At 31.6% G+C, this 62,628-nt stretch overlaps 1 protein-coding gene across 2 annotated transcripts; it reads right to left on the bottom strand.

The window, feature by feature from the left end:
- Positions 1–38,631: 38,631 nt before the first annotated feature.
- Capa (cardio acceleratory peptide capability) lies at positions 38,632–55,580 on the bottom strand. 2 transcript variants are annotated; one of them, XM_088237232.1, is made up of 4 exons: positions 55,377–55,580; positions 43,797–43,913; positions 40,103–40,297; positions 38,632–39,003 (listed from the first exon to the last, which is right to left on the bottom strand). In XM_088237232.1, exons 1-4 carry the CDS (start codon positions 55,441–55,443, stop codon positions 38,885–38,887), a joined length of 498 nt encoding a protein of 165 aa, XP_088093358.1. In that variant the 5' UTR covers positions 55,444–55,580; the 3' UTR covers positions 38,632–38,884. The 2 variants fall into 2 exon arrangements, with proteins under 2 accessions (XP_088093358.1, XP_088093357.1); XM_088237231.1 differs by having other exon boundaries at positions 43,797–43,910; positions 55,377–55,561.
- Positions 55,581–62,628: the final 7,048 nt, after the last annotated feature.

Below are 62,628 nucleotides of genomic sequence, written 5' to 3'. Positions count from 1 at the left end.
AACTACGGCAAATAGCCCCAAATAGCCACCGCGTGACATTCTAAACGTCGAAACAAAACAAATGTAAAATGGCACAAAACACAAATAAACACCGAGTTGCGAGTCATGGACCTCGTTATCCAAATTTATTCTGAAAAATCCGTTTACAGCGGCTAATTTTGATACAGTGATTGTCACAAATAATGTCAAGAAAGTTTTAGTGAATGTATTTTCAGGCTTACCTTGAGTTTTCAGATGGAATTCAAAAACCGTTTCGCTGCCATCACCATGGGGTCCGTTCAACATAAGTACTGTCAATTCTGAATAATTGGGCGCTTTTGTTGCGTCATCCGGAGGAATTTTCGCCCGATTTATGGTAGTGCGGCATATTGTCAAACGCGGCGTATTTAACCAAGTTACTGTATGGAAAATCCACTGAACTTCCTTATTAAAATAATTATTTCATATCGGGAATAACGTTAGAAATATATTTAATATTAAAAGCGGAATTTTACGATTCTAATATAACTATCAATGCATAAAAAAAGTTGTCATTTACAATTTTTGGGTTTAAAAACGAGCACAAATAGCTCGCAGTTGGCGTCACGCAATTTAGATGTCACCCGCCAAGTGCGCTTCTGACCAACTAAAGTTTTTTTTTTTTAAGTCTTTAAATACTGTGGTAAATACATTTTACATTTTCACATTTTTTTTGCACCACAACAGGCCAGGAGGCCTAATTACAGTGGTGAATTACATCACAGAGCACCCCGGCTTGAGAAAAATCACATTTTAATTTTTGTGTTCTCACCGGGAATCGAACCCGGAACCTTCCGTGCGTGAGTCAAGCGTCTTGACTACTACTCCACGGAGGCCGCCAAATAATCCCTTTGCGTGCGGTGATGTAACATCGTATTACCACTTATAAAAGACAGAATATTCTTAAGTTCGAACATTTGAAGAAAAACAAACTTGGAGACATACTGTTTAATAGTTTCACTTCCATAATTTATGCAAATAAACAAAAGTTTATCCCTGTTATAGCAAAATAAATTGAAAACCATAAATACGCCTCTGATATCACGCGCGTGCGTCCCCCATCACTGCCACCAACCGACGAAAGACTGAATCTGTTTTACACAACACCCGCCACAGAGCAGCGTCTCTGTCTTCCTTATAATATATTTTATTTTCGTGCTCTCTCTTATACATAATATGTGTTGCTGAATTAGCGGTAGTTTCATTCATCACGTAGAAAAGATAAATATTTTTTGTTTTAACATCCAGCATAGAAATACACATTTTACTTTCCAACTCCGGTGTGAAAATGTACATTTGAAGATTACAAAAAATACGAGTTCATTTTAAAAAATTAGAGAGATATATCAAGTCTTGTATCCTATGTCGACTAGTGTGACATTACAACCACACAAGAGGTAAAGGAATTATCCGCTTAGCCTCTATTTTAGGGTATATGAAAGGAGGTGGTTCATGGAAATTTTTTTTCTTGTAACTGTCGTGAATCGAACCCGCGACGCCAGTTTCACAGTTGGCCGTCTACCCAACTGCGCCACGGCGCTTGTCAAAACTGTATTTTACTATTGCTTTTTTTGTTATTTTTTGAGTTATTGCAAAACATAACAACACCAATGTCTCGATTGTGTCGTATTGTAAACTCGAGACAAGATCTGAACTTTTTTGGTGTAAGTCTTTATAGTTTTAAAAATTCACTAAGATAGACCAGATCTTGTATTGAGGTAGTAATTTTTTTTTTTGTCCTAGCTTTAATTTAATTTATTTTATTTTATTTTATTAGTGCCTGTATCTATTATAAGAAATTGTATTTACCATCGTTAGAATGGACTGCATAAGTCCGCCAAATAAATAAAAATGGATTTTCTAATAATAACTTTAATCGAGTTTTAATAAAAAAAAACATTTCTAAATTACACTACTTTTTTTAAAATTACGTTATTTTAATTTTCACGTATTTTTAATAATTGTAGAATTTTTTTTATCCAACGCCGCGGATCCATCGTATTTTTTATGATTAAAAAAAATATCCATAAATATGTTGATAAAAAAAATACCTACCTTATTAGTCAACAGCGGCATTACTTTTCGCACGGCTTTTGCAAAATGCTGTACACTTCATAACCAATTATGTTGCAATCACTGTAAAAAAAAATATTTTTCAAAATTACAACAGCTGCATTTTGATATTTTGTTATCTGTCATTTTTGTTCAAACTTGAAACAACTATTATTGCCATTTAAACAATAAAAAAAAAACGTTCACTATTTTCATTTAAACTTTTACAATGTACGAGTAAATAGTACCAAATTTCAACCACAAGACCGTGGAAAAATACTTTAGATCAAGGTAAGTTCTGTCAGACAGTTCTGTAGGTAGTTTTAGTTTTTGACTAAAGCGCAGTTCGTGTGATCGTGTGACAATGCACAACTTAAAAGAAATTTATAAACTCAGTGTTGATGAAATAGGTCAGTGTTGAAATCAATCTCAGTTGCAACAAATTTAGATCTCAATAACTCCCTAGAGAGGAAATCTAGCCTCTCTGCAGACGTTTGGACATATTCAAAACGTTGTTGAAATCAGTTGAGTTTAATTTGAATCGGTACCTACATAGCTTTATAGGCAAAATGTTTTGATTGAAATGATCGAAATACGCTGCATGTGTTTTACTAATTTAGTGACCTATGCACTACTGGGTGTGAAAATGGGAATAATGATGATGGGGATATGAGCATTAAGACCTGACTCGGATTTTTTCACTAAATGGACATGTCAATATTAGTAAGTTATTTATGATATTATTTTTATATAATTTATTGTTTTTTGTAATATTTATATCGTCACCTAACCAGCCTATACTTCATTAGTATTGAGATATGTTATTTCATGCCTTAATTACACAAAAGTATGCTTTCTTTCATAAAACCAAACATACCTGCATGTTTTACATATCAATATTTTTAAAATGCCTTTTCATATTATTATGCAACATGTGCATATTTTATTAACAGAGCAATATAATGCAACACTTTATACAACTTAAAACGCGCGTGTGTGTATTCTAGGTACTGCGTGTGCATTATATATTATGCATTTCATTTTATTATTATTATTTTTTTTCATCTATGTCATTTTTATATGTATTATTTTACCCATACTGCCATCTACCAATAAGGAGAAACTTTATACTTGGTTGATTTCTCTACTAATAATGATAAAGTAGGAATCTTTTTTTTCATGGCCATGCTCCCTTCAAAACTTTTCAGTACCGTTTTCCACCCATAGATGTCAGTATACATTTGAAATTTAGAAGCGCTCTACGTGTTGTGAAGTTTATGTTTGCAATGAGTAAGGACTAAGGACTAATATAAAAAAATTGCAACTGAAAAAATAACATTCTGTTTTCTAGTGGAGAACACGTTTATCGAACAATTATTAGTTGATTGGTTATTCCTATACCTGCATATTAATGTAAAAAAAAAAATATTGGAGATAATTTGTATAACACTAATAATTACTAAATGATTATTGTTTACCTACTCTACATAAATATATTACATACATGGCGCCTGAGCGACAACAATAGCACAAATCTAAAATTAAGTATACCCAAAGAAAAATGTTCCGGAATATAATTTTTAATCCTCACAAATAATGGCTTAAATTAATGTGGTATTTAGCATATTATTACAGTGAATTCAGGGAGCTCGACAGGTTCTTACGAAATTCTTATAAGGCTGCGCTACGAAATTCCTTTACACGCGGTGATGTAACATCCTGTTACGTCAAGCAAAAGACACAATATTCTTAAGTTCAGACATTTGAAAAAAAAACACAGAGAACATACAGTTAAATAATTATTTTTCCATGTTTACATTTATATATACGCCTAGTGGACATTTTTAAGGATATATGTATACATATAAAAATATTATTATTATTATTATTATAAGAAAGTAGAAAGACACAATGGTATATAGTAGACTTGATGGGAGTGGAAGCGGGAGAGAGGTGTTTATAATTGAATTTGATTCAGTGATCGTATGAAAGAAGACAACTTGTTACCAAAAAAATCAAGACTGGTTTGTTCGTTGGCAGAGCATAGGGGAAAGAAAACCATAGTTAGTTCTATGGTTATAGGTATGAAAAAGTAAGTTTTGTCTGAGGTTTCTAATTGGGATATTTAGTTTTATTGAGCTCAGTAGTTCAGGCGCATCAAAGAAAAGTTGAAAATTTCAAATAGGACTAGAAGATCAAATTTATTTCGACGGTCTCAAAGAGAAGATATATTTAAGCTACTTTCTAACTGATTTTGAGTATATTGGTCTCTAGATAAGCCCAACAGTATGAGTTTTATAAAAGTTATAGTATAATTAAGGCATATTGTGGCGAAATAAATTATAAATAATCCGGTCATATAACTAGCGTGTCCTCTCGCCCACTGCCAATAACGAATTTCGTCTTTTGTTTTGTCTCTTTCGTTTCGTAAAAAAATATTTAGCATTTGTTCTGAAAACGATCCTTGTTATATTTTCGGTATTTATACATAAAAGATTTATTATATAACATATTTTAATATATTAAATGAATATATATGTATATAATATGCGTTTAAACATTTATCAATAGCGTATTTCATTTCGGTGTGTAATTCTTTTTTTAAATTACTAATACCGACAGTGGAATCATCTCCCATCCACCATTAAAGATGTTACTACATTATCTCTGTTTAAATCACGTCTGAAGAAACATCTCCTTTCTCTTCCTTAATCTCTCCTCCTTTCCTTTTTCCTCTTTCCTCTTTTTTCCTTTTTCCCATTGAGTATTAGTTTTGATTTAATGTAATTTACAAACAAATACGTTTATTTCTATTTTTATATATTTTTAACTTTTTAATATTTTTTCTATTGAATATGTTCTGTAACTTGAATTATAAAAATAAAACTTTTATTTTATTGGTTGGTTGGAAGAAATTTCCATTTGGCAATAAGCCCGCCAATGTACAAATAACACTATGTACAAAAAGTTAAATAAATAAATAAATGTCCATTTTTGCGTGGTGTAATAATATCTATGTATCGTCTTTCTTGAATTATTTACATTGAATTCTTTTTCGAAGTTCATGACGCATAGAAAATTTATTTTATTTACAGTTTGTTCTTTTAGAAAAAATCCCAATTCTTAAACAGTTTAAACACCACAATAATACAATAAAACATCAATAAATCAATATCATGATTTTGTAAATTACGCTCGACATCATTTGTTTAGTTCTTTTTGTGTTCTTACTAATATTAATACAAATAACTGCACATACACATGCACACGCAGCTTGTTCAAATGTACGCAGAAATGTTGCTGGTCAAAAAATAAACCATGGGAATAATCTCAATATAGTTATACTATATCGTAAATATTTTCATAAGTAACTTTTTTCTTGTACCGGGTATAATCAGTTATTCCTTGGTATAAGGATGTCTTATAAGTATGGCCCAAAACGAATTAATTAGCTTTTAATTGCCATGCTAGCAAAGCCGCGGGTAAAAGCTAGTAATTTCATAAATCCTATTGCTGAAGACACGCTCAATAAGGAATTTCATTCAGATAGGAATGACGTCTTTCGGATGAAGAAAACTTTGAAATGACTAGTTTCATTCATCACATCCTACATATTATGAGCGTACAAGAAAAACTGGCCAGGTCAATTTTTTGAAATTTTGAGATTTTTTTTACTAAATTTTAGTGGTGGATGATACCTTTTACTGAAAAAAATAACTTCGCTTGCCTATTCCTAAATTTGAAAAAAAAATAAGAATTCTGATTGAATATTGATCAAGTTAGTCTATGAACACCTGTTACAGGAAATATTAACAAAATTTTTAAAAAAACATGCTAACACAATGCATTGCTAATGTTTTGTTTGTGTAAATCAAATGAAATTTAAAATCAAAAGTGTACTAAATAGCAAAACTATTAGTTTGTGACTATGTAAAAACTTCAATGTTGATTTGCTTACAAACAAGAATTCTGACTTGAACAGATTTCTTTGTATGCTCACGATATGTAAACTAACGTTTTTAATTGTAGGTATATATTAATATAACTTATGACACCAAAACAATTATAAGCTAAAACAATACTCACTGATAGATTCAAAAACTAATCTTACTCAAATTAAAGACATAACCCCCACAATACATAACATACAAATAATATAATCACAAGATCCTCAACACATAGACAACTTAAACAAATACAAACTAAAACCACTTTCGGACAAAGGGATTTTGAGTATTATTCAATTAAAATCTATAACCTACTTCCATTATCTATTAAAACAATTAGTAACGAGAAAATGTTTTAAAAGGCTATAAAAAAATGGGTAGTGGAGCTAGGTAGAAGTAAAATGGATTGTCTCATTCGCCCATACCAATATTGAATGAACTGCTCCACAAGTGTATAGCTTATGTAAGGTTTTTGTTATTTTCATTGTGTGTTTTGTAATATAAATAATATAGATGTACATAATACCTTTTTTTAAAACTGTCTGAATATTTGTTAATTATCTTCATTTTTTTAAGTTAGTCCTCTTTGTTTATTCTCAAATGTAATTTTAAAAAAGTGTATAGCTAAGTGTTCGCGGCACGGGAAACCCCAGTGAAGTAACATTATTTTTTTCATTAATTATAGTTTGGAAGCAAACAATATGAATAAATAAATAAATACTAAAAAGAGAAATTTAAAATTATTGGATTATTTGCATCGCTAAAATAAAACCACGATTCGAAGATTGGTTAAAAATAAACAGACGAAGCCTCAACTAAAATTATTGTAATTTACAGTAGTTTAGTGCCTAAAGCAGCAAGGCTTTGCGACCTGGGGGTCGTAACCCACTGGTTGAATAACACTTATTTATTCGAAAAAGTAAGGATTATTTTTTAATACTAACTTTATATTTTGTGATGCAACTGCTTCATAATAATATCTACTCAAGATTGAAAATAAAAACAGTGTCACATTTTCATTTATTTTTATTCCAAATATTGTGCAATAAAAGGTTTTTCACTTTCAGTAAACTCACTTAACTCAATCAAATCCAAACATTGTGCAATAGAACTAATATAACCCTGAAGTCGTTAATATTTCCACCACAAATAATGTGCAATAGAAGTCAATTTAACTAGTAAATGAAAAAAATTATTTCCATTAAAAAAAACTATGAAATCGAACTTAATTCAATACTAATAAACTCATTTAACTCTATCCAATCCATATTTAGTGCATTAGTACATACTACTAACTCAACATTGAAATCGATCTCCACTACAAATATTGTGTAATATAACGTTTTTCACTTCCAGTAAACTCATTTAACTCTATCAAATCCAAATATTGTGCACTAGAACTAATATAACTCTTAAATTGTTATTATTTTCTCTAGAAATAATGTGCAATAGAAGTCAATTTAACTTTAAAATGCAAAATATTATTTTCATCTAAAAAACTATGCAATAGAACTTTATTTAATACTAATCAACTTATTTAACTCTATCTAATCCAAATTTAGTGCATTAGTACATACTACTAATTCAACATTGAAATCGATCTCCACTACAAATATTGTGGAATAAAAGGTTTTTCACCTTCAGTAAACTCACTTAACTCAATCAAATCCAAGTATTGTACATTAGAACTAATATAACCCTTAAATCGTTATTATTTTCTTTGAAAAAACATGTTTTTTTTTTCATATTAAATACTGTCCAAAAGCAATTAATAAACTTTTAAAAGAAATATATTATTTTGATTATTTTTACTTCCAACTGCTCCATTAGAGAGATATTTCCATAGGAGCAATTTGGTCGTATTCGAATAGAGAAACATTACGTTTTTTTTCATTTAAAAATTTTTTAAGTAGGTAATAAAGGTCTATAAAATACTGTCCAGTAAACAAAATAATTTTTTGCTATTTATTGGTATCATAAAAGATATTTTTAATTTTGTAATTTTGAATTCCCGCAAAAACTGTCATTCCATTGGCCACACCATTAATACGTCACTATTCTTGTTAATTCGTTCCTGGCCACTGAAATTTCTTTAGAACATTATCACGAATCTTGACGTCACAAAAAAATATTTTATTTGTTAAATTTAAACATGACAACATTTCTCCACAATATCCATATTGATTTTGAAAATTCATTCAGTTTTTCTAAGCCCATTTTATATTTTTTTATCGGTATTTGTGGTATGTGATATTCCCATATTGTTATGATTCCTATTGATATTCTTCATCTTATTCCCAGTAAAATTATTTACTCTAGGTAAAAACATGGTTATTCGGTTAACAAACGAAGAATAAATAAATTAACTATCATGGTTTAGTGAAGGAATTCAATGGCAGGATCTAGTATACGTTGTTCATTTTTAGATCTTCTTTGACTTCTGATTATCGAATTCACCAAACTGGTGGCTGGTTTTAAGAAAATATAGTAAACTATTTCTAAGATACTGATAGTGGAAAATCCTAGGAATAGTCCCAGCACACCGCCGCAGGAAGCTGAAACATACAAATAGAAAGACGTTTCAATAAAGAAGGAAAATATACAGGGTGTTCTTTAAACCCTGTCACATCCGAAACCACGATGATCAGTATGAGCAAGAAGATATATTGCCACATTAAAATACATTTTTAGAACGAATAAAATTTACAAAAATAAAATATAAAAAGAAAAAAAGGTTGCTTACTTCTGCAAGGGAGAAGTGAGGAGAGAGGAGGGGAGAGTCTGATACACCGTCAACCACATGGCCACGTCCCCTCGCTTCTCCCCTGCAGAAATAAGCAACCATTTGTTTTTTTAAATCTTTTATTTTAAAAAAAATTCTGCGTTCTAAATATTTTTTAAAAATATGTTAATATATCTTCTTGCCCATACTGATCATCGTGGTTTTGGATGTGACAGGGTTTAAAGAACACCCTGTAATGAGAATCTTTATTCATAAAATAATGTATGTCTTTGATAGTTCACAAATACTGAAATATGTTTAAACTTAAAAAGAAAAGAATTCTATAAAACAAAGTATTATATTATAAATAATAAATTAAGATGATTTTTTTCAATCATTATTTTTGCTTTTATTTTTTATTGTTTGAATTTTTTAAAATGTCATCAGGTAATTTGAACGTCACGAATAGCATTACATTCGTCAAATTTTCATCAGTCAATTTGTTTCGACATTTGTAACTTACAAAAAATGGTTCGCAGTGATATTTATTTATTTTACAGAAACAAACAGTCGACAATGATATAACAATATAAAAAAGATACGGTTTAAAGACAGACTAGCGAAGTTTCTAAATAAAAAGTAAACATATTAAATTGTGGTATATTATATAGAAGGGTATGTTTATGTGTATTTGTATGTTAGTTAGTGTCGAGGTGTGTTTGTGTGTATTTGTGTGGGATTGTGTATATATGATTGTATAGTGATATTGAGTATATTATTAGGTGTGAAATAATTGTACAAAAAAAGACAAAAGAAATAAGAGTACAGAAAAAGAACTTTGACGTATGGTCACTGCAACATTTTATTAAGGTCCGATTCTGCTTTTATTAGAATAGGTGGGGATGTATTATTTTTTCGTACATAAATACGGCAATATTTTATGCATACGTGTTTATGATTTTTAACTTTAGCAAGTTCCCTTGTTTTTTTGTTGAGATCTTTATTTAGTTTAATTGATATGCAACATATTTATATCAAATAGTTGTACAAATAAAATTTGAACACCTAGTTGTATCTTAAGTAATAAGCTAACGCGGAATATACAGAAAGTAAGAGTACTCAATTTTAGCATTTAAAAAATTAAGTATATATTTTTTTTAAATACAGTACACGCAGTCGTTTTCCCGTTCTATGCAGGTTGTAAGTCGTGGCACGAGCTTTTTGATGACGTCCTCGTAGAACTCTCCCGCCATCTCCTTCGTCCACTTCAAAACCTCTTATTTCACCTCTTTATCAGTTAGAATTTTTTTTTCACCCATGTGAGTCTTCGGGAAGGTGAAAAGATGAAAATCTGAAGGCGCTTAGTCAGGGGAGTATACAGGGAGGTTCAAAATGTCCCAAATCCTCACCTTCCAATTCAAATCGCTCAAGGAACGATTCAATTTGTGCTGCTCTGTCAGTTGTTTTGGGACCCATCTTGAGCACAAGTTTTGATATTCCAGCGTTTCTGTAATTGTTTCGTTTAACACAGATCTGGAAGTTTGTGGAAACAACGCAGACATTTCATCTACTGTCGATCGGCGGTCTTTACAAACAGCTTCGTCAATTTTTTGCACCAACTCATAGGTCATAATTGAAGGTCTTCTACTCCTTTGCTCGTCACTTTCATTAAACCAACGACACTACTAAAATACGTTTGTTCGGTTCATAGGACCCTCGCCATAAACATTTTTGATCCGTGCAAAAATTTCAGACGGAGTTTTTTCTTCCTCGAGAAAGAACCTTATGACAGAGCGCACCTCGCACTTGGCGGGATTTCTTATTAACATCTTTCACAGAAACGAACACTACGAGGCAAGTGTTGGTACTAACGAGGGTCGTCCGAGCTCGTTGTGTTCAGGAGACCCCCTACTACCAATCTGTGTTGCCAAATTTAGAAAAAAAATCACAGCACGAGAGCCAAACAGTACTCTCACTTTCTGGATATGCCTCGTATATACGAAAATAAATTAAAAAACGAAACATTGAAATAAAATCCAGATGCTTTCCGATGACACTCTATCTACCTATACGGATGGATTTTTGTTTTTAACAAAAATCATCGCCATCCCATGAATCGATGCGATAGACCCAGCATCCCTAATCTTTTTTGGAAACTCATTAAACGTCTTTTATGATGCAGATTGTTTTGAGTTGTCTGGATTCTTGTTTTGAGGAGTCTGGGAGAGAGAACCTTGACCTCCTCTCGTAGGATAGCGATGAACTTCGTTATTACGCTAAGCATGTATTCGGGCAATAATTTGTTTTTTATTAAAATATTAACACTTAAGTATTTTAAGTGACTCTTTGCTCTACTGAAAGAATGTTTAGTACCGTCAGCATATGTTAAATTTTTGTATATCTGCCACATCTAAATATATTTTTTTTTTAATTTTATTTTATTAAAATAAACGGCACTTAGTGCCTATTACATATAAGTTGCACATAATAAAATACATACATATAAGTGGAATAGGTAAAATATAGTATTTAAAACAAATTATTACTAAACAGTTATTTACAAATTAAGGAGTCAAAAAAAAAGATACACAGTTCAAAAATTATATTGCTTGTTATAAAAATACTTGAAAAATCAAATATTTTGTCATAGAAATATTTTGAACCTGTAAAAAAAAGAAAAAAAAAGTAAGAAAGCAACACATATTATAGCTTGTCCATCTATCTCGGTAGCGATGTCCCGAGAAGGGTTTTTGTCCTGCAATTGCTGTTTACACGTGGACAATGGTCGAGTATTAGGACAAAACAATATTGTATTGTCCACGTGTAAACAAGGCTTGAATAAAAAAATTAAAACAATTTTGAATAACACTGAACGAAGATTTTTCTTTTTTAAATTACATGTATTATTATCTAAAACTACTACTTAGGTAACATATATAAATATACATATAAATACATAATGATACAAAAATTGTCCTCATTCCCCTATTCTGAGCTTTTTGCATGATATTATATTGATTTTCACTGCTGTGAAAAATAATAAAAACAATAATTGAAATAGGGCAAAACTTAAATAGCTTGTATTTAAACCGACATTTTTTTTCTTCTATTTAAAAATCCTACCTTTTTAGAAATTTTGTTGTTGATATACTCAAAATATGAGATGCCAAATAGAGCTTTATGCACATTATAGCTGCGTTTGCGTAAATTTAAGGATCAAATATAATAATTTGATTAAAAATATATCCTCAAAGAAACATCTCCGAAATTAACGTAAATGCAGCTATAATGTGCATTAAAGGTGCATTTGGCATCATGTCGCTGCAAATATTTTTTCTCGAAGTTACACATGGCGGAACAGATTGTCTGATGAAAAATTATCAAATCTATTGCTATTCGCGACGTTCCAATTACCGGTCTACATAAAAAATAAATCAATAAGAAAAAGAAGCAAAAATAATGAATTACAAATAAACATCTTAATTTATTGTTTATAAAACATTTTGCCCACGGGCCAAGGTTTGACGCTTTCATTTTTTAGAGCGCACAATTTAATGTATTTACGTGATAAACAGGTAATATTAAAAAATAATGGATATAATTGCTCTCGATATTTTGTGGGCAGTAGGGTTGCACGTATTGAGCCGTGTTTGAAATAATTTACGTGATCATAGACGGCACCGCGAGCTTAAAGTTTCGCTGAAACAACCCTAATCAGTAGGATTTACAGTTGGTTTAAGGGTGGATTTTGCAGGTGCTAAGTTCATTATTTGAACAATAACTTACAATCGGAGGTAATAAAAAGCCTCGGTTAGTAATCATACCTACTAATAGAAAAAAAAAAACAAATTAAATAAAATACTTCAAATATAAAAAATAGTGTGATTTGAATCCATGTGTCCTTTATTCTGTGGTCTGGGATACAGGAGAAAAAATAACAACAGTTCATATCACAATATTAAGTAATTATATACAAAAATTTAATAAAAGGTTTGACTACAAACTTAATGCTTTAAATATGAATAATATCTAAATCATATAGCTGTGTTTCAGAATTACATTATTATAAATGTGCTGAGTTTGAAAAAAACTCTTTTGGATTTAAAGGTTGTGTATGTATGTGAAAAAAACCGTTACTTGGGGAAACGTCATATATTTATTTATTTTTGAAGAAGTACATTTTTTACCAAATATTTACAAGTTATATTGGAGAAATATATGTACACACTTAATTATAAACAATAAATCCTATTATTTTTATACTTAAAACAATCTACTATGAAAAAATATAACTTGTGCGCATTGTAATAACATTATTTTTTTTTTTTATTAAAATGTGATGAACACATAATATTTTTTTAGAAATGTACTCGTTTAAAAATAAATTTATAAATTTATGAGACATTCTTAACCCATTGTTTTTTTCATACAAACAAACATTTTATCCAACAGAGATTTTTCTAAAGACAGCACATTTGGTTAAAATTTAATAAAACCTTTTTAAAATCACCATCCTGTAGATTTTAAATGCGTTTGTGTGGGTTTTATGAATGCGCCAGCTCTGTTTAATCGATATATCACTGTGGGAGGGGGGGATTTTCTAAAAGTTGTTAAAGGTGTATTTCTGAACTAAGTAAATGCAAGTATCTGCCTTGGTTAAATTGTCACCCCATCATTCGCAAAAAAACCACAATATTTCACCTAAAACTTTTTATTTACATTTTGTTTGACTGGTTTCCACAATCCGTGGAAATTTCCGCCTGATTCTGTACGCCTCGTATTCGCATTTATTTCGTTTTCTTAATTCTAAGTAAGTGTTTTCAAAGAAGATATTTTAACATGTCAAATTGCATATTTCTTTAATAATTAATACATATATTCATACCTAGAAAATCCATCTCGTTATATCGCATTTGTCTGTGCTGACCAAAAAATAATGGCTCTTTAAAACTTATCAGAAGTTTTGTGACCTCATTCCTAAAAAAATGTGTATTTTAAAACATAAAATAAATTATTTCATCTCTCTTGGAAAATATAATAATGGGTACATATTTTAAAAACTGAGTTTCGTGACCTTTTCCATAGACTGGGTCGCGATTACAATGGAAAGGTGACAGAGTTATCTTCATCTGTCTATAAAATAAAGAATTAATCATGTCTAATCAATTAAATCCCAGTCAGTGAAGAATTCACTTCCCTTTTTTCTCAATCCAATGAAATGTATATTATGTAGTTCTGGATTACCATCTTTCAGCGCAAAGATGCTAAGGCTACCAGATTACAGAGAGCTCATTTGGGCAGCTTTTCTCGTGTATGTGGGCACCGCGAGGGATACTTATGTCCTCAGATGCGGTGTGCGGCATGTGGTGGGCATGTTATTGTCTATAAAATAAATTCGCATTTCCTTTATGAAAAAAATAAATGTTTACGTGTAAACCTTTTTGAAACATATTTAATTACAGATTAACGGCAATGCTTATCCCAATTTTTATAATATTTCACATTTTCACACAAAAAATCCATTTATTTTATAGACAATTGTATTTTACGCTGTTAACCCGCCCGTTTCTTTAATGTAACCGTTGCACGTCGGCGTCGTTGCAAATTGCACTTAATTAATTTAAATCTCGGCAACTACTGTGAAAATGACCACGATTTTCAAGATAATCTTCAAGTAAACCTTAACGCATAAGAAAAAAATATGTAACTTATTTAGGTATATCAGGATCTCCGAAAATTACAAAATATCGTGGGTAGACAAATATATGAAACATTTATTTGAGAGCAAGAGATATAATCTAATTTGTTCACTAAGCAAGACTCACATATAATTGAAATAAGATGAAAAGAGACAGTCATTACCAGGCGATCAGTTTCAAACCTCAGGTTAACCTAAAGTAACTTTTAATTTACCACACAGTGACTCTAGGGAGTTTTTTCACACAGTATGTTAAAGGTTAACTTCCTATTGTAATACGGACCCTGGTGCTCAATACAAACGTTTATCACGTCTATTAAAAGTCCTTAATCCACACTTATTCATAAGAAACTTTTATCGCGTAGGTAGTTACCGACACGTGTGGCAATTGTGATTGAGTTGCTGGTGTAGGACTTCTATGTTGAATTATGTGAAGCTTAAAGGCTGTTTTTACACGTATCATCCAAATCCACACGGCTTGGTAAAATTAGAGTAAATTGACATTAATTATATTCTTTTGCATTAAAAAATAAGTATTCTGTAATTAAAATACAATAAATATCAATCCACCATTTTTATGACGTGTGTATTTTTACAGTTTTGTGAAATGAGTTAACTAAGGGGTTAAATCCTGTGCAAATATTTAAATTTATCAAATACCGCGCCAAATGACTGTAATCAGTGTGTCACTTTTCACTTTTCAGTAGTGACGTCATGAAACGGTTAGCGTTCTTACTTTCACTGACCACGGTAAGTTGTATTTCTCCAGCCAATAACAAAACTGACAAGAATCTATGGAATATTGCTTAAATTACTTCATTTAGTTGATTGTAGTTTGCTCATTTCTATGTTATGGTTGTTTTTACGAACGTTTCGATTTAGAAAAACCTAGAAAGTTGACATAATCTCTGGTTGAAATGTCAAATTAAACAAATTATACTCTTTTTTTCTATGGTCAAAACGTTCCTTACAAGGTGCGGGGCCTTCAAGCGGAAACCGGAAATACTACACGTAGATATAAGGAGTGACGTCATTATTTACGATTTTAAAATGAATACTATTTTTAATATTTTTTATTTATTTTTGCGTGCGTTTTTGAGATATTTATCCTACTCCAAAATTTTTAAATATTCACATGTACACGAAAACATTTTTAAAAAAATATTCCGGGTTGGGCTGGAATTCCTCATTGTTATTATGAAATCTGTCTAAACTGCTTTGGTATACTGATGATTCCTACCTCTTGGTCATTTGTTTAGCCCACACAGGTTTTTTTGTATTATTTGTCCATGCCAGATCCGAATAGAAGACTTCCATTCCATATGTTATGTCGTCACAACTTGGCCAGCAATTGCAACCTTCCTTCAAGATTTTCAATTTATGTTTTGGAACTTTTTGGGAAAATGGGCCATTTTCGCTTTTCCAATCGTAATATTTATAAATATCCTTTAAGATAACGTCGCCTGGTAAAAAAAATAATCTTTTAATGTTACGTAAGTAAAATTAAATTGCTCATAGATAGACCTCTCGTAAACCATTTTCTTGGAAAATGATCAAGTAAATTAATGACGCAACAATAGGAAAATATCACATACTACGAATACCGATAAAAATATATTAAATGGATTAAGAATATTTTTTTTTTTTCAAAATCAATATGGATACTGTGGTGAATTGTTAACATACATAACTTTAAAAAATAACTAATAAAAAATATGTTTTATTTATGTTTTAAGCATTAACTTTGTGGTCAAACATTTAAACTAATTAAACTCTTTTATTTCCATAATTATATAAAATCAGGATTTACAACCCCTGCTGGCACTTGTATATAACATAGAAATTTTTTTTTTTTTCTTTTTAAACTTATTTATAACTATTTATTTAACTAATTTAAACTCTTTTATTTCCATAATTATATAAAATCGTGATTTACAACCCCTGTTTGCATTTGTATATAACACAGAAATTTGCTTAGTCTTCCACCAGTCTGACGATGTCAGTCACGACGAAACCCGGTCACTGGTAAAAATTAATAAATAAAAGTGGAATAAAACTATATACGTGTTTTTATTATTATAATTAACTAATGTTGGAAAATATTAGTATCAAACCACTTACCAACTTTTTTATTCTACCGGTTTCGAGACGTGTCCGTATCTTCATCAGGACACTCACTACACCAATATGCAAATACTAAAATACACCTCCACCTTCACCATCACAGTAGGATATATATAATATTTGCAAAAATACATAAATCACATACATATTTATAGAGATGTGAACTCCACCGCGTCTAAAGATGCACTAGGCTTAATTAAAAAATATTTAATCTTATATTGAAGTATTGGTCGGGAAAAATGATATTCCCTTAAAAAATATTCAAATAAGTTTTCAGTACAGCCCTCTTTTTGAATTAAAAATTGACCCATCGGTTGACCCCACTTCTCCCTCCCCTCCCTCGCAACTCCTTTCCGATTCTTCAATACAAGATGTAATATTTTTTAACTAAGCCTAGTGCATGTTTAGACACGGTGGAGTTCGCATCTTTATAAATCTGCATGTGATTTATGTATTTTTGGAAATACCATATATATACTACGGCAATGGTGAAAGTGGAGGTGTGTTTTAGTATTTGCATGTTGGTGTGGTGAGTGTACTGACGAAAAGGCGAGTACGTCGCGAAACCGGTAGACTGAAAAAGTCGGTAAGTGGTTGCATACTAATATTTACTAACGTTAGTAAAAAAAATATGTCCCTAAAAAAACGCGACATGTTTGGCCTTGATAATTGAGACAAAGTTAATAATTTACATGAATCGTGACGTATTAGACCGTTTTCGCGGGAATTATAAATACCAAATTTAAAAATATTTTTTATAGTAAAAAATATTTTTTTTACTCGACAGTATTTCATAGACCCTTATTATTTTTTTTTTAATGTGATACTTTCCTATTCTCGCAGTAAAAATTTCAATATTTGAATTCTACTACTAACCTCTTATATCATCCATGCATTCGTATTGACGCTTCGTTGTACAAATTGTTACATTAGGCAGCTGAACTAAAAGAAATTACTGATTCTTAGCATAAAAATTATTATAATTATTATGGATAACTTATATAGCGCCATTTTTGGAATATAATACCTCAAAGGCGCTTTACAACGTGATTATATATTTTTTTTAAAATTCAACTTTTTAAATTTGGAACAAAAAAAAACAATGAACTTTGTCATTGTAAAGCTAAGGATTTATTCAAATAATTTAGAGCACAAGTTGGTTTTGAGTTTTTTCCGAAACATCACTTCTCTTTTAGACCATTTTCACATATGCCACGCTAATCCACCCGGCCAAGTAATTTTACTGGGTACGCCCTACAAAAGGTGACACATTTTGTTTGCGTTTGTAGGATGTACCCGGTAAAATTACCGGGCCGGGTGGATTGGCGTGGCATGTGTGAAAAGGCCTTACAGTTTCGCGCCTCTGCTGGGAGAGTTCTCCATGCCGTAGGGCCTGCGGCCGCAAATGCGCGTTCGCCGAATTTGGTGCGCTGTTTGCGTAGATGTGTAATAACTGTTCCTCTCGACGTAGATGCAGCTGATCTAAGCATAAGACCTCTGTCAGCTTGTTCATCGGGAATGCAGAGTTTCCTTAGATATTCTGGAGCAGAGTTGTGCAGTGACTAATACATAAGCCAACAGAGTTGGTATTCCACTCTCTGTGGAAAACATAGCCAGTGTAATTCCCGAAGTAGTGGAGTGATATGACTGAACTTAGAAATTCCAAAAATAAGTCTCGCTGAGGCATTCAATACTGTTAGTGAGTCATTGTCAGTCAGAAATGTCTGCTCAAATGTATAAATTCTGACTCTTGATGAAAGATAGATTGACATTCTAAGGTCTTATTAAAATGAATTACAAACAATTATAATAAAAAAAAACTAACAAACAAATAGTGAAATAGATAACAAAATAACTTATGAACACAACTGAAATATTATCGTATAATATGGTGCTCCACAGGGGTCAATTCTTGACCTTCTCCTTTTTCTCTTCATAATCATTTTAGGAAATCAATTGTTTATACCGATTTCATTTCCATTAAGTATACTTAATTAAATCAAAAGCATACTACCTTTCAAAACGTTAAGATACATATATACATCGCTCATTAAATCCACTATATCTTACGGAGTGCGTGTCTGGGGTCTCATCTTGGTAAAATTTATGATATTCAGATGAGACTGTTGAGGAGGGTTGTACCGGATAGCAAAAACCGTGAAGCGAAACATATGGGCGAAGGTGTATATTTTAAATTCTGTTATGTCCTGCCGGTAAAACAACTGTGTGACTACAAATTGATTGTAGATCACTTTGTTGATCCGGAATATAAAAAAAGAGTTTCCCACACTCACAACACTAGATTAAAAACTAAAGGCTCCCTGTTTGTTCCCCGAATTACAAAATTCTTCGGAGAGCGAACATTAAATTGCGTTGTTCCAAGATTGTTCAATGATCTCCCAGAAACTATCATTAACATGAAAGATCTTCAAATGAAAGAAAAGAACTGAAGAAATATCTTCTATATACTTTAAAGTGCCTGTTTATAAATAAATTTGTAAAATATAAATAAAATAAATGTAATATAAACCTGTCATAAAATATAAAATGTGTCCCACCGAAAAGTTTTTAGACTTTAGTGGGTAACAAAGTCTTATATGTATTTTTTAATTATTAAATAAACGAAACTAAAAATCACTTTTTTGAAAAATCTACAAGTCTAGGTAAAAAGGTAAACAATACTTTTCTATTTAATGAAAAAATTTCATGCTTACGTTTGAAGAAAAATGGAGTGCAACCGCAGTGTTTCATGATATAAACCATCTCACAGTCCAACAAACAATTGTTCATAGTGTAGAAAGGAAAAAATCTTAGTTTGAATTCATCATCAAAGACACATTTCCTCTTACTTGGATTCAATGACCGCATTTCCAAATCTGTTCTAATTTTATTTGGTTTAATAGCAAAACTCGTCTCTCTCTCCATCGGTATTCTGGCAAAAGTGTTTTCAATCACGTTTTCAATGGGAGAGTCTAGAATGATCTAAAATTTCACAACATTTCATACCAATATATGATTTATTTAAATACAATGTAAGAAAACCAATCGAACTAGAATCATTAAAATGTACCCATAAATAAGCCACTGGTGTAATTGAAGAAGAAGAACTAAAACTTAAAAAAATTGTAGTAAACATGATCTGACAAAACTAAACAAAAGACTCCGACAAACTTTTGAAAATTTGTGTAGTAGGCTAATCCTCTTTGACCGAAGGTTGTATTTATTTTTTTGCAGCATTAGGGTGGAGTATTTAGTAACTCTTGTATTTGTAACGGAAGGTAGAGAATAATGTTTACGTGCGTATAGCAGTGACGAGCCGTGATTTCATTTATAGGTAATCAATAAAAAAAAAAACAAATTTGTACCTACATAGCATGTAAGTAATAAACAAATGACTATTTTTTCTGTGGTTCTATGAAAATCAACTCTTAGCTTTATTCTACACTATTTTCATAGAATACTTATACAAAAGTTTATTAACAAATACCACAATGATATTCAGCAGATATTTCCATTATGATCCGTCATTGACAGTACTGTCAAAGTAACAACACTTGAGCACTGGCCGATTTCTTTTGAAATGAATAATACCAAAAACGGCCACTGCGAACGCCACCTGTCCTATGTGATACATAATATGTCAACGGTATCCTGTCAAAGAAAAATAGTCCTTCGGAAATAGTGTTCGAAATACTAGTTTCCAAATAGAGAATCTTCAAATAATATTTGTAATCTGCAAGTTTGTTTTAGTACTAAAAAAGCCGACTTGGGTTAAAGACGAAAAATACAGTGTACTTTTTGTATGGAAGAATAAGATGAGGTAATCGGCTATATTCATCGTTCACTGAGAATGGCCTGGCCACTGGCGCTGGGCGCACTTCATAGATATTTTTTTGTAGGAAGATAAAAACGGTGATTTATAATAAATAACAATTATTTGATTTATTTTCCCATAAACATGGTTACTACAAAAAAAATATCCAAAGTAAAATATAATGGTAAGCTGTTCATAATCGCTTATTTTAACGATTCGCCCCTGGCGTATAGTAATAAGTGCGGCAAGTAAATGATTAATAAACATTTTTAACATTATGGGGAAGAATTATGCATAAAATGATATCAATTTGATGATTAGTAAAAAGATTATTGAAAAAATAAGCTACTGGGGTACTTGGTATTTAATTAATTTAATTAACCCTTCCGATAACATTTCAACAAGACATTAGTAATACAAATATGAAGGGGTCAACACTGTTTTGGCATCAAGACAACACTATTACGTAGGAAAAAAGGTCCATAACCTTTTGCCAGAATCGTGGAAAGACGGGAGTGTTGTCAAGTTGCGGAAGGTGTTGACCTCGCTCTTTCATTACATTGGTCGTAGAGAGACAGAATAGTTGATGCATGCCACGGATTGGAGGTTTTACTGGATGTCGAAAATAAAATATAAAAAATAAGGAATAATTAAAAAAAAATATATTTATAGATGACGACCATGAAGTTTCGCATAAATAAATTGTCTATGTTTTTATGAATGTATGTATGTGTATGCACATGGGTGTATGTACGTGTGTGTTATAAACGGTAAAGTTCAGTGTAGGTTGAAAAAAATATATTTGGTCCCAGGTGGGCTACATTATAGAGATAGATTATCAAAAATCAATAAGCAAATTTTTAAGATTAAAAATAATAATGCAGATAACCAAACAACGTACCTACAAACACTTACCATTTCACCAGTTTCGCTCAATCGGCAAGAACATGAGATTTCTCCAAAAAATAAGATTATGTTGTATCGATTTAACTTTATAAATGAAATCAAAAACGTTATCTATAAAATACCTTACTGTAAAATGGAACAAATATGACTTAAAGATCTGGATTTTATGAAATAAACAACTCGTTAGTGAAATACAAAATTTTAATAAAGGAAGCAATTTTCTACAAATGTACCAAGATTACTTAATATAAAAATTCAGAATTCTGCCTAGCTAATATGAGTAAGTGGTTGACAATAAGTTTATCTAAGAAATAAATATTTAAATAGGTGCGAAGGTTTTCACGGTCATTGTCATCAATATTATGTATCTTTTTTGGGTGATACCGTGTATGTTGGATTTGATCCGACGTTTCGGCTACCATTGCAGGAGCCATCTTCAGGGAAAACAACTTGTTTTCCCTATACATACACGGTATCACCCAAAAAAGATACATAATATTAAATACATATTTGTAACGATAATAATGACAAGTGAAATAGATTCTTGATTGTTTTCTTCTCGAGATGATATGAAATAATGTTGATTTTACAAAATAATATCCACTGATAGGACTCAATTTAAGATGTCTTCGGTTGGTGTATTTTTACTCCGGATTGCCTCAGTGGATGATTTCCCAGAAGATTATTTTTCAACATTTCAATTCAGTAAATGACCGTCTGCTTCCTTGCATTTGTAAATTTGTGTCTCATGATTTTGAAGAAAACTTTAAAATGCTGACATCGACTTTTCTAGATATTTACGAATAAACTTCGTAATAATTAGTTTTCCATTCGAATCATGGAGTAAATATACTACATTGTAAAATCCTTATCATCGGACAAAGTAGATAAAAGATGGAGTAAATAAAATAAAATAAGGTGAAAAAGGTAGAGAATAAAGGTAGGTAAAGAAAAAAGGGAACCTGTATAAAATACAATCTCATTAGAATGTGATATCTCTTTCTACAAGAATTTCGGTAATAAATTTAAAACAAATAGGCTTACGTTACGTTGAACGTTCCCTTTCTTGAAGGACTACATTTTTGAAATGAGCGATCGCCTCTCTTCTAGTCTTTGGGCGGTAAATGGACCGTTCGTCTCGAGTTTTCAAATGGAAAGAAATCTACTTCTAATGCACGGATATTGTATGGATGAGTTACTACCGCGGCCGTCAGATGGCGCTAAATCAGGGAATTTAGAATTATAATCCAGTACTAAAATGCTTTTAAAACGGGGTACGTTGGACTTGTTTTTTACAACGTTACAGTGTGTATGTACATGTGTATATTTATATGTGTGCATATGTGTATGTTTGTATGTATATGTATCAAAATGTGTACACGAATAAATTTATATTTTGTTTGTCTGTGCTCTATATTAATTTGTTTACTATTATAATATATTAAAATGTAATTGCCTATTTTGGAACGGGGTATGTACCCTTGTTAGCTGGGCAAAGTGAACATGGAATTGTATTTTGATAAAGAGTATAAATAAATACATAACTATTTCGTACCTTAAATCCGTATTCTGTTCCATCACACATTTGCTGGGACTCACTTAGATTAAGAAAAAGTTCAACATGTAAACCAAATAATTCTCCATTGCTAAATACCCTTTTTGGGTAAGAATGGATATTTTCGCTCTCCAGAACATTTGTTGGGTAATCAGAGTGAGAATTCCAAGCGATGTTGTGTTCCATAGATATTTCTTTTAGCTTTTTTGGAGGTAGACTTGTTCTTGAAAATACAACATATTTTTCAGACAAGTATTTACATTATTATAACTTTCAGTTTCCGCCAATAAAATTGATTGCTACCGATAGCAGTTTCGAAACTTCGGCCTATCCGAAACCTGCGCGCGGCCGGGATGTGTCGAATTACGATCGGCTGTACTCGGGGCATCTTATTTATTTATGTATTATACGGCGCCTTTTATAATATAAAATATAACAATATTATGAGTTAGTTAGATATAAAAAAAATAAATAAACCATATTGAAACATGGGTATTAAAAGAAAAAGAAAAATAACAAGAAATATATACCTATATATATCGGTAGTCAGATGGCAGAAGGGACCATCTGTATTTTTGTCTATGTTTTAGTTTTAAAAGTTTTATTTAATATTTCAGTTAATACACGCAGCAAAAAAAAAAAAAACCAGCGTCATTTAGAATGGTAATTTATTATTAAAAAACAAAACTTAAATATTTTAGTTTGTGGATTAAAGTCTCGAAATTGAGACGTATTTCAGCTCTCCTGAACATTTTTTAAAATAACATATGATCCCTTCTGCCATCTGACTGTATGTATGTCAGCATACAACAGATATAAAAAATATAAAATGAAAACACCAGATCATTAGCATAAGTAGCTTTTGCAAATAATTCGTTAATCGATACTACTTATGAAACCTCATAAAATATTCATAAAGAGATGATTTGAATTCGCACAGACTCGAGTTAGAAATGTCGATATGAGAGGTACATTCGTTTCTTAGTCTGTGTATACGCGGTACAGGTGAGTGACAGAGATAGTTCGTTTGAGAAGAGTGACTATAATAAAGACTATTTCGCCTAGTTCTACTTGTTGGTATATTAATATTTATTAAATCCAGGAGTTTGCAACAATCGAATTTAGAATGAACGATTTTATATAAAAACTTAGGTCAGTCTTTTGGCTGTAGGTCAGGGATGGGGAATGTTTTTCACAAGTAAGTATTTTTTTTAATCAATGTAACATAGAGTAATTAAACCAATAAAAAGTAAAGGCTTACAAATTTGATTAAAATTTACAAGTAAAATTTCAATGAACTCTTTAAATATATATATATAATAAACAAAACTACAGATTTCCCACTATATTCTTGTTTAATGGGAAATTTGTTGTTTATTTGACGATAATTTTTCTATGCGAGTTTCATTGTCAGGGATGTTTAATCTTACGCATGCAGCAGTCATTTCTTCGATTCGAAGTCGATTTCGTAATCGTGATATAATAAAATTCATTGATGAAAATGACTGCTCGCACGCATATGTTAATCCAAAATAAGGGAAAAGGCCACGCTATTTTTTTTTTCAAGGAATAACCCGCTAAGCCTCTATTTTGAGGCTTGTCAGCAGGTGGGATAGAGGGGATATGGAAGAAGGTAATGAAAAATACACCACAACACCCCAGACCAATTGAGAAAAAAATCTTTTTTGAATTTTTTTCTTGCAACTGGCTGGAATCGAACCCGTTGGAATGTTTCTTGTTTTTCAAACGCTGTAATGAGAACGGCGTATAGTAAAAAATAGAATTGACACCGGGCACTACTTTTTTTGCTTTTTGCTTCGCGGCTTAGATTTATCAGTTTTTTTTGTAAATTTCGAGGCAAGACTTATCCGAGAAGGCGTCTTTTTATTTTTTATTAACTTGAAGCTTTAAACAAAAATCAATCGTATCTAAAAGTTCAAGTGGGTTAGATAATTTCTTATGCGCAGTGACCCGCGTGTCCCTCGTTCGCCATCCCTGCTCTAGGTTCTCTAGAGATCTTTCATATTTATATTTTTGTAATTTCTTTATTGTAAGTTAAAGTTCCTATAGCGTACATTAAAAAATCGTCACGTATAAGTTATATGTATGTGTATGTATAACAAAACAACGAACTAAAAAGTGCTTAAACTATTTTACTCATTAAATTTATGGCTTTTAAATAATGAGAGTAAATATTAGTTTATAACCACTGACCGACTTTTTATGTCGTAAGTATGCTATGTATATGAAGTCAGTAAGTGGTAATATTATAATATTTACTAACATTAGTTAAAATATATAACCAAAAAGTTAATGCTTTAAACATAATTAATAATTTACGTCTATTATTTCTTTGTGTATTTAATTTTACACATTATTTTATTTTTATGTTTTTGTAAGGTTTATCAATAAAACGCGTTATTAAAAAAATTTTGGGCGTTCTGAAGTCACATTTTACTTATTCAAAAAAAAATTGTCTGTTCTTTTTTCTAAATTAAGAGAACAAAAAGACGCAATAAAAAAAAATATAACAAATTAGTCAATAATGTATTCTCCTTCATTATTTCACGAAACAAAAATTTACATGAGAATATATTCAAAAGTAACAACATTGCATGGAGAAATTGGCTTCCTCACAGTAAAGCAGCAAATAAAATTATCTTTTATGATCATTCTTTAAATAATGAGGAAGTTCAGTGGTTGAAAAAAAAATTGTTAATACACTAAAAACTCAGACTAATTTAAAAAAAAAAATATGTGTATTTTTTCAAAGCTGTGTATTTCTGAAATAACTCTGCGTGTGACGCCAGAGGTTCTCTTCCGCTAATTCTCGATCAGTTCTGCCCATTGGTCCATTGAAGGGCAAGCAAACCGGAAATATTCCGAAACTTTCTTATTATTGGCTGATTCATATGAACTTGTGACGTCGTTTATATTAAAATATTTTTTATTATTTTTTTGAACATTTCAGGAATTTTTGCTTTACAATTTAATACTCCAATTTTTACCGCACAAGAAAACATTTATGGTATCCAATTTTACGTTGGGCTAAACTTTCTCAATAGCAAGTAAAATGAGTTGTCTAAAGAAATCAAATAAATGGAAAGCGTTGAACTATTTAAAATCAATTAGAAAAGTATCGGAAAATTATACATTAGTTCTTAAGATGTTTTGAACTAATTCAATAAATCGTAAATAAATAAAACTAGGTACACTTACAAAATATTAAACCCATAACAAATCCCATAATGAGTAAGTACTGGATGGAACATTTTTTCACAACAATTATAGGTCACTTCTTCAACTCCTCTCTGTGGTTTCCATTTACACACCTTTAGGACATCTGAACAAGATGATGATATCTATAACAGTTTAAAGAGCGATTATTTTGTTAAGTAAATATTTGTATACAACCACATACCGACTTTTTTATATCTACCGGTTTCGAGACGTGCCCGTCCTTCGCTAGGACACTAATTACACTAAAATGCGAATTCTATTATACATTTTCAACAAAGCGTAACTGCACAAAAAAAACGAAACAATCTGTTAACCTACCCGTTCCTGTGATGTAACCGGTGCACAGTGGTTATAAAGTTAAATCTTACTAGGCGTTCGTAAATTTCAAAATATATATATAATTTTTATATATATTAATAATCGTGTTAAAAAATGTCCAGACCTTCAGAAAATAATTCAAGAATTTACTTGGCAACACTATTATCCGTGGGGCGGTACCAAAGTTACCTTTAAATTCACGAAATTTTCTGTGTCGTTTTAGGAATACAAGATAATTTAAAATGAAATATTTTGTCCATCAAGATCTCCGAAAATGACAAAATATCGAGTACCCTGAAACAAATATATAAAACACTCATTTGAGAGAAAGAGACGTAATTAAATTATATCTCTAAGCAAGACTCGTTTAATTTTAATAAGATGAAAAGAGGCAGTGATTATCAGGGGATCATTTCCTAACCTCAGGTTACCATACGAGGGAGTTTTTTCGCACAGTAGGTTAAAAACTTGACATATTATAGTTTACTATTAAAAGTCTGTGCTAAAAACTCTGTATGGAAACAGTGCTATAACGGTGTGTTACATTAAGCAAAAGACGAGATATTTTAAAACGTAGGCATTAATTTAAAAAATCTATTTTCCACAATTGATGAAAACAATCTAGCCCCTTTTATAGTTTTAGTCTATTATAGCAAAACACGACTTCAATATTTTAAAAAGTATGAGAAAAATATAAAGTCCTGTGTGACGTCATGAGAATTCATAAATAAATAAGGTATTCATATAACTCGCTAAATTGGATACTACTTACATTGTTTAAAAAGTGCAATAAACTTTTTTCGAATTCGACTGACAATTTTTTGTCCAAGGAATAATCATTTGAATTCATTTGATTACAAACAAGCGAAGCTGCAAAAAGAACCTCCCTATTTGGAAAAAAACAACACATTATCATTAATTGCCATACCTTAATTTGTCTACAGCATGCGAGTTACATAAGGAATTTTAAAAATCAAGCAAAAATTGATTTACCATGCAAAAAATAATGAGAAAGAAATTTTTTCATATTTCAATTTTTATAATGTACGTATTATTTTTTTCATTAAAGATAATGTTTCCTCCACCTCCATTATCCAATTTTAAAATGATATTACTTACCAATTGTTCTTCTGGACAATGGGAGTATGCTGTACATTTTAACCATAACTAAATTTGAACAAAATGATAGCAAGAGGCAAGAACATGTAAAAAAGGATTGGGAAATTCTCCTCTTAAAAAAGCTTAAGTATGTTATTTTCGCAAATTGGAAATAAATTGGAATAAATGTTAAATATTACGTGCGAATGTTTACTATAGTTAGGATATAAATATCCTCAGAGTAATAATTCACGTCCCACTTATTAAAACGCTATTTTGCTTTATTGTATTGAACAAAATCGTTACAAATTTTTGGTTTGGTTTTTTAAAAACGACTTTAAAATGACTCAATCGTCTGATTTCCTTATTTTTTATGAACAAAAGTCAGGATCTTCAAAACGAGGTGGACTTTTCTGCACCATATGAGAGGAGCCATCCAATCGAAAACACACGTCCAAGATTCTAATTCTATTTTTCACACTGGGCTACATTATGTATATTGAAAGAAGAAGGATAAAAGTCGCATATACTTATCAGTAACTTTCGATAAATCCACGGCTGACAATTTGACGGTGCTCTTAGGACAGATGACTACAGCAGGAAACGGTATATCGTAAACCGGTGTGTATCGGTCATCGAGGACGATATTAAAAGGTGCCAAATACCAATTGTTTAACCAGAGGGAGTGTATATTATACACGCAGAGAAATAAGCTCGCCAGGCAGAGTAATCCCCATAGAATTCGCTCCTTGTTTGATTTCGATGCGTCCGTCATATATCTACAACGAACGAGTCTATGTAGGTGAAATGATAAATACAATAAAGGTTGCAGCTCAGTAACTTCACAAAAATCAACGAGTAGTAGAATAGAAGATATATGGGTTTTCAAACAGGTGGAATGGTGAATGATACGCGGTGCGTACAAGGCCTCTTAAACTCACGAATGACGATTATAAGACATGTAAATGCCTGAAATTCTTGAATGATGATAATGACTAACCCGTAAATGAATCGTGATGGAAACTTCCATCATACTAAATATTTAGGCACAAATATTTAAAATCGTAAAAAGTGGATTTTTTTAAAGTCTGATAATAATTTAAAGAGTTCATCTATGGATTTGAAAGAAAAGAAAAATTAAATCCACCTTTTATCTACGAATTATGTCAGTTGAAATTTTGACGGCACGTGTTTGTAGTTTCTGGAGTTTAGCAAGGTTTTATATTTAAATTTCTCAGTTTTTTTAATATTTTTAAAAGCAACAAAAATCAAAATGTGGAGCAAAATTGTCAGTATTCATACATATATCTGTACCTCAAAGGCAGACGGATGCTAATCCAAACGTCAAATGTTCAACAAAAACCTAAAGAATGTACTTTCTCTAAGTGATGTCTAATAATTTACAGCATTAATTTGTAATTTCAGTGTCTTAATACATTGATTTTTTCATTATAAGACTTACATTTTTTCAAAATCAATGGACATGATCATAAACTGGTTAAGAAAATCAAAATGTAATTTCATAAAATTCTGGATTTGCATCCGTCTGCCTCTGAGGTACAAATATTTACTTCATGTTCAAAATATGAAATTAAATAAAGTAATCGTGAATTGACATCATCCCGCTATTTTTTACAAATATAATATTTTTTAAAATTATTTTTCTCCAAAACTACACATTAAAATACATCATAACTTTTTGCAATGTAAAAATCATGCATTTAATGGTTAAGTCGAGGACACAAAATGAACATAATACACCAGTTCTTACTTTAATCCATGCAAACTGCCCTTGCTAAATAAAGTATTAAACCCATCTTTTAAGTATCCTATGTACATATTGTAACACTTGGTAGATTTTTTCTTGCGTTCATATTTTTCGTTTCGGCCATTTTGAATTTTCCGGGTTTTGTTGAATCCAATGGCGTTTTTAGTTTCAAAAACGTTTATAACTTTGTTGTTATGCGTCCTAAACATTACGTGGGCGGGTAACAAACAATAGGGTTGATTTATTTTATTAATAGAAGTATCAGACACGCTCTGGATGAAGCTAATTTTGTTTCTGCGACACGGCATATTAATCTGAAAAAAATGGCTTGTTTTAAATAGATTCCTCTCTACATAGTCTGTGGATTGCGGAACCGACATTGAATATTCGTAGACATCCTTGCTAAATAAATTATGTTAAAATATGTGTGTTTACACGTTATTTCTGTGCTAGACGCATATAAGTTTAAGCAAATATTTCGTTGCAATAAAAAATAAATAAATAGCAAATCACAATACGCATGCAAACATCCATGTTAGAAAAATATGTACATATTTGTTCATACAGTAAGTGCTGATGTTCTGCTGAGTGACGTTCTTACCACGATACAAAATAACGCAATGTACTTTGTAAAACAAGGGCTGTGGATAATTTACTCTTCACTAGCTAATTGATTGGATGAGGGGTGATTGCATGGTAAACTCTAGGGCTAGATTTAATCTGCATATTTATACATTTACTTAGTAATTTATTTGATTGTGAGGTGTACTTTTTTGATTGAAAACTACCATTTGTCGGCAATGTAACAAAATAGTAATTTTCCATAGATAAACATGTAAACGTTGTAAACAGCTTCTATGTATTAATGTATTACAGCGATTTATAATACCCTCATTATTCACACCCAACGATGCATAGGGAGCTGCATTAGAACACAAAATGCAGCGTACTTCAATCATTTGTTACGTGAGGGTAAGGTACTTCAGGTGCCTGACCAGTGAAAGCACTGCCTCCACATACATGAAAACCGTTTGAAAGACCAAGGGTTTTCCTGCGGGTGTCGCTTGCATATAAAAAATATTTTTGTCAAAAAATTAGTTACTTTTTAAAATGTCAATTTCATAAACCATGATTTTCATTGAATTAACTTTACTGATTTCATTTATTTTATTTTATTTATTCATATTTTTCGCTTACAAACTATAATTAATAATAAAAATAATGTGACCTCACTGGGGTTTCCCGTGCCGAGGACACTTAACAATTTAGTTTTTTTTTATTACATTTGAGAATAAACAAAGAAGACTCACTTAAAAAACAAACATGATTAACAAATATTCAGACAGTTTTAAAAACAAGGTATTTATATACATCTATATTATTTATATTACAAAACACACAATGAAAACAACAAAAACCTAACTTTGAAAATTGTATGGCAGGCTTAAGTTGGATATTGTCATTATTCTTTATGACTCATGGCTTATGACCACATTCCGTTTTGTTTGCCGTCTACTACGCTTTGATTCATTCCCACCTATTTTATTTATCATGCATATGGGGTTTTGCCAGCAAAAATCAGATATCCGAAATACAAGTTCTTCAGAACAGAGCTCTAAGAAACATTCTTGGACTTCCCATGTCAAGGATATCTACCGACAAACAAAGATACTTTACTACAAATTTATAAACAAATAAGTGTAAAGATACTTTCTTTCAAGGTAATGCCACTGCATGACATAACCAATACTATTTTAAATATCATCAACTTTTCTGCTCACTCAAATTTAAAATACACATTTGGTCATAATATTCATAATTACAATACGCGTTATTCAAGGAATCTTCATGTGTCTAAGTTTCGCTCAACAAAGTTTGGCAGTAGGTCCTTGGAAAATATTGGCCATTCCGAATATAATAAACTGCCCGATGAGCTAAGACACGGAAAATTTAATAAAAAATCCAGAAGTGTCGCAATTAAAAAATATTTCTTAAATCTTTTTGATAGTGATAATTATTAATGTAGTTTATATAAGATGGTGTTTTATGTTTCTTATACAGTAATTTTTTCTTTTTATTTCGGATGTATCAATTTGTATGATATTACGTATTGTCAAAAAGGTTTTTTCTTATGTACGGTCCCAAATGAGTTTCTGATAACTCCTGGGAGTAATATGTAATTTTTATATTATATGTTTTATTAATAATAAAAAAAATAAAAATATTATTGCGATTACACGAAAAGTAGTAAAAACTTTTTGGTGTCATATTGCAATGTAAGACGTTTAAGATGAATGTCAGGAATCGAATCTAGGACTCAGGTATGTTAGGCGAATCCATGTTAATGGGATAGTTATATCCCGTCTCGTAATGCATGTCAATTTTAATTCTCAAAAGGCTGTTCTAAAATAATTCTTTGGGAACGGTGCTGGAACGTCGTGTTGCATTAAGCAAAAGACGGAATATTTTGAAGTTCAGACATTTGAAAAAAAATGGAGACGTACTGTTTAATAATTCCTGTCACTTAATTTATAAAAATACTGGCATAATTTAGGCTTATTATACCATAATAAATTAAGAATCATCGTCACCTAACTAGCGTGCACTCCCACGCACTGCCAAAGACAGACTGATTTTAAGGAATGAGAAAAACACCCACGACTGATGTTTCCCTGCTCTTAAACGTGATAAATAAAAATTTTAATATAAAAAAATATCAATATTAACATAAGAATTAAATAAAAATAATGTTAATATTATTAATAAATATAGATTAATAAATCTTTATGTACACATTGAATTAATATTATTTTTCCTATAATTTTTTTTTTTTTTTCATAAAATGCCAATAAGATCATAATAATAATTTGAAATAGACCGAAAGTTCCGCTGGGCCAAATCCATCAATTCTATCATATCTTTTATAAAAATAATTCTCTGTAAACGCATCTATCTTTAAAAAAATACCGTTCGATTTTTTAGAAAGCAACAATGACCCGAACTCGCAAGGGTCGTTGAAGCTGAGTAATAAATATCCGGCCGCTCAGGCAATCGAGAGCCTCCACGCACCCGACGTCATTCCTCATGCCCCGCCATGGGACAGGAAGCCACGCCGCTGCGCTCATGACGAGCTGCCCACGTCGTGCGTCCCTCCACGCACCCGACCTCATTCCTCATGCCCCGCCATGGGACAGGAAGCCACGCCGCTGCGCTCATGACGAGCTGCCCACGTCGTGCGTCCCTCCACGCACCCGACCTCATTCTTCATGCCCCGCTATGGGACAGGAAGCCGCGCCGCCGCTCATGACGAGCCGTCCTCGCGGCACACCTTACCGCAGCTGGACGCCGCCGTCCCAGCCACCCCTGTCGCCGCAGCCAGATGCTGTTCCCCTATGATGCACCACGCCGCCGCCCACATCGCGTCCTGCGCCCACGCCGCACGCCAAGGACCCACGCCGCCTTCGCGTCACCACGCCGCGCGCCGCATCAGGGCGGAAGGTTAGTTTTAAGTTTATTGTTTAAGTAGGTTTAAGGCTAGTTTAAGTTAGATTAGTCAAATTTTAATACAAGAATTTATTTAAAATTCATTTGAATTCCACAACTGATTTTATTCCTCTCTTACCCCTCCACATTGATATAATTAAACTGAATGCAAACTTAATATAATTGTTAATCTGTACAAATAACGGGCGCCCGACAAAACCATTCATCTCTTACTCTATTATTTTATTTTTATTTTTTATTTTTTAAATTCTAATTTTAATTGTTATTTTTTTAATATTTAATTTTCTATATTTTAAATTTAAACTACTTTTTCGAGGTTGTCAAATTATTATTAGGTATATGTATTTATCGTGCTATCTCGATGCTGTTCTCTTTCACAAAAACACCAGCCACATAACAGCGTAAATGTCTTTATTTATTGTCGTATTGGCATAACTTGCATTAATTTAATAATTCTTCGCATCGCGGTTGAGGGTTCGTGTATTCCCAGTGCTGCCTTAGGTCTCGCGGGGAGTGGATACGCGCCCGGCTACTGTGCATAATTCAAGAGGTACGAGTTGATGGGGGAGCCTAGTCCCCCACTAATTTGTAGTTTCATTTACTCTATTATTTGTTTTTTGTAGGTTTGTGGCGCACTATGGATAAACATTTGAATCCCTAGCAAATAGAATATCTGTTGAATGACTTAGACTCTGAGGAAAACGTGACTGAGACGTGGAGTCTGAAATCAGTAATCACGATACCGAAAGTGAAGAAGAAGCGGAAACTACCTCTGAAATGAAGACAAAAGTGACAACGATAAACAAAGCTGAAACAGCAATCCTTTTTATGGAAGAAACATGTACAAATAGTGGAAAGTACCACCATTGCGATCACGGTTGCCAGCACATAACATTATTATTCATTTACCTGGTATTAAACGTCCTGCACAAGCCAAGAATAATGCGTCTTCATTCGAAGCATGGTTTAGTCTATTTACTGAAAATATGATTGACAAGTTTCTTCGTGATATTGATGTTGGGCCTACCTTTTTTTTCTGGAGGGGAAATCTATCATAGACACCGAGTCTTTCTGACTGGATAGTGCTGGACTCGTACCGGCTAAAACCCCCCGTCTTCTTTTGCGGGCCGGTCCCTGCCTTGCGGCCTACCCGGGTCCGCGAAATTGGTCAGAGTAACATATTTCTATCTTGTTGCACAGGCACCTGTACAGACAGGAAGAGGTGCCAGTCTCATTTCGTCTAATTCTTCGTTCTCACTGAGTTCCATTCTTCCTGTGAACAACAATGCAATCTACATCAATATTTTGGCCCATTTGAGAGCTTAACGCTTCTTGCTCTCCGCTCCATTTCGCACAGGCAAACAGAGTATGTTCCGCGTCATCGGTTACTGTCTCGCTCTACGTGCATGCCTCAGTCGAGAAGTTTTGGATTTTGTGAAAGTATTTTCCTAAAATCCCGTGCCCAGACATGCACTGCGTCATAAAAAAGGTGATTTCACCGTGATTTCGGCTCACCTAACTCTTTATGTCCTTTATTTGCCTGTGCACCCATCTTCCTTTTAGAGAGGTGTCCCATTTGCCTTGCCACCTTTGAAAAGTCGTTTCTCTCTCTTAGTGTTTGATCTCTTCGGAGATTGGCGGGTTTTTATAATCGTCTTCGCTCTTCAGTAAGTAAATCCACTGGGATCATTCCCGCTTACACCGGTGCGGCATCCGTGGAGATGATCCTGTATGCGCAGCATACTCTTAGAATCAGAACTCTCTGTCCACTTTTTATCATCTCCCTGTTGTACTCTCGACTAAGTGCTTCCTGCCAGATTGGTGCCGCATACATGATAAAAGACTGTACTGCCGTTTCCAGATTTTTTTTTTTCAATTGTTCGGTCCTCTAGTATTTGACATTATTGCTTTTGATGCTTTGACCTTTGAGCCTTTTCGCATACTCGTTTTATGTGTTGACTGAAGCTTAAAACGGGGTCCAAAGTCACTCCCAAGTACGTTGCCTCTTTTGATGGTTTTATTTTAATAAAGCACAGACTAATAAAATAAAAACATACTCGTATTCACATTTTGATACATATACATACACAAACACACATACACATATGTACACATATATACACATATACATACACACATATATACATACACCCATGCGTATACACATACATACATTCATAAAACATAGACAATTTATTTATAACGCGAAACTTCATGATTGCCATTTGTTTAAATAATTCTTTATTTCCGACATCCAGTAAGATTTTCCAATCCGCGACGTGCATCAACCTTTCTGACTCCCTACGACCAATGTCATGAAAGAGCGAGATCAACACCTTCCGCAACTTGACAACACTCCCGTCTTTCCACGATTCTGGCAAAAAGTTATGGACCTTCTTGCCTACGTAATAATGTTGTCTCGATGCCAGAACAGTGTTGACCCCTTCACTTAGTATCAGATTTAAGAGTGTCCATTTGGCCTCACGCATGTCAGCCTATTTTCTTCATTTAGCAGGATTAGGTTTTGAGAGTTTATCCACTCGAGGAGAACTTTTCCTTTCCTGTTCGTGATGCCTCCTCCCCAGCTAGTATGTTTCGCGTTGAAATCTCCCATTATCTTTATCTAAGTCTTTTTCTTTTTTGCGAGGGGCTTCAGATCTGTTTAAATTTCAAGTAAGTTTTGCTGAAATTCTAGTTGCGTGCACTTGTTTTGGCTAACGTATATACAGTGTATTACCATATCACTATTTTCCACGCACACTGCGCTTTAAAATGTCTGACAGTTCTCAACTCCTTGGTGTTTACCCAAGTATACCAGCATAGCTCCACCGTTTTTACTGACATAGCTATTTTTTATTTTGGTCAGGTTGCATAATGGGCAAAAAGCCCCTTCCTTGCACTTTTTTCCCATGTGTCCTTCTTTATTGCATCTCCTACAGTTTTGCCCTCTATCATCTCCTTTACACTGAAAGGCTCTATGACCGTATGCCCAGCATTTGAAGCATTTGAGAAGATCTGTTCGCTCTTTTATTTGTCACAGGGCAAGCCCTACTCTAAATACCTGATTTCCGTCTCCTTTGGCCCTCAAAATTTTTACCTCAAGCATATTCCCATGCTGCAAGGTCGTTGCCTGCATTACAGCCTCTTTGATTTCATCCATTTCAGCAGATGGGTCTATGTGTTTAATATGTAATGTCCCTACCCTACTTTATGTTGAGCTACCTGAAGATCAACCTGCACAAGGACCGAGCCAAAAAAAGAGACCTAAGAAATCGCTCTGTCATTTGTGCCCACAACTCAAAGACAGCAACACTCCAAAAGTGTGCTCCAAATCTATGAATAATGTGTCGTAATCATTCTTTAGACGTAAAAATATGTGCGAAATGCCAAAATTGTTTTTTGTAACTTGTTTTGTTTGACGCTAGAAATGTATATTTTTTCGTTAAAAGTTATAAATGAATACTCACCATAAAAAGTATTTAATTTATTTCGTAAAAAAAAAACTGGTCTAGTGATAAACAATAGTTATGATATAAGATTTTTCTTCTTGAGGGACCATGCTCCCCCACGTGTGTAGATGCGTAGCCAGAAATAGCGTGTGATGCAAAGGGTTAGAAATATTTCATTAAAGTTTGTCTGAAATACTGCGGAGAAAAAAACACCTATTTCATGTATATGTTACGTCGGTCTTGCCAGGAATCGAACCCAGGACCACAGGTGTGGTACGCAAACTAGCACTTCACTCGATTTATCTTTTTAGAGTTACCGTTGAGTCTAAAACACGCCAAGTCAAGAATTATGGTTTTATTTACACACAGAACCGTATTCTTTATCCAATCCAAGTGGTTATTATTTTTCTGTTCAAGGTGCCAGAATTCGGAATGAACCATTACTTTAAAGGATTTAGGCTGTTGATGTGATCCAGCCCCGGTTCGAGGGAGACAGAAGAAATGAGGTTGATGATTGAAGCGTGCATGTTGAAGAAAATACACTTTGTTGTGTAGTGCGAGTGTAGCGGCGATGAGTAGTTGAAGTGACTAGTACATGCTGAAACTGAGTGACTTCGTTGAGCTGACTTGTTGGACTGACTTTTCAGGCTAACTAGGCGCTACCACTCCCTGTGATCTCAATATATGCCACGTTCCTTTGTTATTCATGTCTCCATGGTGTCAATGCACCGCTCTTATCTAGACGGACGTTTCTTGTGCAATACTTTAAGTCTTGCAGAATATGTTGTATTGTATTCAATGTAAAATGATGACTTGTTTTATTCGTCGTTAATCTTTATTTCAGATGAATTTATTGCCCGTGTGTGTCATTAATCAATGGACTATGAACCCCACAACTTCATATTATAAAAAAGCACCGTCTTTGGCCACTTTTGAGAGACGCCTTCATTTTTTATTTATTTATTCCTTTTCTTTAGTGGATCATCTTCCTATCTCCTTCCAAACTCATCTGATCCCACATCCCTCACAAGTATTACATAAAAAGTTAGTAAAACATAAGTATTTTGAATCATTAGTTAAAACGTTCATGTTTTGAGTGTGTCCAGATGTTTGCAGACTGGCTGGATTTTCTCCCTAGGGAGAACAAATCACTAGACTTCCATATTCTCTTCTCTAAAATGTTTTACCCTCTCTATTGCAACAAATTAAAACATACGAAATTATCTGAAAGCTCTTTCTGCCCATTAAAAAAAAACTGTAATTTGAAAATAAATTTGTGTATTCATATTTTAAAAATGAAAGTTAAATTAAAGTTCTTTCTTTTGAGCAGACTGTTTTTTGGTTGGCTGGAAGATATTGCCGTTAGCAATAAGCCCGCTTAGGTGCATATATTTTGGGTACATAAATTTATAAGTTAAAATAAAAATACATTTTCGTAGTGATAAATGTTTATTTTATCCAATATTTAATAAATAAGAAATAATGTTTTAACAAATTACATAACTAAGATTAGTAATATTTATATCAAATTCTAGAGTTCTGTTTGCGAAAAAAATAGTACTTTCATAATATTTTAATCGCAAAGGTTTTAACCCAGCCAAAGAAAACTAGAAATTTGAATAAATAAAAATATTTTTTAGTTTACTATTTTTATATTTACAACTTTTTTATTTGATTGAATGAATTACACATTTAACAAACTAATTGAGATGATGATTTTGAAGTTTGTTTTTAATTTTTTTTATACCAGTTTGAATCAAAATATACAAAGATTACGTTTTTTTAATAGGTAGATATTATTAATTATTTTCAAACGAATTCAGTTTGCCGAAAATCATTTAAATGTCATTTTTCCTTAATCTTTTTCCTTTACTGCAGAAACGATTTGAGAGTTTATTAAAACGATTTCGTGGTAATTTTTAACCAAACGGAATGCATCAAATTTGCAAGGACAACTTTATTATATTTTATATTCATTATTCAATTCATTCATTTAATGTTTTCCTCTTTACATAAGTACTTATTAATAATGTATTTAATTTGGTTACAAAGTGTATTGTGTCCTTTTTCTTGTTCCAATCTAACACAATAAAATGTCCCATAAAGTTTGACATTTGAATTTTTTTTTGAATCGATCAAAAATACATTGCTTTGAAATTTCGATAGATAAAATATTCAGTTCATTATTAAATGAAAAGCTTTTATAGATTTTATTACATTTTTTGCTTAATTTCCTTTGATAATGTATCAAATTTAATATTAAATTATGTAACTTAATTGTTTAGACGTGGAGTTTATGTAATAAGCATTTCAATAATTAAATCGTTTATTTTACTCTGAAACGAATTCGCCAAACTTCAAAATGATGTAAGGATATTTTATTAAATTTATTTAAATGAAAATAAATATTTTTTAGAATTTTTATATTTTGTTTGCTTTAACTAGATTGTATTTTTTTAGTTTTATGAACGTGGGTTCAATTGTTTAGCTATCAAATCATTATTTCATGTGTAAGTAGGGTTCTTAATTTATTGTTAAAATGAGCGTTATAATTTTTTTGAGCCGTTGATAACTTAGTTTATGTCTGGATTATTTTTTAAGCAAATTATGTAATATATCAGACATGCCCTGTGTCGTAATCGCGTCCATTTTTATGATTCATGTAATTTATTTAGACGGTTCTCGAAGGATCCTGATCGATTGGTTCCTGTTCCATGTCTTCATCATCAGCTTGGAGTTCATCTGATTCCCTTCCAAGACGAGGAGTGAAGTTGTGTTGAGAAGACATTTCTAATAAAAAAGATTATTAATCATTTTTTTTTAAATTTAGGTGAATTAACAAATTTCATATTCAGATGAATGTAAAATGTTTTTTTTAATATATATATATACAAAAACACGTGTCTTTCGTGTATTTTTCTGAATTAATTATTTGCAAATATTTATAAGTATTTTTCTATTATTTCTGTGCTTAGGAAAAATGACATACATCTTTTTTTTCTTGATAAAAATTGATTACAAAATAAACTTTAAAATTACAAATGGTTCGTACAAACGTTCGTTTCTACCTTTCTAAATCTAATCTAAAGGATATTTTTTAAATTTTTTTATTGATTAATATAATTACATAATTGATACATGTTTTTTGTGGAGAAATATTTTATACATAATTTTAGAAAAAAATTGTTACAGTATATATCTTGACAAAAATGCGACATGTTTGATAATTGTGACGTCAAAATTTGTGACGATGTTTTATTTAAATTTAAACGGTCACAGACGAAGTTCAAAATTTAACCGAATCATGATGATAATAGAAGCGCGCTCTATGCAATGAACCGTTTTCGACGGAATTTAAAATAATAAATTTGAAAATATTTTTTTTGCTACTAATGAGTACAATTTTTTATTTTTTTTATTCGACCGTATTTTATGGACCCTTCTTAAAAAAATCTTTCCCTTGTATCTTAAAAGTTACTAATTATATACAGGGTATTCTTTAAACCCTGTCACATCCGAAACCACAATGATCAATATGGACAAGAAAACATATTAGCATATTTAAAAATATATTTAAAATAAAGAGATTTTTTGAAAATAAAACATTTAAAAAACAAATGGTTGCTTATTTCTGCAGGGGAGAGGTGAGGGTAGCGCTGCGCAGTATCAGATTCTCCCCTCTCCCTCCTCGTTTCTTCCCTGCAGAAGTAAGCAACCATTTGCTTTTTTTGATAGTTTATTTTTTTAAATTTTATTTGTTCTAAAAAACATATTTAATTTGCCAATATGTCTTTTTGCTCATACTGATCATCGTGGTTTCGGATGTGACAGGGTTTAATGAACACCCGTATAAATGTAGTTATGAACAAGAAAAAAACAAATTACCTACCTCGTAACGCAATCATGGTCCAAGGAACGTAGTCAAGCCCATTTCTCTTAGACAGTCTGCCGAGCCGGGGACCGAACCACATGCCGGTGCCTACGTCACCATTAGCGCCCCATTGTGCTCCCATGTCTTGTCCCATGGAGCGCCCAACGCGGGGAAATGGGATGAGCCCCTGTCGCTTAGAATCGCTATGAAGTTCTGTAAAAAAACGCATTAGATTTAGTTAGTTGTATCAAATTCATATTTTTATTTTAGTTTTTATCATTTCCATAGCTACCCGGTTTTATTGGTTTGACCGCCTTAGTCTCTCCGGGGTATAATTATAACAATTTGGAGAACAGAAAGAATGTATGTTTAACTACGCATTTCTTTCGATTGTTGCGTGGTAAAAAAATGTCTGTAAGAAATAAGAACCTTAAAATTATGTGGAACATTAGTTTTTATGTTCCGGATGAATGTAATTACCTTAGACAGCATCACATTCCAATATACAAAACCAACCTACCAATGGTTATGCCTGTTGGAAAAGCTATCTCTATGTTGAACAATGTTAGTTTCGACCTATACAGTTTTCACGCCTCTTAGGGAGTTTTTCGTTACAAAATTCTCTTACTTTTTTAACATATTAATCTCAAGATGTGTATACCTACGTGTAATTTTTATATACCATATTTTTTTGACTTTTTATTTTTATACGTATAAATAAAATTAGGATACTCTATTTTGTAACGTACCCACATTTATATGATTAAATAAAATGGAAATTTTAATTGAAAAATTCAATTGAATTAAAAAAATATTTAGATTCCGTTGAATCATTTTTTTATTTTGTTTTAGTCAGTCAAACTACAGGCGAAAATTTTGTTTAATGTCGTTAGCAATTTAACTCATATAAATTTAGTGCCCTTTACACCATTGGAAAAGGGAAAAGAGACGATTGAAAAATTTGTTTTAGAAGGGATTTCTAGTACCATAATATTAAATCAAATTGATTGCGACAGAAACACGAATGGTTTCTTCCCTTAACATCTTTTCCCATTGTCTGTGATTTATTTTGGTTGCGTTTTTATTATTGTACCAATCACAGTAGAAAGTAATGGGTGCGTAAGGCGAAATAAGTGTCAATTATATTAAAACATCTTTGCAAAAAACATTTTGCAATTTTTTTTTTTCATCCATGCTTATTTTCAAAGTTGATCATAATAATTATGGACAAGTATCGGGCGGTGTGGACAGATATAAAATATTTTTTTAAAGTGCGATATAATTTTAAATTAGAAATAAAGAAGCAAATGATCTGACTGTGTTGCAACAGAGATGGAAAACCTTTTTGAGAAGGGAATATGGAAGTCTAGGTTTTAAAAGGCTAATGGTCTGCCATTGGCTTTTTTAAGTAGCTACTTTACACACTGTGTAACATTCACATGTCATATAATCGAATTCAACCAATAGGTAAGCTCGGAAACTGTACTCTGCGTTCAGCGCTAAATTGAAATTGGAGTATTTCTCTTTCATATTAGCTTTTGTAGAAAAAAGCATCCACTTTAAAACGATTAAAATAAATGACAATTAAAGCAAAAAGTCCTTTCTTGAACATTAATTTTAAATGGTATTTGACAATTCCCGAGATAGAAAGTTTTACTTTTCGTCCAACGACCAGATGATGTTATATGTAATATGTCAGGATCTAGCCACATTATCTCTGCATCGAGCCGTTCTGTTTCAAAACTTGAATTAATTTGGCAAAATTTACTTATTTCTTTTTTGTATTTTAAATAAGCTTTTAAGAAAAAAGTACCCATCTCAGAACGAATTCATATTTAAACAGATCGTAATTAAAGCAAAATTTGGTATGTACCTACTTCAAAACTTTAAGATAAAGGGTCGGTAGTGTATCTTAGTGATCGCTCGGGAGAGTTTATCTTAAACTATGGTGTCATAATGAACGTATGTCACTTCAGTGCGAATAATTGTGCACCGCGGCGTCCCCGTCTCCTTGGTACATATCGATGTACCTACCCAGCACTTGAAGGTAGAGGGTCCGTAGTGTATCTTCGCAATCACTGGGGAGAACTTATCTTCAACTATACCGTCATGGTAAAGGTATGACGTTCTTAACTTCCCATTATAATCGCGGCCTAGATGCTTACATTCAAATCAAGGAGGGCTTTTTATGATTTATTGAATTTTGTTTTCAAAGGTGATTTTAGACTGAAGTATTTCACTTTCCTATTCTAGCACCTGAAGCCTGAAGCGTAAGACTGATCACCTTACCTTTATGTGACAAATGATCGAGTTACGCTGCATTTTGTTTAACAACGCTGTATTATGCTCTATGCACCACCGCGTGCGGAAACAGGAATTATGAAGACTTTATAGGAGAAATTTTATTATTGGATCAAAAGCAGGAGTTGTTGGGAATTCTAGACACAGATTAGATTACTTTTCATTCGCTGGTTTAAGTAATCACATTATAAACTGTACCAGAATCAAGTATTGTTCGATTTACATATTCGATTAAAATAATTATCGATTGTAATGTCGATACAATCACTGCTGATAGCAATCTATTGATTCGATTCGACAGTGACAATAATAAAGCCACTGTGTTATAATGTATTTCGTATCAGGCAAACACCAATAAAGGATAACGAATAACTGAAAACAACAGTTACTTAAACCTATTAGCAAATTTAATAACATTATCGAGATATTGCAATTTGGATCTGGGCCTCTAAAATTTAGTGTGTTTTTTTTGTGATTTATCTCCTTAAAATTGTTGAAAATCCTGCCATATGTAAAATAATAAACAAATGTCGTGTGAATTTAATCAATCCTGATGGTATTGCGCGTATGTCAATTTGACTACGGGAATTATTGTTAAATAATAAAAACATGTCTTCCCCACACTTTCTGTGATATCGGTCACCTTTGTAAGACGTCTTACTCCTCATTCCTTATTCGGTCTCTTAAGAAGACGCCCAACATTTGTCTTTTCATAGACCGCTGAGTGCACTTAATTTTGTGAACACTTCTTGCAGTGAGTGACATGGTTTCAAGACCGTATGTTGCCACCGGCAGAACACAAGAGTTGTAGAGTTTGGCCTTCAGATTATTTGGGATTTCTTTATTTCTTAAAACGTGTTTCAGCTTTCCAAACGCAGCTCAACTTAACGCGATTCGTCTAGGCAGTTACGCAGTTTGATTCAATTTTCCCAATTTGATTTTGTGCCCAAGGTAAATGTACTCGTCAACAGCACCAATAGTTTTACTTCCAGTACGTATGTTGATAGGTATTGGACTCAAGATCTTAGTTTCGTCAATATATTTATTTCCAGACCGATTTTTCTAGAGTCTTTGTATAATAATTTTACCATAGATTCCAGTTCATTTACCTCTTCACTTATTATTACCATATCGCCTGCAAAAAGAAGACAAATATGGCAGTGAGCGGGTCATGTGGCGAGGCAGAAGTCGATAGGTGGATCCCCAAAATACTAAACTGGAGATCCTACGAAAGTAAAAGGAAAGTAGAGAGACTGCAGAGGAGATGGACTGACGACGTCGTCGAACTCGTGGGCCATGGATGGAAAAAGAGTGCCCAGGACAGAAAAAACATGGAAAATTTAGGAAGAGGCCTATATCCAGAGTGGAGAGAAACGGGCTGATAAGAAGAAGAAGAATAATAAAAACATACCTGCGAATTCCTCAGGTGAGATTTGCCATGATTTTCCGAGTTGTGATCTCCCCACCCTTGGAAATGGAAACAAACCTACTGTCCCTCCGCGTCTCGCCTTGTAGCTCGATTGAACTGCTAAAATAAAAATAAAATATATACTAATAACATATTCGGTGGTTGTCTAGTATCACAAAATATTCAGTGGTTACCGGGTACCAACAATTGGGCTGTTCATATAGACAGAATCACGGACTCCAAATAGACTAAACAATCTTAAAAGGGGACCCAGCACAAACAAAAGTGTCGACAAGCCCCATACAGGTGGTCTGATGACATAAGACGGGTTGCAGGAAGTGCTTGGATGCAGTTCACTCAGGATAGGGAGATATGGAGATCTTAAATGAGAGTCTATGTTCACCATTGAACACGAGAGGGCTGATGATGATGAGTACTGACGACATATCAAGTGGTACCTATTCCAACTCAATACTACTCGGGGATATGACGCCAGTAATACCAGAGATAGTAATATAAAATGATTATTTTTGTCCCGAAATGTGATGTACAACTATGTTTTTAAAAATGAAATATGAATTTATTATGTACAAGATGGTTTATTGATTGATAAAGAACCTTTATGAAAAATGACAAAACCTGTTATTCGAAGGTTCAAGCAATCACGCTTTTTAACATTTACCATTTTACCTATGTTTAAAAGTCGATATTTCTTCAATACTTTCATCTGGAAATTTTCCTGGGTAAAAGTGGTAATTATAACGATATACTTCAATTCCATTACAATCGCGTTTTATGAAATTGAAAATCGAAAAAGTAGCTTGAAATTTTGACAGCAAAAAATGTTGAGTCAAACTGAAAGGATGGCCCTTATCTTTTTTATGCATATATACAAATTAACCGCCCTTATTTTTGAATTTTTTTTTCAATTTACGTCCTTAAGGTTTATAAATAAAAACATCTTCAATATGTTGAATGGGAAAAAGTTAGAAGCGAATATGTGTTTTTCAATATTCTCTGTCCTCACAATTTATGTAAACCGAAACTCAAAAATAATCATGTATACGTACATATTTAATTTTGACTAAATACAATAATTGATATCAACCTTTTGATTGTGTTCATTTAATATATTTTTATTTTTATTTATTTACTTAAGTTAGTTAATATTACATTGTATATTAAGTAATATATTTACAATTATAACAAATACTTATTAAATATTTCTTACATAACTACATTATTACAATAAACATAACATTTTTTTTTTAAATCCGTAAGTTTTCTTTCATTCTTCATTTACGAGTATGTACTCAAATCTAGCAATTTAAAACGGTTTTTGGTTGAATGGAGAGAATGTTTTTAATGTAGATTTTTGAAGTAAACAAGCTAAAATCTTTATCAATGTAGGTATATGTATTTTTTGAAAATGTTTTTTTTTCTGAATGAAAATTTTTGTCATTTATTTAAGACACTTAAATGAATAAATTGTATCTTCGCTTCTGTGGTAGATCATTTCTCTGTTAAATAAAAAACGAATGTAAATTTGTTTCAAACAAGTCGATAAATTTCGTACTTGTAAAACATGTATGCAAATAAATCAAACATTTCGGGTCGCCTTTTCAATTGTCAAATACACAAAAAATAATACTTTGTTGGCGTAATATTCAGATTTATTTCAAACAACTTTTAAGCCGCCGATTGAAAAACTTGTGTATCCATTATAGTTTAGTTTGGGGGTGGTTTTTGTCATCCCGTAAGAATTCTTTAACTTTTCCCGACAAATAGCTGTTTTAAGTTTTCCGATTCACTGGGGAGGTGAGATATTTTACAGGTAAATTGACAATACACATATTATTCGTGGCCTCGCACTCTCTATAAAACAAACGTGGGCTTTAAAATTGAATGACAATATTTTTGTTTGGTTTAGATATATTCTAGACAAACACAAAATTTTCTTCTTAATATGATAAAGAATTGATTGAAAAAGTCAACAATCCATCTGTTTATTTCAATTATCAAGCAAAAAATAAATACCAACTCACAAAGTTCACGAAATTTATATATTTAATTCACTTTTTTTTGCAACACAATAGGCTAGGATGTCCAACTGAACATATGCCGAAACCAGCCAGCCATAGAAAAGTTAAACAGAGATAATAGCACTTTTGTAAAAAGTTACAATAATCTAATCTACATTTTCTTTTTCAATTTTCAATTTGATTTATTCGTGCATATGTACATTACAAAATAAAATATCTTAATGCATACTAATAGAAATAATTAAAATAATTAAGTAAAATTAGGTATATATAAAAAACACATTAGTTCACATAATATCCAGAGAATTATATGTTAAAAAAGTAAGAGAATCTTGTAACGAAAAACTCCCTCAGAGACGTGGAAAATTTCAATGTCCAAAGTAGTATTGTTCAACATAGAGATAGCTCTTCCAACAAGCATAACCATTGGCAGGTTGGTAGTGTATATTGGAATGTGAATTTTAACTTACATAATTTTTATTACAAAATTGGTCACATAAGAGACAACTTAATTAAATTAAAATTATTACATAATATATGCAGATGCAGGATACAATACAAATCTTGTGAATGTAATCCATAGTTTATGCTGACGCTGTCTAAGGTAATTATCCGGAACATAAAAGCTAATGCTCCGCATAATTTCAGGGTTGTCAATAATACCGCGCAACAATCGAAAGAAGTGCGTTGTTAAATACACATTCCTTCTAATCTCTAAACTGCTGTAACCAAGCATACCCTGGAGAAATGGATTATATCCGCACTCCCTCATGTAGAGAAACCGAAGAAATTTCATCTGAACCTTCAACTCACACGGTCCCTAAATCATCGAGCCACTCTCGAGTCTACTTCGCACCAACATCTTCAACAAACTTCTACAATCTGTTTCGATCTGATCATGAAATGTCAGGGAACTCACAAAAGTGATGCCTAGATCTTTAACCTTCGAAATCCGCATAAGATTCTGGCCATTCATTCTATAGCGGAAGAAAAGCGTTTTGTGGGCCCTAGTTAAAGACATAATTGAGCATTTTGAAATATTCCCCATTCAGATACGTTTAATATATCCGCCTGGAGAGTACGAAAATCATCCAAATTTTTAACCCTCAAAAATAGCTTCAAGTCATCCGCGAATAATAAACAACGAGATTTTACTACAACTTTTTTAATATCATTGATAAAATACATTACAGTTGGAATGTTTTTTACTTTGACTAATGATAAATAATGTATACATTTGTTTTTTTTATAATTTAATCACGTGTTTGAGCAGTTTATGCCTAAAGTCTGTTTAACCACACAACATAAGACGTGCATTTTGCAGAAAACAGCCAGGCTTAGTAGAATTCTGATGTATGTTGTGTCATTATGTTTTGAATATATTATTTTATATTTATATTTACTTACTCGTAATTGTAAAGCATCACTTAAGTTATTTGTGATAATAACTTAAAAAATAATTTATTCATTCTATGTCCGCTCCCTAGTTGGAGCATATGGGGTCCACGAAGATCCTCCAGGCATCTCTGTCGGCTGCCAGCTCCTGCGCATCCTCCCAATTCAGGTTCGGGTCCTTTAGTTCTGACATGAACTGCCGACGAGCAGTCAGCAGTGGACGCCCAGGACGTCGAGAACCTAATGTCTTTTAAAGTAGGCAAGCGTGGTTAAGGCTCTCAGGAGGCATACGCAGTACACGGCCTAGCCAACTGTATCGCTTCCGCTTGATGACAGTTATCACCGGATTTTGCTGCGTCTGTTCTCTTATTACTTCGTTCCGCACAAAGTCAAACCACCGCACATCCGAAATTCTAGACACCTATTTTCAAAACTCAGTATTTTGCTGTTTTGGGCCCCAGTGAGGTGCCACGATTCGCATCCTTAGAGGAGAATAATTGTTATGCAGGCATTATGTAGGCGGCATTTTCACTAAGTAAATATCCGATCTCCAGACAGCCTTCATACTGTTTAATGTGGCGCCTGCTATTCCTAGCCGCACTCCCATTTGTTTTTGAAAGCTGCCATTTTCTGTAACATACCTATATACTCTCAGGTATTTAAAACTCTCGACCCTTTTGATGACTTTGTTTGACAGAGTCAGGGGATTTTGTACATCAAGGCATGAAGTGTTACAATTACAAAAACATGTTTTAAAAAATAAATGCTTTATAGTTTTAAACCTTTTTTTAGTAGGCGTACATTTTTTACACGGTGCTTTGTTGAAGGAATCCCCAGTGTATATTCCAGTGTGTATTCTTCACTTAATTATGAAAGAGCCATTATCAGGACATTTTCAGTCGTCAAGAATATTCAAACAGGTTATTATTTGAAAGTCCTTGAAGTTTTCCAAAAACCGCAGTGTCTAATATAAAATGTCTTGCAAAAAGCTCTTTTTTAATACGAGGCATCCAGCATTGTAATAGCAGTTGACAATATGACAAGGTAATTTACTTTATGAAGAAGCTGCCACCCAGAGTTGAAGAGGCATATTATTTTCATTAATGGTAATGATATTTCACCCCCACATTATAATCCGTGGATTTAAAGATTGACAGATGTAACCCCTTTCGGGAGAAAAATGAAAAATTCGCAATATATTAAATCTGGCTCATTTCGCCACCCTTTTGTTGCTCGAAGACGTTGAATTTTTCCCTTTATTTTAAGTTTTAATGTAAGCGAAGCCTTTATCTTACGTAAGAAAGGAAGTTTGAAAACCTCTAAATTATTTATAAGTATCACAGTCTAGGGAGACGAGTTTATAAGTTAATTGAAAACAAAATATATACAGCAATATGCATTGACACCAATTGAATATGTTTTTTTTTTGCATACAAACACTAGTAACAACCTTCTTTTCATGATTTCATCAATACTGATCTACATTTTACCAGAAGTTGTGAAATTTTTTATATTTCTTTTTTATTTCCATACATTAATACGCTTTTGCTATTTTGCTTTACAAATATCAACTGACGAAAAAAATTAAAAATCATTTTACCTAAATTTTTAGCAAAAGGGAGAGAAAACATTTTCAAAAGGTGATATGGAAGTCTAGGCATTTACAGGACTTGTGACCTGTCATTGTCTGTTTTTTTAATCTACCTACATCAATAAAATTTTCAGCTCTTTTATTTATTTATTTTATAAATTTATTGCATAAAAATTAGTATACATATTTAATCACAGGGAATCTTTATGAAACTAATGAATGGAAAATGAAAACGGAGTATTCTCTGTTTATAATAGTCTCCATCTAACATGGCTCAGCTTGTTCTAAGATGGAACTTTTTTATCTTTTAGATCATAAGTAGTTCGATACTAATATAACAATAACAAAACAAAAAAAAAACTAAAACTACTTAATTATAAATGCCTGGCTAATCAAATGCAAGAAATTAAACATCGTTATTATATAAATATAGAGTATATGTATGTGTCAAAAATACATGTTACTCAAACATAAATAATAAAATATAATATATACTAAAAAACAAATTTAAAAAATTAAAACATATTTTTACTTCGCTAAAGTCAACAGATGAAAGAGTTGAGGAAATGTGAATGTGAATAGACAGAATAATAAATGTAAAATAGTGTGTAAAGTGGTCACTTAAACCAGCATATTCTATTTTTCATACAGAACACATTTATAATTTTACTTTAAATATAAAAATGAAAATAACTGTCCACTTCCCATTGCACTACGGGCCAAAGATGGCGATTGAAATAGGATGTTAACAGAGTTATATTTTGTTGTGTATAAAGTGAATCGGAATTTTCTGTACGAAAATGTATATATGTGTATGTTTTTTTTTCGAAATATGTTTAACTATTGCAGGTTTCTGATGAAGATACTTCAAAACTTCAAACAAATGTACAAACTTTTGCAAAAAAAAATCTATTACATTTTAAAGATTACAAAAGGTAGTTAACAGAGTTATCTTTAATTATCTATAAAGGAAAATCAAATTTCCAATCTTTTGTTTTAACAAAATAATTTTATATAAATAATAATAATATAATAATAAGGAAATATAATTTTACTTAATAGACAATCATCTGTGTGCATCAATGAACAGCGTCATCTTGGTTTGCGATCTTAAAAGGCAACCGGGATGTGTAATGTCACCATAGTTGTTTTATCTATACATGGACAACTGTATGAAAGAGATAGAATGTATGGGTATTGGAGCAAAAATTGATAATTTTTCAGTAAGCTGCTTGTTGTATGCTGATGATGCAGTTCTGTTAGCAAGCAGCAATGATGATTTGCAGCAAATAGTCTCTAGAATATATGATGTATACCTGGAGAGCGAATTGGCGATGAACAAAATTAAGTCAAAAGTGATGGTATTTGAAAGGGATAGTGAGGTTACCTATCCTATCTGCATAATAAATGTAAACAACGAATGTCTCGAGCAAGTAGAAGAATTTGCGTATCTGGAAAGCATGTTTTCAAGAGATGGAAGAGTAGAAAAGATGTTGAAAGAAGAGTGAATGCCGGCAACAAAATGAACGGAGCCCTAAGCACAGTAATTTCAAATAAAAATATGTCAATCAAAGCTAAACTGGCAGTGCACAACGGAGTTTTAGTCCCAACACTTATGTATGGAAGTAAAACATGGAACTGGCAGAGGAAGAATGAAAGCCGAAAGAAAGCGGTTGAAATGCGATCTCTTAGACGAATGTGTGGGAAATCAATGTACGACAGGGTTACGAATGATGAAATCAGGCGAGAGTGTAAATCTGAGTCAAATATAATTGATAAGATTACAAAAGGGTCTCTGAGATGGTTTGGTCACGTAGAACGAATAGACGACGAAAGAATGGTAAAACAAGTATATATGGCGAAAATGAATGGCAACGTGAGACGAGGATGACCTAGGAAGACGTGGCATGATCAGATAAACCACAATCTTAAGTCTGGTCATGCCAAAAGCAGACAGAACCGATGGGTATGTATGACAAGATGTATGAATGTGGAAGAAGCTAGGAATGTATGCCAGGATAGACGTGTGTGGCGGTCCATTCTCTCTGCCTATCCCTACGGGAATTGGCGTGATGGTAGTAGTAGAAGTAGACAATTAAAGAACACTGCTACTTCCCATCGTAATACCGGCTTTGGATGTTCTACCATCAAAAGTGTTCTCATTATTAAGTTTATTACACCATAAAAAAAAGTCCCAGATTAAAAAAAATAATTTTTCGTAACAGAACCGTTAAGATTTTAGGGTGAACAGGTGAAGGAAATTAAAAATTAGATGTATTTTTTTGTATGGAAAAACCATAACTTAAACGATAACGAAGTTTAGATAGTTATAATTTTACTTTATTAAACATTTTTGTATGCATACAATAAACCTTTGTGACTGTAACTGACTATAGTCACATGCAGCCTAATTATATTGAGAACAGCTGGGAGGGGATTTATGTGCCTGAACATCGCACACAATGCAGACCGGCCAACATAGGGCGCTGTCAAAACGTTATAAAACAAGAACATAAAAAGATCGCCCCCAAATCATTACGTTCCATTTATTCCTCAAAAGCCATTTATTTTACAAATTTCTTTACTTCAATACATAAGTTTATTTTACATTATTTGAGACATAAGTCCCAACTTCATGGGACTAAAAGTCCTGTGTTGAGATGGGACGAGCAATTAGTTGACACAGACATATGAGTAATCGCCACAAATATATATATATAAATATTTTTTAAACATATATATGGCACATCAATAAGGTAAACAGAAAACTTAAACATTCGGAAAATCATCAAGAAGTTTCCTACTCAAATCCCTCCCACTAAAGACAATCCAGTCCTTAACTCCTTTCTCGAAAATAGTTTTTGTCCTTGAGAGCTTAATACGCTCATCTAAAATACTGAACACTCTCGGTACGATAAATGAGAGAAATCACTGAGCAAAAGTAGTACGGATTTTGGGTATGACATAATTCATGCTCTGGGAAAACCTCGTACGGACATTTTGCTGAGACCACTTCTTATTGTTCGACCAGAAGTGTGTAAGTGCTTCTTTTAGGTACATATGTCTCATGTCCATTGATTACAAATGGTTCTTATCATTAGAAAAATACTTTTAAAAATGCTTATACATTATTTTATCGTGGAACTTGTACGGAAAAAATAAAAAAGAACCTAGTAGTGGGTATTATAAGTGCACGCTACAAAGTCGTCATAATTTACTATTCCTGCCTGAGTCCAAATTTTTGTTTGTAAATATCTCTTAATAAATATAATATTCTGTCCGCACAACTAGTTGCAAAATTATTTTAAATGTGCATACAGCCTTTAAAAGAAAATTATATATGTTATTTATTTTTAAAACTAAAATTTCAGTTTACCCAAATAACTTACTGGATCAAATAATTATATTCAAATCATTTAAACAAATTTTACTTTAATACTTATGTATTTAGGGTGACTTTATTTAAATGCGTACGAGATAGCTATTTAATTGTTTTTAACGAGTTTAAAATAACATATTATGTCCTATACATATTCTAGCAAAAGTATTTTTACCGCAAACTTTGGAGCAATATTTTTCCCAAAATGTGAAATTTTTACATTTGTTAGATTATAGTGCTTTTTATGTTTACTTTTGTATGGGTACTATTGTGCACCATATCCACGCGTATACTTTAATTGTTATTATCATTACTATTTTTTTATATTTCTTGAGATATAAAATAATTGTATTGTATTTAATATACTTAAACTTTGTACCTCTAAAATAAAAAACATTTTGTTTTTAAAATTTAAAATTTTCATGTTGTTTTTATTCGTTATTTTTTTTATCGAAGTATGTTCTTTATACAAAACTGCTGTGTTAAAGTAATTATGTAACATAATACTTTTTAATTTGATTTTTTCTGTTTTTCACATTATATTGAAAGGTTTATATTCTATTTAATATGCATCTCTGTAAGGTAAACGGCACTGCGTGCCGTGTATAATAAATAAATAAATAAATAAAAAAGACCCACTTTATTGGTTTAAAACACATTAAAACTAATAAAACAACTTTTGCCTAAATTGTGGTTCTCAGTTTTTGTCGTAAACGCAGTTGATATAATATTAGTATTCCAAAGCACATGATTATAAGATAATTAATAAATTTAATTATTTTTTAAAAAAATGCAGATACAGTTATCTACAATGTTTTCTAGATATATTTAATTTATAAATTAAAGAATGGGATACGCTAGCAATTTATGACAAGGATTAATTACTGCTTTGGTTGGTGTTTTCATTTATTTGTCATTCACAGAGAAGTACGTACAATAAGTACAGTATAATGAGAATCATATATTGAAATGAAAAAATGGACATAATAGTACACCCCAATATTTTTTTAGCAAAAAATAATGCTTCATGTTTGAAATACAAAATAATAAAAATACTGAAATGAAGTTTTGACCTCCTGATTTAATAAATGTTTTCACTTAAAATATCGAATTAGAAATTTCATTGTATAAGGTACACATTATATATATAACGGATTATTATATGCTATATTTGATTTACACCTAGTAAATTTGAACATATCGTCATAGTAGAATTGATTTTATCCATGTCACCATTGCATATTTATTTAGTAAAACGCGTTTTAAAATTTGAAGTGTCATATTTTTTTTTCTGTTTTTTTTTCTTATTTATTATTTTTAAACCCCTTTCGGGTTATTTAAGAAATATTGTAAGGTCTAGTCACGTTATGTCTCGTCTAGTAAGTGAAGTCATCATGTGCTTTCTAAGGTTGATTTTAAATCTGTCTACAGTGTAATTTTTCATGAGGTAAAGTTGTGTTTAAGTCCATTGTATAGAATGGTTGATTATCGTACGTTTGTCTTTGATTTTTTTATGTGGTAGTGTTGTAATTGTTTGGTATTATATTTATGTCAAACTTGTGTGATTTTTCGTACAATTCACGTGATTTAAATATTTTTTATTTTATAAGGTAACTCGGATAGAAATGTTCCCTTTTGACTGAGTTTAAACGCATTCTCGATATTTTACAATTTATTTATCCCAAGTCACTTAAAGCTGACTTGATTCAAATCATAACTCATAAATGTACATTTTTGTTGGCAATTCTTTTTATGAATGTAATTAAATTTATTTAAAAGGGGAAACCGGTTGCAATTATTCGAAAATAACATTTTTATTTTTTATGAAAATTAATAGAACCTATGGTATGTTACATAAATAATAAATAAAAATATGAACATTTACAAAAAATAATATTGATGTTCATTGAAAATATCCACGTAAAAGGTTCGGTCCATTGATGAAATGTATTTAAGCATTGACAGAAAGTAGTTTTTTACTAAATCTATTTCTGTATTGTTTTTCTTAGGAATTGCAGTAACTATTCGTAACACCTTTAAAAGCGGCCTCTGTGGTGTAGTGGTCAAGACGCTTGACTCGCGCATGGAAGGTTCCGGGTTCGATTCCCGGTGAGAACACAAAAATTAAATTGTGATTTTTCTCAAGCCTGGTTGTTCTGTAATGTAATTCACTACTGTAATTGGGCCTTCTGGCCTGTTGTGGTGCAAAAAAAAATATATTAAGAAAAAATTGTCTCTTTTAAATTGTCTCTTTTTTTAAAGTTTGTTTTTTTTCTCTAGTTTTTGTGTCTGAAGAGAAACTCTTCGTAAGTTATTTGATTTGATAAATTTGATTTTATTAAACTAGATTCATTTTAGTGTAAAAGACCTTACAAGAATTAAAAAATATACTACATTTCTGGAAGTCGAAAAAATCATAAGTTGATCATTTTTTAAAAGCTACTGTAAGATGTCTTATTCTTGCAATCTTGCGAATCATGATTAAATATTTAACAAAAGTGATTTTTTTTCGATTATATCGTTTCACAATTCAACCCGCCTTCTGAAAATTTCCGGTTCGGAATATTTTTGCTCTATCGATTCAATTTCTGGATGCTTTTTTAAGAAATGCGGCAATCCTTGAAACAAAATACTGTTTTTATTTTAAAAGACGCAAGAATTAGACGACAAAATTAACTTTTTTATGTATACCACTATTTGATTCAAACATGCTTTTTGATGTTTTACATAATACACTAGACGTCTGTATTACGTAATAGGTTAAATTAATGCAGACTTCAATTTACAAATAAATATGTAATTGGTTGCTACTCCGGAAAACATTTTATGCCATATCGCACAATAAGTCTTGATATTTTCAAAAATATTTTTAAAGTTCAGTTAACTTGATTTTTTCACTGTTCATAAACAGTTTTCATAAAAAAAAAATTTGGGACACATAAAATTTTACTTGACTTTCAGTATGTTTACAATTTATCTGTGGTAATGTCGTTGAGGGCGAGAAGGTACATTAAAGTTAATATTTTGCAAACTTATCCTTGAGTAGAATTGGCTGTTTACAATTTTGTACTGGTAAATTCAAAACCTATTTGTTTCTGTGATTCAGATGAGAAGATTGTCGCAATATTGTGATAATATTTCTATGAAATGATAATTTTAATTAAAAAAATACTTACCGGAGCTTTGAACTGTTGCACTCGCCAAACCGACAAAAAGCACAATATATACAAAAAGCATTTTCATATCTTTAGAATTTCTACTTGTTAATTCAAAAAATAAAATGGCGTTTAATATTTCGGGTTTCAGGATCTATTTTTCAGTTGGTTTTCAGGCTCGTCCACTCGCCCCTGTTCCTCGTTCTGAATGCGCTAGGAAACTGTAAAGGCTTCAAGGGAAGCTCCCTTTATATAGTCGGTACCCGTCACAGCCTCCGGGGGTGTTAAAACACGTCTATACTGAATGTATGCATTTATTTTACCGTACAACAGGTAGATAAAAGACAGGTTAGAGGAAAAATCAATCAATAAAAAAATGTACCTCAGAATTGTGACTAAATAACGCAATTAAAAATCAACAAAAAAGGCATGTGTATATTTTATTCCTAGAGGTTCCGAGAATTTAATGATATCTTCAAAAATGTTTTTTTCGCTCTATTTATTCGTATTATGATTCATTTAATTTTTGTTTATTTTTCCAATCTGTAATTCTCTTTTAGTCAGTTTTTTTTACTTAGATTTTAAGCTGCCTATATTCTAGGTCCTTGTATATTTTCCCCTTTTTTCTGTGTCCAGGTGGATGCAGAATACAAATGTGAAATAGACCCAAAACCCTGGACACTTTTTGTAAGACTGGTCACTTTACCTTTATGCAACTGATGATTTAACTTCGCAACATTTGGTTTACCAATGCAGTGCCGTATGCATCACTGAATGTAAAAAAGAGGGTGATGTTTTTCTTTATTTTATTTTTTACCAAGCTACCTATTCATTTTAATTATTTAAAAAAAAAAAAGATGTACTTAATTTGATTACAATAATTACTTAATTTTAATTAATAAATATTGTTATTCATACTATATATTAGTAGCTTCAGATCAAGTTTTTTGTGCCTAGTGAAGTTGCTTGGAAAATTTCCAAGCAATTTAGTGATACTAATTACATTCTGTAAAACTAATAAACTGCCTAAACTAATAAAAATAAAATATTAAAGATTTCAAACAAGCATGTATGTAAGCAGACAAAAATACCACTTAAAATCCAGTTTCTAATTTTTGGAAATAACAGTTTAAAAAAAAAAAAAAATTGCTCATATATAAATCATCTCTCATCTATCATTAAAAACGATATTTTGGTCTATTTATCTACATTACAATATTATTATATATTTTTATTTTAAGAATATTTTAATTTTTAAAAAATCATATTGAATATTCTTTCTCAAGTTAAACTCAATGATCTGATATGCACTCAACTCAATAAAAAAAATGAGTTTAGTACATATTAGTTTAAATGTGTATATGTGTGTATATGTATGTATGTATATGTGTATGTACCTATCAATATTTTTATATATATTTGTAAGTTTATATTTAATTGGTCTCAAAATATGTAATTTATTACGATGTATTCAAATGTAATTGCCTAGTTTGGAACGGGGTATGTACCCTTGTTAGCTAAGCAACGTTGATGAAAAATTACATATGATAAAATGTATAAATAAATACAATAAAAACATAAAAAATCATTTTTTTAAAAACTATTTAGAATAAACACTATTTGTTGATCGATATTATTTTTGTCAAGACAAAGTGAATAAATACACAAAACTTTCTACCTGAAAAATATTTTTTTTTTTATGTTAAAATTTTATTTGTGTATTGATTATTATTTATTGTGTATTTCATCGTTACAAAAATACGTATTTATAAAATAATAATAATAATTAAATAATAAAAAATATTATTTTTAATTTCGGTTATAATATATTCGGAAACTCCGTGTGGAATGCAAGAAAGTCACTAGTTCTTCCGAACCTAACATGATAAGAAAGTTGTGATGGATTCCCGTTAAGTCAACTGACCGATCAGCAGAACTCACTGAGAAGAAGGAGAAGAGAACTTGATATGTCAAGTGATTTAAAAAATACAAAACTTAAAAAATCATATCTTTGATAATACGACACATATATATTTTTTTAATTCCCTTAGTTTAGCAGTCTATTGACAAAAAAAAACCTTAGATCTTCCTCATTGAGTGGCAAAATTAAAAGTGTAATACCTATGTCTTCAAAAAATAATTGTTACATGCCTATTCCTAAATGAGTTTGATTAAAAAACTCCTTGAGAATATCATGTAAATTTTAAAAATAAACATCATATTACTGACTCAAAATTCAAGCAAGTTTTACGTACCGTATAAACACTACATACGTCCTGTTTGAGTAAAGCCAATATTAAACTTCCTTCTCCGCCATGTGGGATTTTTTCTGTTACGAAGAAATTGCGCACGGAAAACTTAATTATGTCATGGTCCTTTGAGCAAATTTTAATAAGTCCTTTAATAGGTTATTGATTAGAACTTGTAAGTTTCACATAAAACGTGAATATTCACATCTAAAATACTCTTCAGAAAGAAACTTCAATATTACCTTTATTAATAATAACACCAATTTGAACAATATAATGAAACAGTAACTTTATGATTTTCTTGTTATCTTATTTTTCTTTCTTCTTCTTCAGTCTTATTCTCTCCACTGCTGGATAAAGGCCTCTTCCAAACGTCTTCATTCCTTCCTATCACCCGCTTTCATCATTCACGTTTTACCGGCAATGGAGGTAATGTCGTCGACCCATCTTTTCTGTGGCCTTCCAACACTTCTTTTGTTTGCCCTTGGTCTCCACTTTATTATTCTGAGTGTCCACCTGCCATCATTTTGCCATTGCCATTTCAATTTCGCTGCAAGATCCATGATATCCACGACTCCGGTTCGGCGCATTATTTCTTCATTTCGTATTCTGTCTCTTAGACATACACCAATCATCTGTCTTTCCATGGATCGTTGCGTGCATTTTAATTTCTGGCTACTTTTTTGTGTTAAAGACATGGTTACAAGTCCGTATGTTGTCACCGGCAATATGCACGATTCATATACTTGTTTATTTTCAAAAATATATTTAAGTTTGCCGAAAGCCGCCCAACTTAGCCCTATTCTTCTTGGTAACTCCGTTATATGGTTATCTTCACCAAGTTTGACTTTGTGTCCTAGATAAATGTATTCATCAACCACTTCGATTTTTTTATCGTTAATGAATGTTAAATAATGTTTTCTTGTTAAAAATCCTTTAAAATATTTTATCATTTAATTCGATTTTTACTTTTATTTTAAAATTGTTTTAAACTTCTACTGAATGTATTATTTGCTTTTTAGGTTTATTTTTTGTTTTTTAAATCTTGGGTAAAAAGAAATGCATGTTTTTAAAAAATAGTTGAACCACATTTAGATAAATATTGGATTATGTTGTTTAATTTGATAAATGATCTAATTTTTTGTAAAATGTAAATGGAGTCTAAATTGTTACCGACCATGCGCTATGTAGCTGCAAGACATGTTTTTATCTAGCTCCTCTGTATTTTTAAAATTAAAAATAATCTAAAATAAAAAAAATAAAAACAACCTTATTTTCAACAACTTTTTTTTCCTGCCGACCGGTTTCAAAGCCATACACGCTTCTTTATGAAGATTCTTAACCAATGTATTTTATCCTATTTTATTTTATCTTATTAGACTAAAGAAAAATGGTTCATTTGGTTATTTTTTCCAATTTCTAAGAGTTTCAAGTTGTCTTGTTTTAATATTTTATTTTAAACATGAAGAACTTTCAATCCAGTGTCTTTATTGAAATTATGATTATTTTCTATCAGATGGTTCGCGAATTCAGAAAAAAAAAATATTTAGGCACCTTACATGTTCTTTTACTCTAATATTAAAGTTTTGTATGGTTTTTCCAATGTAGATTGAGTCGCAATAATTACGATGAAGAAGCTTGTGTAGCTTTTAAACCGGTCGAAAGAAAAAAAAATAAGTGTTTAAAATCAAAGTTTATTTTGTTATAATGAACAACCACAAAGTTAGTGCTTCAAATATAAAATTTAATAATTTTTTTTTTTTTTAAATAAAAATAAAAAGTTATTAAAATTATTATTAAAGTGAATTAAAGTGAATTTTAATTAAAATTAAATTAAAAATAACTCTTTTTTACATTTTTCTAAATATTATTTGAAAATATAAATTATATGTACTTTTTTTTCGCTCCTTATATTTAAGTTAGTATAAATTTATTGTTATACAACTATGTAGTGTTATCATATGTTTTCATGTAAAGGATCTTTACCGACAAGGGCGACAAGCCATATTAATTGGCTTGGTGAGTCCTGTAAAAAAAAAATGTTTTAAAAAATTAAAAATGTAATATTGTATGAAAATAACATTTTTTTTTTTAAAAATTAAAAAAATTGGAAGGGGTGAACTAAAACCACAACCACCCATGTGCTACGCAACTCTGCAGCTGCAAGATGAGTTGGAATGTTTATTGTAAGGCGCCCTTGAGGTGATTTTCCACAATAATGCCGCTATATAAAATTTAATATCATGTTCCAAAAAAAATTTATCAAATTGATATTTTTTTTTTTTTTTTTTAAAAACCTTTATTTTAGCATAAATAAACAATACATTCAGTAGAAAAATGAAACACTTAAGGTTGAACTTGCCAAAAAAGAGTCTAGCTCTTGTGTTTGGCAAGTTTACAAAATAACATAAAAATAAAACATAAGATGCAAAACAAAATAATAAAATAAACAAAAAATTAAACAATTTTAAAAATTGAGAAAATATAACACTAAAAAAAAAAAAAAAAAAAATATAAATATAAATAAAAAAAACATATTAAATAAAAACACAAAATTTGTAAACACGGGCACATATCAAACATACATCTTTTTTTTAAAAATACAGTTAATGTTAATGGCAAGATGTCAAGAGTTATGTCAAGAAGCTTTTTTTTAATCTATCCTTAAATTTTTCGTAATTTATTTCTTGACGTAGATTTTGAGGTAAATTATTGAAAAGCTTCCGTCCTACGTAAGTATAATGATGTTTGGCCGTGGTAGTTTTGATTCTCGGTAGAGCAAGGCATATATTTTATATTGTTCAAATACAAAAGGGAAATATCACAAACTACGAATACCTATAAAAATATATGAAATGGATTTAGATTAATTAATTGTATTTTCAAAATCAATATGGATATTGTGGAGAAATGTTTTCATATATAAATTTTAAAAAGAACTTTAAACAAATACGTCGCTTGAAAAACTCAACATGTTTGGCCTTGACAGTTGTGACGTCAAGATTCGCGATAGTGTTTATAACAAATTTGTATGGTCGAAACAAATAAACATGAATTATGACGTATTAGGGGCGTGGCCAATGGAATTACCGTTTTTGCGGGAATTCAAAATTACAATTTTTTTAATTTTTTTTTCACTGGACAGTATTTCATAGACCTTCATTACTTTGAAAATGCAGAAAAAAAATGTATTTTAGATTGTCTGATAAAGAAATATATTTTCATATTGATTTTGTTTGCAATCATATGAATTTAATCTAATAATGAACAAACAGTTCTTGAAGGTACGTTTGCTTGGTAATATGATAATATTTATACTGGAATACTGTGAATTCACATCAACGAATCTATAGTTACAGCACACTTAGATCTTATCCCGGGATTTCGAATCCCGTCAGTATTTGCGAATCCTGGGCTTAATCCCGGGTAGGTTGATAATTTTAACGTAATTCCATATAAAGGAAGTTAACTGCTACTCAAAATGTTACATAAAAAAAGGTCTTCTCCACCAATACAATATGTGGCCAATATAAAAACAATCATCATCAGTTTCCTATTCACACCCAGTGGAGCATAGGGCACTCAATTGATGCTCAGATAAGAGCGTATTTGGATCATTTATGAAACATCGGAGTTACTAGTCTGGTGATTGTTGTATAAAACCAACTTTCCAGGGCCTCGATTATGATGGGAAGATAAAGACGTCATACCTTCACCTTGACGGTACAGTTGAAGGTAAATTCGCTCTAGCGATTACAAAGATATACTACCGACCCCCTACTTTCAAATTTTGGGTAGGTACATCGATACGAAACAAGGGGAAGCGTACGTCGCGGTACACATATCTACGCTCTAAAACGACAAGGCTTGAATATTACGTCATAGTTGAAGATAAAATTCTCCCGACCGATGACAAAGATAAACTATAAATACCCACTATCAAGTTTTGATGTAAGTACATCATTTTATACCGACGGGTCAAGAACCCCTCGATACGTTTATCTACGCATATAAAGTGTCAAAAATTTTCTTCCACCGAGCAATTTTTTCTTTAATTACGATTTATTTAAATTTTTAATCGTTTTGAGGTTGGCACTTTTAAAAAAAAAGCCCATTTAAAATATGAGAGAGAAATAAGTAAATTTTGAAGTCGAATTGTATTCTGACATAACTGTCAGATTATGAAAAACGTGCGACTAGATGCAAAAATAATCTCGTTAGGATCTGTCTTATAGTTAGAAAGTTACCACTGTAAAAAATAAATTTAGTAATTATATTTTTTCCATCTGTTTTACTATCTTTCTGAGAGAACGTATCGAGTGCCGGCTTTGTAATCGCTACGTACTACCTCAGTAGGTAAATGCAGACGATCGTTAAGCATATCGTTTTGGTAATGGTTGAAGTCATGTTTAAGCGAGCATTTTTTGCTTGAATTGGGATTTATTGGAGTTTATAATCGCTTTGAAGTGACCACTTTCTATAAAAGAAGCGTGTTTAAAATATAATTGAGAACTATTTTAAATGTTAATAACGTAAGGAACGCAGACTAATTTTTAGCGGTCATTCATTGGCTTATTTTGCTCATATGATGTCGATATAGCAAGTAGGTAAACCCTTACCCACCCTAAAATATTATAACTAACTATTAGAAAATGAGAATCGCGTTGGGGTAGAGAGGGGTTTGAATCTCGGACCTCTGATGCGTCCGTCCGCAACACTAGCCACAAGATCACAAACCGATTCAACCCACTTCTTCTTGGACCAGTTGGCTTAATCAACTTAAAAAATATATATGAATACGTCACTGGGCACAACCTGTGTCGAGGCATTCATTTACATGATTTAATATATTGTCCTTATAGTGTCTAAAATACATATTTAAATACATATAAAATAATACGTATTTCGATTTAGATTTATTTATTTATGACAAAATACAAGGTTTTTCAACTTTACATATTACATTACATTACATATTTTATTTGTACGAAATATTCTCAATCAGCAAAAGTGTTGGTATGGGA

This window comes from Micrasema longulum, unplaced genomic scaffold (genome assembly GCF_059751315.1).
Source record: "Micrasema longulum isolate JH-2025_06_02 unplaced genomic scaffold, ASM5975131v1 h1tg001674l, whole genome shotgun sequence".
NCBI classification, from domain to species: Eukaryota; Metazoa; Arthropoda; class Insecta; order Trichoptera; family Brachycentridae; genus Micrasema; species Micrasema longulum.
Note: the sequence above shows the minus strand (reverse complement) of the source record. Positions and strands in the feature narration are given on the sequence as shown.

What these genes read in the sequence shown, in the direction of transcription:
- Capa (XM_088237232.1), bottom strand. Translation starts at nt 55,443, where the DNA reads ATGAAAATGCTTTTTGTATATATTGTGCTTTTTGTCGGTTTGGCGAGT. An exon ending in TGCAACAGTTCAAAGCTCCG is followed by an intron (nt 43,914 to 55,376) that starts GTAAGTATTTTT and finishes TTTTTATTTTAG; the next exon opens with CAGTTCAATCGAGCTACAAG. An exon ending in CTCACCTGAGGAATTCGCAG is followed by an intron (nt 40,298 to 43,796) that starts GTATGTTTTTAT and finishes GTTTTTTTACAG; the next exon opens with AACTTCATAGCGATTCTAAG.